At 36.0% G+C, this 72089-nt stretch overlaps 1 long non-coding RNA gene across 1 annotated transcript; it reads left to right on the forward strand.

The window, feature by feature from the left end:
* Window positions 1–18626: 18626 nt before the first annotated feature.
* On the forward strand, window positions 18627–22973 carry LOC127561861 (uncharacterized). Its single transcript, XR_007953561.1, has 3 exons — window positions 18627–18851; window positions 19932–20033; window positions 22539–22973. It is a non-coding gene; the product is annotated as an uncharacterized LOC127561861 (long non-coding RNA).
* Window positions 22974–72089: the final 49116 nt, after the last annotated feature.

Genomic DNA, 72089 nt, shown 5'->3' on the forward strand with positions numbered 1-72089 from the left:
TGTATTGAGTTCCCACTTTTCCTGTTTCTTTTCCTGTGTTGTCACCCACTTTAGGTTGTAAATTTTTGAGGTCAAAGACTGTCTTTCTTTTTATCAAGTGTATCCCCAGTGCTTAGCACAGGGGCTGGCACATAAATAAATATTTGGTACATTGGAGTGGAATTCAAGTCTTTCCTAAGGCACTGATTTAGCTGGGTAACCTCTCTTGGCCTCCATTGTGTCAGGTGTAAAATGGGGATGATAATAGCATTTACCTCACAGGGATATTGCAATGATCAAATGAGATAACATATAAAATGCTTTGTAAAATGTAAAGTGTTATGTAAATAATATTGCAGATATTATTGTAGATAATAACAAGAAAAATGATGGTGGAAATGAGAACAACTTACAATTGTATAATGCTTTTCAGGTTGCAAATTACTTTATACATGTTATCTTATTTGAAGATCATTTTAAAAAGTGGTTATGTTGAGGCTGGAGAAGAGGAGACATATCAGGGAATGACTGGTTTGATATTTGAAAGGTTGTTAAAAAGAAGAGGAATTAGATGCATTTTCTTTGGAGCCAGCAGCCAGAACTAAAAGTAATAGCAAATATTACAAAGAGGGATATTTAAACTTTATGAAAGGGAAAAACTCCTAAAAATTAGGACAGGGTTTCTTCACCACTTTTGTCATAAAACTTATGGATCCCTTTTCTTTATTTTTTAGTTTAATTTTTCTTTCTTTAGTTTTAGTTAGTTTAGTTTAGTTTAGTTAGTTTAGTTCAGTTTAGTTTTTTTTTAACTTTCTTTAGTTTTAGTTAGTTTAGTTTAGTTAGTTTAGTTCAGTTTAGTTTTTTTTTTTTTAACTTTCTTCAGTTTTTTAGTTTAGTTAGTTTTATTTTCTTTCTTTTTTTATTTTTTTGGCTGAGGCAATTGGGATTAAGTGACTTGCCCAGGGTCACACAGCTAGGAAGTGTTAAGGACAGATTTGAATTCAGGTCCTCCTGACTTCAAGGCTGGTGCTCTATCCACTGTGCCACCTAGCTGCCCCAGCTTATGCAAGCATAATTTTTCAACAATGACCCTTGCGAAGGGGAGGAGATGGCTCAGTGGGTAGAGCACAAGCCCTGAAGTCAGGAGGACCTGAGTTCAAATCCAGCCTCAGACACTTAACAATTCCTGGTTGTGTGACCATGGGCAAGTCACTTAACCCCAACTGCCTCAGCAAAAAGCAAAAAAAAAGAAGAGAAACAAACAATGACCCTTTCAAAACCTTGTGTTCCAAATTTCCCCCTTTTTCCCCCCAATTCCTTCCCTAGATGGCAAGTAATCCAATATATGTTAAACATGTTAAATATATATATATGTTAAATTATGGATCCCTTTTCAAAATGATGGCTTTAAATAAATAAGATTACAAGGGAAACCAATTATATTTAAGCATAGCTATGAAAATATTTTTGAAAATTCAAGGCTCCCACACTAAGACTGCCCATAGTAGAATAATATAAAACTAGCATGGATTTCCTTGGAAAGTGGTGGAGATCTTACTTCAAAGGTTTGTTGGCTTTGTTATAAAGAGGGTTTTTGTATAAGAATTGGTTGGACTAACTGGTCTTTGAGGCCTCTTCCAGCTCTGAGCACAGTGACTGTAAAATGAGCTGGAACTACCAAGAGCTTCCTTCATTGCTTAATCTTTCAATGTTTGTACATAAACATACTTTATAATGGGAGCTCTGGGCTAAAACTGAAGCCTGTAAAACCCATCCTTCCTCACAGGGAGAAAGACCCAGGCCCTCAAAAGAATGGCTCCCATAGCTATGCTACTCTTACCATGCCCAAATCAAGATATTGTACTCATGATGTCTTTGTTCCTCTTTGAGATCAAAAAGTGAAAAACAACAATATTGTCTGGTTTTCTCCAAGATATCTAGCTCCCCTTTCTTTTTTGTGACTTTGTTAATATTGCATGAGTTTTTATTAGAATCACAAGATCACAGACTTAGAGCTGAAGCCATTTAATTTAATACTTTTCAGTAAAATACCATTTCCTTTGGGACCAGAGTTTGTTTTCATAGGATTATAAATCTCAATCTGGAAAGAACCATGTTGCCTCAGTCATACTGAAACCTGAGCTTAAAAAGGCCATAGATTTTGCCATTGGACCAAGATGGTTCTAGAGGAGAAAGAGAGATTGGTTGGTGACTTTGCACAACCCTTCCTCACTTAGATCCGATTCACTTGCATGTCATGGAATCACCTTCCTGATATCCTTGCAGAACAAAGGACAAATAACAACAAATTTAACTTCATCATTTTATAGTTGAGCAAAACTAAAGCAAAATGGGAAGCTAGATGGTCCAATGGCTAGAGTGCAGGATCTAGAATCAGGAAAACTCAGCTTCCTGAGTTCAAATCCAGCCTTGTGTGACTCTTAAGCTATTTGTCTCAAATCCTCATCTGTAAAATAATCTCTAGAAGAAAATAGCAAACCCCTCCAGTGTCTTTGCCAAGAAAACCCCCAATAGGATCACAAAGAGTTGGACCTGACTGAACAACCACAAAACTGAGGCAGAAATTAAGTGACTTGCTTGGGATTGTACAATTAGTATCATTTAAATTCAGATTTCTCTGACTCCAAGCTCAGAGCTCTATGTACTGTGCCATCTAATTCTTTCCAAATCTATTGTTAATTATTTTGACCTCTTTACACCTTTTGGAAGAAGAAACAATCTGATCCTGTATTATTTTTAAAATTGATTCCACTTATAGTTAATTGATTTTGTCCTATAACTGCTAAGTCATGGTTCTTTGTCTGAACTTAATTCAGAATTCAGCTGGCTTGTAATGAATTAAGTTTAGACCTCTAGTTTTCTTGTTAACTCTGTTCTTGTGTCAAGGATATCTAGATTGTTATCCAAAGAAGTCTGGGATAGTAACTTTGCAGGTGCACTCAAAATGATTAACATTTTTTAATCACAGGAAGGAAGAAAGGGGTTGTGACTAGCCCCTCATTCCCAGTGTCCAACCAATCATGTTGTCCCTTACACTTCAACTCTGTAATCAATCATATTGATTTTGCCATTCATGATATTGAGCTTTTTAAATCAGTCATAACTTGTTCCTTGACTTTGAAGCCCTGCTCTTTGTTCTATCCTCCCCCAAACTATAAAACTATCCCCCTCATTTAGGGTCTTAGCTTTACTGAAGAAACTAAGATCCAATGTATTGGTAAACATTTACTTTACATTTTCATGCTCAGAACTTTGTGCCTCAGTTTATCTTAATTTAAACTTACACAGACGTTTAGCAGTTGGAGGCAGGAACATCCCTCCACCTCATGACAGTGACAGGTGGAATTAAGGAGGTAATGAGCTCGTTTATAGCCATAGTGATGAGCCAACCGTCTCCATGTGAAAGAAAGGTAGTAGAGACAAATGAAATTATGTTAGCATACTAAAGGCAGGCTAGCAATGTCTTAAAAGCCAATGCTACTAGCTGGGCTGAGCAAAGGCAGTGGCAAGCCTGAGACAAAAGGAGAGAAGGAAAGGCAGGAAAGAGCGAGTGACATGTAAGATTAAAGAAGCACGAGAGAGAAAGAAAAAATAGACATGAATTTTCCTCCATACAGTGGTATTTGTGTCACTGATTGTTTTTAGATGCTTCAGTAAAGTTCCCAATACAGCTGTGGAGCAGGTCCAACGTGGGCAACGGCTCAAGTGTGGTCAGCCTTGCTGCCAAAGTGCCCGGCAAGATGAATACTGTTGGGTGAGAAGACAGAGGAGGGAGGGAGGCAGATCCTCCCAGATCTCTGCAAAGCCTCCAGCTTAATTAGGCAGCTGCCCAGCCATGGAAAAAACCCTGAATTTTGGGTCAGTCAGCCTTTAATAAACATTTGTTCAGTGGTTAGTGTGTCCCAGATGTGCTATAGCACAACTTGTGTGAAATTAAGAAACGGCAATCCCTTTAGACCTCAGCTTCCTCCTCTGCAGTCTAGCTGACATGTCATCACGCATGTGAAACTGCTTTCCTCAAAGTTTCCAGGAAGATTTTTTTCTCAGTCCTTGCCTTTCTTGACCTTCCTAAAACTTTTGACACTTAGTGAACACTCTCCCCGACTTTCTGTGATTCCCACTGTCCCCTGGTTCTGAATTCCTTTTGCTGGATGATCAGCCAGATCTCACCCTGGGTACTTCCCAGGCTCTGTCCTGGACCTTCTTATCTTCTCTCTCTTCACTCTCATTGACCTCAGAAGTTCCCTTTTTCTGTACACATAATTTCCAGACCCTTATATCCATCCCCCAGATTTCTCTGGAACTCCACTTTGACAACATCAAGTACCTATTGGAAATCTCCAACTGAAAGGCCTATAAATATCCAAACTCAACATGTCCAAAATAGAGCTCATTTTCTTTCCCCCAAAATTCTCTAATTTCGTTGAGGTTTGCTAATTATTCATGTTTTTAGTCTTGGACTTTAAATCCTCTCTCTTTCTTATCCTTATATTGAATCAGTCACAAGTGTTATTAATTCTTACTCTATAACATATCTCCCATATTTCTTTCTTTTTACTCACATAACTCAGATCAAGGTATTTTGCATGGGCTATTGAAAGGTTTTCCTAATTGGTCTCCCTGTGTTAGATCCAATTCATGCTCCACATTGCTGCCAAATTGATGTATCTGCAGTATATCTCCCACATCTCCTTTTCACTCACATGATCTAGATCAGGGATTGGTATTTTGCATGGACTATTGAAATCATTTCCAATTGGTCTCTTTGTGTCGAATTCGAGCTGATTCAACCTCCTTACAGCTGCCAAATTGATATAACTAAGCACATATCTCTGGCCATGTTATTCCCCTGATACAAAAAACTCCAATCACTCCCTCTTGACCTGAGGATAAAATACAAATTATTCTGTTTGGCTTTTAAAGTCTTTCCTAATCTGTATCCAGACAAGTTTTCTGGGCTTTTTATGTATCACTTTTTTTTTTTTAACTTTTATACATTTTACTTTTTATTTTTTATATTTATATATGCATATATACTTTTATATATTATATTCAAATTTACTATTTGCTACTTCCTGTATACCACATTCCATCTCCAATCTCAACAATAGGTTGTCTACTATGTAGAAAATGCATTCCCTCCTCACTGTTGCCTCAAAGAATACTTGATTTCCTCTCAAACTTGAGTGCTACTTCCTACAAGAAACCTGCAGAGATAAGCCTAAAATGTTCAATTACTAGTGCCAGTCCTTGCCTCCCCTATCCCCCTAAATTTCTTTATGTCTCTATTGTTTCTGCTTTTATACATCTCTTTTGTTTTTGCTTTTATACATGTTTTTTTTTTCCTCAATAGAAGTAAGTTTCTTGAGATCAGGGACTGATTCAGCACCCCACTTCAGTGTCTAACATTGGCTAATGTTAGTAATTGGTAAAAATTGGTAAATACTTGTTGAATATAAAATGAGGGTTTTAGACTTGGTAGTCTCTAAAGTTCCCTTCAGCTCTAAAAAATTTATGATTCTTCAAAAAAAATTATGATTCTTCACAGTCCGTCCTACACACCATTGCTAGATTAATTTTCCTGATACAAAATTCTGATCATATGGCTCTGATCCACACTGCATATTGAATAAAGCTGAATCACCATAGATTGTCATTAAAGGCCTTCTGTCATCTGGCTCCTGGTTACCTTAAAAGTCTTTCCTCATACGATATCCCTTTATATAACTCTGACCAAGCTGAATTTACTGTTGTTCCCTAAGCGTATGATTCATTGTTCTGTTCCCTCGTCTTTGCTCATGTGGTTCTTTCTCCTGGGAATGCTCTCCATCTTACAAGCTCTACCTTTTGTAACCCTACCCATCCTTTAAGGCTCAATTCAATGCTATGTTCTCTGTAAGGTCATTCACGATCTCTCCCTCAAACCATTTATTAGTCACTTCTAACTTGAGCTCATAGCACTTTGTTTCTCCTTTTCTTGTGTATGAATGATGTGCTGATTCCCATTATTGTTTTCAGCTGACAAACAAGCATTTGTTATTTATTTTTGGTGAGGTAAGTGGGTTAAATGGCTTGTTCAGGATCATGTAGCCAGGAAGTAGTAAGTATCTGAGGCAGGATTTGAATGCAGGATGCTCCTGATTTCAAGGCTGGTGCTCTATCCATTTTGTCATCTAACTGCCCTTAAACAAGTAATTATTAAGTACCTACTATGCAGCTGGTGCTATGCCAGAGTCTGCACAAAGAACAAGGAATAAAACAATATCTATTCAAAAGGATCTTACCTTCTAATAGGGAGATAAGTATATATAAAAATATGTTCAGAATCCATATAAAATTAATAAATACACTAATTCTTTATAAGATTGCAATATCCTTGAAGACAAATGTGAGGTTAACAGTCTTTCCTACATGCTCTAAAAAGAAAGAAAGCTCTCAGAAGCTTCTTATTAGGTATTTCACTCCTGCAGGGCCTAAAGTATGGATTCACCACAGACTAACTCCCCAGTGGTCTTAACTGTTCCTGGACCCTAACATAGTCCTTGGAACATGAAACACTATTAGAGAAACACAGATACAACATAGGTGAGCTATCAGGTAGAGCTTACCTGAAGAGGTGACCACCAATATAATATCATAGTAAGGGGGGGGGGGAACACTGCAGTAAGAATACTACCTAAATTCTCATTTTCCCCCTCTCTCCCTTCCTCTCCATCTGTCTGTCTGTCTTTTCCCTCCCTCCTAACTGATCATATTTTGTTTATGAAGATGAGCCATTATGAACCGCTGGGACCCATGAACCACCACTGTCACCTCCATACAGATGCTGGATATAGTCTTACCCTCTGGTCCTTGCTGCTGGAGAGGCTGAGGCTGGTGGATTGATTAACTTTGGGAGTTCTGAATCGCTGTAAAGATTAATTCATATATTTGTACCATCTGGAACCAATATGGTGAAACCCTGGAAGCAGAGATTCACCAACATGCCTAAGAAAAGGTAAACTGCCTTAGGTCAGGCAAGCGAAAAGGAGGAAGGAATGTTAGCAGTATTGGGACCATTCTGGGCAAGATGGGAAGACTACTCTCAAACCACATTTGTGATGTACCTACTCTTAATCTATCCATGGTACCTAGAACATTTTGCTTTTATTTCACCCTGTTGATGTTAGTAAATATTTGTATAAGTAACTTTATGTGGATAAGTCAGATTTAATGTTAAATAGGGAGTGTTTCAAGTAAAAGGGTGAAAGACAAGTAAATTGTCATATTTAGGCACCTTCAATATATTCTACAATGAAAAAAAAAAGATGAGGGGAATTTAAGAGGAACTGTATTTTGCCTTCTTGCAAAGAGAAAAGAAATCATAAAGGGACCACATAAGAGCAAATGAATCAGTAAATTCCAATTTGTTTGAGGAGGTGTAGTGCAATAGGTAGTGTTGGGTCTATAGTAACTGAAATCCTGAGTCTGACACTTAAATAGCTATAGGACTTAAATAGCTTAGTCAAGTCTCTTAATTTCTTGCAATTTCCTTAGCTACTAAGTAGGGGAATAGTCTATACCTACACGTGTTATCATAAAGGCCAAATGAGATAATACATATAAGGTTCTTTGTAAAACTTTAAAGTGTTATTTAGTCATGCTATTTGGATAAATATCATTTGGTTATGTTATAATTTATTTTTTATTCTCTGGATAACTAGTTAGGTTTTATTCAGTCATTTTCAGTCATATCCAATTCTTGGTAACCTCATTTGGGGTTTTCTTGGCAAAGAAACTAGATTATAATGGTTTGTCACTTCCTTTTCCACAGACATTTTAAAAAATTCTAATGGCGTATGAAGATTAATATTTCCATTTCTTAAGATCCAAAAGGTTAAACATTACAAGTATATCACAATCTAAGCATGGACACAGAACACCAATGATGACACATGTCACTCATCTCCTGGCAGAAAGAGAGGTGATGGATTCAAATTGTACAATTTTCAGACTTAGCCAATGTGGGATTTTGTTCTGATTGACTCTGCATATGTATTAGAAAGATTTTCTTAAGCACATTATCCACCTCTAGAGAAAAAACTAATATTGTTTGAATACAGATTGAAGAGCTAATTTTTACTTTTATTCTTTTTCTTTTATTCATGTCTTCTTGCACAAAATGACTAATATGGAAATATTTTACATGATTGCAATCTATAACCTATATCTGATTACCTTACTGTGTGGGGATGGGGAGAGGAAGGGAGGGAGGGATAGAATTTGCAACTCAAAACTTTTTTTAAAAAATTTAAATTTGTTTTAACATATAATTGGGGGAAATAAAATATATACATTTTAAAATTTTTTTGAAAGATTTTATTTTTTGCTTTGTTTAAGAGAGGATGGCAAGGGAGAACAAAAGGGTAGTGAGAGATAAGGATTGTGTTAAGACTGTATCTTGTTCTGGTCCTCCTGATCTGAGCATTCCCCCTTCTTCCCCTCCCTCTCATTTGTGACATAGCCCAACACCATCTGTGCCTTATTAAGTGTGATTAGAGTCCTATTTTCTGTTGCCCTTGAAGTCTTTCCTCGTAAGAACCCAAAAAACCAGGCATGCCTGCCCCCATTTCAAAATTTCATATATTAATTATCAATTCAGGCTGTCAAAAAAAAAAAGAAAGAAAGAAAAGATCATTGAAATACTTTTTTTAAATGTACAAAAGACAACAAAAGTAAGACCACAAGGAATCCTAGACAAACAAGACAGCTTTGAAAGTATATGCATAATATGATAATTATTAAATATTCATAGAAGAATTGCATGTGTTTAACATATTGGATTACTTTGCTATCTAGGGGAGAGGGTGGGAAGAAGGGGAGGAAAAAAATTGAAACACAAGGTTTTGCAAAGGTAAATGTTGAAAATTATGTATATGTTTTGAAAATAAAAAGCTTTAATTTAAAAAAACATATGCATAATGAAACACATTTTTGGAGGTGACCAATAAAAAATTTGTTTTGCTTGGCAATGAAGGTTTTGTTTTTCTTTTATTTTCAGAGGAAAAAAAAGGTTAGAAGGAAAGAAAACAAATGTTAGTTGAAAAATTAATTTAAAAAAAGAAAAACGTATATAATAGAGATTCACAGGATCATGTAAAAAAGAGCATAAGCACAAACTTGTCCTTCCCCCAAACAAAGCAGGTCTGTACTGCTCTATTTCACTCCCGGTGAGGAGATAGAAAGGAAGTCTGAGAGAGCAAGATAGAGCAACCAGCTTGCTTTTCTAGACCACAAATAAAGGGCAGCTGATTCTGTCAGGAAGTCATCAGGGCTAGTCTGGTCTCTGACACACTATCAATCTTGTACCAGAGAGAGAACAGACTTACTTTTGATGGGTGGTACCCCTTTGTTTCCACTAACTGATTTCATCACTTTGATTGGGAAATTCAGACTGAATAGTGGTTCTCTTCTTACAGCAAGACAAATGCAAAGGGAATTTTCTTAGTATAGAGCTAAGATCCTCCAGTGTAGTCCTGGGGAGTGTTAGTCTTGGTTGCTGTTGGACTTCTGACCATCCTCCAAAACAGAACCATCACGGGGCTTTTTTCAGCAATGAGGTGATTCTGGTCAATTCCAATAGACTTCTGAAGGAGAGAACCATCTACATCCAGAAAGGGACTATGGGAACTGAATGTGAATCACAACAGAATAATTTCATGTTTTTTGTGGTTGTTTGATTACTTTTTTTTCTTTCTCATTTTTTTTCCTTTTTGACCTGATTTTTCTTGTGCAGCATGAAAATTGTGGAAATATGTATAGAAGAATTGAACAAGTTTAACATATATTGGATTACTTGCTGTCTAGGGGAAGGGAAAAAATTTTGGAACACGAAGTTTTACAAATGGAGAAAATTATCTTTCCTAGCTGTGTGACCCTCGGCAAGTCAACCCCAATTGCCTCAGCGAAAGAAAAAAAATTTAAAAAGAAAATTATCTTTGCATATATATTTTTAGTACATTGGCTGGTTTTCTCAGCATAGCACTGATAGTGGGGAGTTAGCAATAGGAGCTTAGTGAATGTATGAAATTGCCTTGTTGCCCCCCAGCACAATGGGTGAAAAGGACATCACAGCCTGGTCCCAACTGCATTTCTTCCCCAAATCCTTCTCTGACTCAAGCTGTGTCCTACCTTACTATAAGATTTCCATTCTTCTTTCAAAGGGGTCAACAGTGACTTCTCACCTGAACATAGCCTTCTGAGAGAGATAATTCGCCCCACACACAAATCCCCCCCAAAAAACTTAAGAGATGACAAATCTACCTTGCACACAAATAAGCCCCTACCTCAAAATAACTTCCCCTTTGCCAGTTCTGTGCTTGTTATATAGAACTGGCTCTGGGAACCTGCCATCCTCCTATTCTGTCTCCATTGTCACTTTGTTCTCTGTGCCTGGGATTTCTTCCTTAGACTGATGGTACTTTCTAAAATAGAGTGGCTGGAACTGAATATACTGCTGACCGGGACAAGGTACATTTCTTTTTTTTTTTTTTTAATTTTTATTTAATAATTACTTTATATTGACACTCGTTTCTGTTCCAATTTTTTTTTCCCTCCCTCCCTCCACCCCCTCCCCTAGATGGCAAGCAGTCCTTTATATGTTGGATATGTTGCAGTATATCCTAGATACAATATATGTTTGCAGAACCGAACAGTTCTCTTGTTGCATAGGGAGAATTGGATTCAGAAGGTATAAATAACCCGGGAAGAAAAACAAAAATGCAGATAGTTCACATTCGTTTCCCAGTGTTCTTTCTTTGGGTGTAGCTGCTTTTGTCCGTCATTTATCAATTGAAACTCAGATCTCTTTGTCAAAGAAATCCCCTTCCATCAAAATATGTCCTCATACAATATCGTTGTCGAAGTGCATAATGATCTCCTGGTTCTGCTCATTTCACTTAGCATCAGTTCATGTAGGTCTCGCCAGTCCTCTCTGTATTCATCCTGCTGGTCATTTCTTACAGAACAATAATATTCCATAACATTCATATACCATAATTTACCCAGCCATTTTCCAATTGATGGGCATCCATTCATTTTCCAGTTTCTAGCCACTACAAACAGGGCTGCTACAAACATTTTGGCACATACAGGTCCCTTTCCCTTCTTTAGTATTTCTTTGGGATATAAGCCCAATAGAAACACTGCTGGATCAAAGGGTATGCACAATTTGATAATTTTTTGGGCATAATTCCAGATTGCTCTCCAGAATGGTTGGATTCGTTCACAACTCCACCAACAATGCAATAGTGTCCCAGTTTTCCCGCATCCCCTCCAACATTCATCATTATTTTTTCCTGTCATCTTAGCCAATCTGACAGGTGTGTAGTGGTATCTCAGAGTTGTCTTAATTTGCATTTCTCTGATCAATAATGATTTGGAACACTCTTTCATATGAGTGGTAATAGTTTCAATTTCATCCTCTGAAAATTGTCTGTTCATATCCTTTGACCATTTATCAATTGGAGAATGGCTTGATTTCTTATAAATTTGAGTCAGTTCTCTATATATTTTGGAAATGAGGCCTTTATCAGGACCTTTAACTGTGAAAATGTTTTCCCAGTTTGTTGCTTCCCTTCTAATCTTGTTTGCATTAGTTTTATTTGTACAAAGGCTTTTTAATTTGATGTAATCGAAATTTTCTATTTTGTGATCAGTAATGGTCTCTAGTTCATCTTTGGTCACAAATTTCTTTCTCCTCCACAAGTCTGATAGATAAACTATTCTATGTTCCTCTAATTTATTTATAATCTCGTTCTTTATGCCTAGGTCATAGACCCATTTTGATCTTATCTTGGTATATGGTGTTAAGTGTGGGTCCATGCCTAATTTCTGCCATACTAATTTCCAATTATCCCAGCAGTTTTTATCAAATAATGAATTCTTTTCCCAGAAGTTAGGGGCTTTGGGTTTGTCAAACACTAGATTGCTATAATTGACTATTCTGTCTTGTGAACCTAGCCTTTTCCACTGATCCACTAATCTATTTCTTAGCCAATACCAAATGGTTTTGGTGACTGCTGCTTTATAATATAATTTTAGATCAGGTACAGCTAGGCCACCTTCATTTGATTTTTTTTTCATTAATTCCCTTGAGATTCTCGACTTTTTATTGTTCCATATGAATTTTGTTGTTATTTTTTCTAGATCAATAAAATATTTTCTTGGAAGTCTGATTGGTATAGCACTAAATAAATAGATTAGTTTAGGGAGTATTGTCATCTTTATTATGTTCGCTCGGCCTATCCAAGAGCACTTAATGTTTTTCCAATTATTTAAGTCTGACTTTATTTGTGTGGAGACTTTTTTATAATTTTGCTCATATAATTCCTGACTTTCCTTTGGTAGATAGATTCCCAAATATTTTATGGTATCAACAGTTATTCTGAATGGAATTTCTCTTTGTATCTCTTGCTGTTGGGTTTTGTTGGTGATGTATAAAAATGCTGAGGATTTATGGGGATTTATTTTGTAGCCAGCTACTTTGCTAAAATTATGAATTATTTCCAATAGCTTTTTAGTAGAATCTCTGGGGTTCTCTAGGTATACCATCATATCATCTGCAAAGAGTGATAGTTTGGTTTCCTCATTGCCTACTCTAATTCCTTTAATTTCTTTCTCGACTCTTATTGCCGAGGCTAGTGTTTCTAATACGATATTAAATAATAATGGTGATAGTGGGCAACCTTGCTTTACTCCAGATCTTACTGGGAAAGGTTCCAGTTTTTCCCCATTGCATATGATGCTTACTGATGGTTTTAAATATATGCTCCTGACTATTTTAAGGAAAAGTCCATTTATTCCTATGCTCTCAAGTGTTTTTATTAGGAATGGATGTTGGATTTTATCAAATGCTTTTTCTGCATCTATTGAGATGATCATATGGTTTTTGTTTGTTTGGTTATTGATATAGTCAATTATGCTAATAGTTTTCCTAATATTGAACCAGCCCTGCATTCCTGGTATAAATCCTACTTGGTCATAGTGTATTATCCTGGTGATGATTTTCTGTAATCTTTTTGCTAATATTTTATTTAAGATTTTAGCATCAATATTCATTAGGGAGATTGGTCTATAATTTTCGTTCTCTGTTTTCAGCCTACCTGGTTTAGGTATCAGTACCATGTCTGTGTCATAAAAGGAGTTTGGTAGGACTCCTTCGATCCCTATTTTTTCAAATAGTTTATTTAGCATTGGAGTTAATTGTTCTTTAAATGTTTGGTAGAATTCACATGTAAATCCATCTGGTCCTGGGGATTTTTTCTTAGGGAGTTGATTGATAGTTTGTTCTATTTCTTTTTCTGAGATGGGACTGTTTAGGATATTTACTTCTTCCTCTGTTAGTTTGGGCAAGCTATATTTTTGGAGGTATTTTTCTATTTCATTTAAGTTGTCGAATTTATTGGCATAAAATTGGGCAAAGTAACTCCTAATTATTGCTCTAATTTCCTCTTCGTTAGTGGCGAGTTCTCCCTTTTCATTTTTAAGATTAACAATTTGATTTTCCTCTTTCCTTTTTTTAATCAGATTTACTAAGGGTTTGTCTATTTTGTTGGTTTTTTCATAGAACCAACTCTTAGTTTTATTAATCAATTCAATAGTTTTTTTACTTTCAATTTTATTGATCTCACCTTTTATTTTTAGAATTTCAAGTTTAGTGTTTGACTGGGGGTTTTTAATTTGTTCCTTTTCTAGCATTTTTAATTGCAAACCCAATTCATTGACCTTCTCTTTCTCTATTTTATACAAATAGGCCTCTAGAGATATGAAATTTCCCCTTATTACCTCTTTGGCTGCATCCCATACATTTTGGTATGATGTCTCATTATTATCGTTTTCTTGGGTGAAGTTATTAATTATGTCTATGATTTGCTGTTTCACCCAATCATTCTTTAGTATGAGATTATTTAGTTTCCAATTATTTTTTGGTCTACTTCCCCCTGGTTTTTTGTTGAATGTAATTTTCATTGCATCGTGGTCTGAAAAGGATGCATTTACTATTTCTGCCTTACTGCATTTGAGTTTGAGGTTTTTATGTCCTAATATATGGTCAATTTTTGTATAGGTTCCATGAACTGCTGAAAAGAAAGTGTATTCCTTTCTGTCTCCATTACATTTTCTCCAGAGATCTATCATATCTAACTTTTCTAGTATTCTATTTACCTCTTTGACTTCTTTCTTATTTATTTTGTGGTTTGATTTATCTAATTCTGAGAGTGCAAGGTTGAGATCTCCCACTATTATAGTTTTACTGTCTATTTCTTCTTGCAGCTCTCTTAGTTTCTCTTTTAAGAATTTAGATGCTACACTACTTGGTGCATATATGTTTAATATAGATAGTGCTTCATTATCCATGCTACCCTTTAGCAAGATATAGTGTCCTTCCTTATCTCTTTTAATTAGGTCAATTTTTGCTTTAGCTTGATCTGAGATCAGGATGGCTACCCCTGCTTTTTTGACTTCACCTGAAGCATAGTAGATTTTGCTCCAACCTTTTACCTTTAACCTGCATGTATCTCCCCGCTTCAGGTGTGTTTCCTGTAAACAACATATTGTAGGATTCTGGCTTTTAATCCATTCTGCTAACCGCTTCCTCTTTATGGGGGAGTTTACCCCATTCACATTTATGGTTAGAATGACCAATTCTGTATTACTTGCCATCTTGTTAACCCCGGTTTATGCTTTTCTCCCTTCTTTCCCCTTTCCCCCCTTCCCAGTATTAAGCTTGTGAGCACCACTTGCTTCTCTCAACTCTCCCTTTTTAGTATCCCTCCCCCCACTTTAGAGTTCCTCCCCCTATCTTACCCCTTTCCCTCCCAGTTCCCGTATTCCCTTCCGCTTAGCTTATTCCTTCCCTTTTCACTTTTCCCTTCTCACTTTTCAATGAGGTGGGAGAAGTTTTACCATAGATTGAATATGTCTTAAGATTTTTCACTTAAAGCCAATTCTGAAGGCAGTAAGATACCCACTATATTCATCCCCCTCCATTCTTTCTCTCAGATATAATAGGTTTCCTATGCCTCTTCATGAGATGTACTACCCCCACTTTACCCTTTTTCTGATACAATGTCCTTTCCACATCAATTTCTAGAACAAGGTATACATGTATTCTTTATACATCTATATAGTCAAAATATAGTTCCCAAGATTAATCTTTACCTTTTTAGATTTCTCTTGAGTTCTATATTTGTAGATCAAACTTTTTGTTAAGTTCTGGTTTTTTCATCAGACATAGATGAAATTCGCTTACTTCGTTGAATGTCCATCTTCTTCCCTGGAAAAAGATGCTCATTCTCGCTGGGTAAGTTATTTTTGGTTGCATACCAAGTTCCTTAGCCTTTCGGAATATCATATTCCAGGCCCTTCGATCTTTTAATGTGGATGCTGCCAGATCCTGGGTGATCCTAATTGTGGCTCCTTGATACTTGAATTGGGTTTTTCTAGCCGCTTGCAATATTTTTTCCTTCATCTGAGGGTTCTGGCATTTGGCCACTATATTCCTTGGTGTTTTGATTTTAGGATCCCTTTCAGTGGGTGATCGATGAATCCTTTCAATGTTTATTTTTTCCTCTGTTCCTATGACTTCTGGGCAGTTCTCTTTGATAATTTCCTGGAAAATAGTGTCCAGGCTCTTTTTTTCATCATGTTTTTCTGGGAGTCCAATGATTCTCAGATTGTCTCTCCTGGATCTGTTTTCCAGGTCTGTTGTCTTCCCCAGAAGGTATTTCACATTTTTCTCCATTGTTTGATTTTTTTGGATTTGCTTGACTGATTCTTCTTGTCTCCTCGAGTCATTCAATTCCACTTGTTCAAGTCTGATTTTCAGTGAAGTGTTCTCTTCACTCACTTTTTTAAAATCTTTTTCTAATTGTCCAATTGAGTTCTTTTGTTCTGTGGAATTTTTTTCCATTTCGCCAATTTTGTTTTTTAGAGAGCTGTTTTCTGTTTCCAGTTCACTAATCCTATTTTTCAAGGATTTTACTTCTTTATCCACTCTCTCTTTAACTTTCTCCAGGCTCTTTTGCCAAGCCTCCCTCTCCTTTTCCCAAGCCTCCCTCTCCTTTTGCCAAGCCTCACTCTGCTTTCCCCATTTTTCTTCTAGCTCCCTTGTGAGAGCCTTTTTAATCACTTCTATGAGGTTCATCTGTGCTGACGAACAGATGGTCTCCTCCTTTGGGGATTCACCTGGGGACTGCCTGTTTTTAGTCTCCTCAGGATTTAGAGTCTGCTCTCTATCTGTGTAGAAGCTGTCAAGGGTTAAAGTCCTCTTCAGCTTCTTGCTCATTCTGTCTATTAATCAGAGACAAACTACCAAAGAAAAACAGAAAAAACTGGAGTCTTTCTTTGGGGGGGGGGGTTGGGTATGTTATCGAGCTTCCTCTACAGACTGCAGGGGGCAGCAGTGAGGCACTAGCAGGACTGTGCTGCGCCTGCGCTCTGAGATCCCAGAGTGCTGAGTCACTGTGGGGGGGGGGAAGGGGGGGGCGGCCAGATCCCGAGAGACTCCAGCTGTTTGCGGTTGTATTCTTCAGCCCCGGTGTTTTTAGCTTCTCTGCTGGGCTGCTGACTTGCTGCTGGAGTAAAGTATCCAAACCTGTAGCGAAGCTCTCCCCGCAGAGACGGCTGCGATCACTCCCCACCCCCTCTCCAGTCTGCTCCCGTGCTCTCACTGCCGCTGCCCGCCGCCTGCACCCGATCTAAAACCGCCCCAGCCCTCCAGTAAAGACAGACCTTTCTTGGCGGATCTCAAGGATGGCTTCTCTTGGTAACTATATGTGGGTTTTTTTCAGTCAAGCATTGATTCAGAGGCTTGTAATGAAGTGGATAGTGAGAGAAAGCGCAGAGCTTATGCAGCTGTGAGCCTCCTCTCCGCCATCTTAACCGGAAGTCCGGTACATTTCTTCACTAGTTAGGTGACACAGAGCATAGACTTGGAATCAGGAAAATCTGAGTTCAAATCCAGCCTCAGACATCTACTACATGTGTGTCTCTGGAAGAGTCACTTAATTTGTATTTGCCACATTTTCCTCGTATGTAAAATAAGGATAACAAAAGCACCTATTTTGAAGTGGTTTTGAGGATCAAGAGTGTTTAGCATTGGCTCATAGTAAATCCTATATAAATGCCTGTTTCCTTTCTTCTTCACCTGTTAAATTTTTACCCATCCTCCTCCATTGAACTTTACTTGGTTTCTTGGGTGAGAGAGAGCCTTTTCCTTTGGACACTATATATGTCAAAGAATTAAACCTAGAGCACAACTTCCAGCTTAATGAACCTTTATTATAGTCACAAGGGGAAAACTTCCCCTATAGCAGGAATTCTGTGGAGAAATTTCTTATCCAATTATGAAATGATTAACAATTTTATATTCTAAAGGGAAAAATAAAACTCAAATGAAGGCTTTAGAAAAGACAAATGGAGATATTTGGAGTTGGGAGATTAATGGAAGTGTACAGAGTAGACAAGATAATGGAGGCATATAAGATGAAATCCTTGGAGTTTAAAAGCTGTTAAGGCATATAAAGGCAAAGCAAGGATTGTTGGAATGTTCTGAGAAAAAGATAGAACGTTAATTAAACACTGCCATTGTTTTCAAGAAAATATACTTTCGAATGGAAAAGAAACTGCTGCTACTAGTTTATGGGTAAGCCTTTTGTAGGAATGTCAAGTTTTTTAGAAGCCCAATAAACAAAATAGGCTTAAGATCTATCAGGCCTGGAATCCTGACTCTGCATATAAGAGACACTTCATTTTATAGCTGTAATGCAATATTATTTATCTTAGTTATCTGTGTGAATGTGCTATCCCCTTCCTAGGCTGCAAGTTCCAGGACTTGTAATATAAACTTAGTTATCTTCCCTAAAGACCCGAATAGGGCTTGGCAGTCAGTCAGGCAAACATTTATTGAGTATATACTATGAGTTAAAATTTACTAGCTGTGTGACCCTGGGCAAGTCACTTAACTCTGTTTGCCTCAGTTTCCTCATCTGTAAAATCAGCTGGAGAAGGAAATAGGGAATGGCAAACCACTCCATTATATTTGCCAAGAAAACCTCAAAATGGAATAATAAACGGTTAGATATGATTAGAACAACTGAACGTGTAAGGCATTGTGCTAAGAACCACATAGACCACAAATATCTGTATAATACACAGAAAGGCAAAAGATAATCCCTGCCCCCAGAGAAGCTCACAGTCTAATGGGAAGATGTCATGCAAACAATTATGAACACAAGCTCTATACAGGATAAATTGGAAATAACAGAGGAAAGGCTCTAGAATTAAAGAGATCAGGAAAGACTGTCAATGAATGAAAACATGGATAAAAATGTTGCAAAGGCAAGGAATACCTATGGGAATGAGTGAAGTCTACCCAGCCCTGAACACTTGCCCTTCCTCCCCAAAAAAGCAGGGACCTATGCTGATAATTGGCGAGAATTCTTCTTCTTCCGTCCCAGGAAGGCAGAGCTCAGTGTTTCTCATCCTCTGAAACTTTGACGCCAAGTCCTTGACTCAGCAGAGAGACAGCACATCCTTCCTGATGTAGGAGGGTCCTATTTTGAATACTTTTAGGGGACTGAAGTGGCTCATTGATTTGTGAAGTGGGAGGATCAGCCCCACGTTTTCTCTGGGAACAAAATCTGACTGAAAGCTGTGTATGTTCAACAACTTGCAGGGCGTCTGGTTTGAAAACAGGGTGAGAATCCAACAGTGAAATATGAGATGAAAGCCCCAGTCTGGATGACAGAGCCAGAAAGCAGATTGGGGAAGAAATAACAGCCAAGACCTGGCCATCCCATCCTGACGGCAAGGTAGCTGGACCAGGAAGCAACTATGATTTCTACTCTATTCTCCATGTATTCTCCTTCTGACATCCTACAAGGACCCCTTTTGTCTGTTTGCCTCAGCTTCCTCTTCGGTAAAATCAGCTAGAAAAGAAAATAGGAAATGACAATCCACTCCATTCTCTGTGTAGAAGAGGGCTTACAATAATAATAATGATAAAAATTTGTAGAGCAGCTTAAAGTTTTTAAATCACTTTACACATATAACTCATTTGATCCTCAAATGTGTGAGATAGGAGCTATCCCAGTTTTACAGATAAGAAAACTGAGGCTGATGTTCCAATGATCTCAGGATGATGAGAGCCACCACATCCAGAGAGAGGACTGTGGGAACTGAGGATGGATTACAACATAACATTTTCACTCTTTTTGTTGTGGTTTGCTTGAATTTAATTTCCTTTCTCATTTTTTGATCTGATTTTTCTTGTACAGCAAGATAATTGTATAAATATGCATGTCTATTTTGGATTTAACATTTATTTTTATCATGTTTAACATATATTGGATTGCATGCCATCTGGGGAGGGGATAGGAAGAAGGGGGAAAATTGGAACACAAGGTTTTTCAAGGGTCAATGTTGAAAAAATTATCCTTGCATGTTTTGAAAATAAAAAACTTCAATTAAAAAAAAAAGAAGGGGGAAAAAATAGAAAACTGAGGCTGAGATTAAATGATTTACCCAAGATTACACAGCTAGTGTCTGAGGCAGGATTTGAAATGCCTGACTCAAGTGTACTCCTTCCATTATAAGAGTAGCAAACTACAAGTTCAGCACATGTTCCATGCTGCTTCTCTAGGCATTGACCTAACATTCTGCCATAAATGAATTGATATATGCTATTCTCACTGTGTTGGAGATAACAGACTAAGGCCAGAGTGACTAAACAGGAATGGAGATCAATACTCTCCAGGAGATGTTTAGGGAGGAGGTAGCTTTGGGAAATGGGTGGCAAGAGTGCTTCTTGCTGAATTTAACTCTTTATACTTTATTTTGCCTTCTGCTTTCAGTAAATGTCTTTTTTCTTTACTTTGTTGTGATTTATTCAGGCTTGATGAGGGATTATCAGTGGAAATGGTGGCTCATGAGTTCTGGATTGTAATGGAGGATTCCCTACTGAGAATCATGGATCGAGAAGTAACCTAAAGCAGGTATGAATGATGTCAAGAATATCTGTGAACCACATAATCTCTTAAGTTCTTAAGAAATGGAGACTGTACTTAAGAAGTCTGATCAATGAAGAAGGCAGTTATGACTCCAGAGGACTGATGATATATGTAAACCTGCCTCCTGACAAAGAATGGTGAATTTAGGATAATAGATTTTTGGTCATGGATAGTGTAAGAATTTGTTCTACTAGACTAGGAATGTATGTTCCAAAGGTTTTCTTTTTCTTGAAATCAGGAGAGTTACAAGACAGAGAAAAATAATGCTCAATAATAGAAAAATGAAATAAAGAAGTAGAAATCTTGTTTTGCTTATACCCTAAAAAAAAGAATTAAAAAGGCCCATCTACCTATTGAGGTGCAGAGTATCAGAATTCAACTGTCGTTGTTTGTCCTTCCTTCTCAAAGAAAACCATGACTTCAGGGAGGCGATGAGAATTGGATTCAAGCAAGGGAGGATTGTGCAAGATCACCTGCTTCACTTTCCTCACCAGAGCCATCTGATCTAGTGGCCAGATATAGATCAACAGATCTCAATTAAAGGTAGTTAGGTGCTATAGTAGATTCAGTGTGGGACCTGGAGTCAGGAAGATTCATCTTTGCCCCTATACTGTATAAAAATAAAGATAAAATCATCCCAAAAGAAGAGGTACATGTAATAGGTCTCATCAGAGAAGAAATTGGGAGCATAATTTACTCAGTCTTTCTTACATTCTGGGTTGGAAATACAAATAAGAATCCCTGTCCCTGGAGAAGGAATCCAGCCTCAAGATGGAGGGAAGGAAAAAAAAATGTAGAATATCTTCCTGATCAGAAGACACTGACTAAAAGTGTTATTACTTAGGTGTCAAACCTTTTTACCTTTCCCTATGCAAGAGATCATCTTTACTCATCTCTATGGGGACACACTGACTTCTAGACATCTTGGGGAAGGAATACCATTCATTATAGCTACTCAGATCTGGTTCCCATCACGCACTTTGCTTGCTATTTCTCTCTGAAAAACATCCAGGTGCAGTTTTTAGTCCCCACTCCTGCCCTTATCAGTCCAATGGAAACAGCATCTGACACAACATTCAGGCTGTTCTTCAAACTACTTAGTACCGAGCATCTTCTGGGTGCCAGTGAGGGAAGTGAAATTCCTGTGGGGTAGTCAAGTCTTTCTTCCCTGGTAGAAAAACTACACTGATACTGATAAGTATACTGGAATTTTGCCATTCAGATTCCAGGTCTCTAATGTGAAACCCCTCAAAAGCTCCCAACCCAATTTACTAAGAAATGTTTATTCATTACCAGGGTTGCTAACCCTCTTGATTCCTCCTGCCACCCCCACTTCCAGTGGCATTTTGTTAGAGGTTTGCTTTCTTTGTACAAACAAGGCAGTCCTTACTCTCTTTTTTAATAACTTTTTATTTTCAAAATATATGCAAAGATAGTTTTCAACATTCACCCTTGTAAAATCTTGTGTTCCAAATTTTTCTCCTTCCTTTCCTCCAACTCCCTCCCCTAGACAGCAAGTAATCCAATATATGTTAATCATGTGCATTTCTTCTATACCATTTCCACCTTTAATCATACTGCACAAGAAGAATCAGATCAAAAAGGAAAAAAATGAGAAAGAAAACAAAATGCAAGCAAACAACAACAACAAAAAGTGAAAATGCTATATTGTGGTCCACATTCAGTCCCCACAGTCCTCTCTCTGGGTGCAGATGGCTCTCTTCATCACAAGATCATTGGAACTGGACTGAATCATCTTGAAGTTGAAATGAGCCACGTCCATCAGAAGTGATCATTATGTAATCTTGTTGCTGTGTATAGTGTTCTCCTGGTTCTATTCACTTCACTTACCATCAGTTCATGGAAGTCTCTCCAGACCTTTCTGAAATCATTCTGCTGATCATTTCTTATAGAACAATACTATTCCATAACATTCAAATACCATAACTTATTCAGCCATTCCCCAATTGAGGGATATCCACTCAGCTTCCAGGTCCTTGCCGTTACAAAAAGGGCTGCCACAAATGGCAATCTTTAGTCTTGACTCTCTATATTGTCATTAGTCAAATACCAGATCCTTCCAAGATAATAACAGGATAAAATTGTAGCTTCTTCATGGACTATATCAATTCCAGATAGTTATTTAAAACCCATAATATTATTCTAATTAATTAATCAATCATAATACTCAGATTTTAGAGGAGATTGGAGAAGATTCTGAGAGAAATGATTCATTGAGGACCCCTACTCAAACTCTAATCAGTATTAGTCAGTTCATTCTGATTTTATAAAGGATAATACTGATTGTTAGTAATTATTTTAACATACTTATCTAGTAATACATATCTAATCAATTACCTAATAATATGTATAAAAATAAACACTGGATTCAACCATACTTTGTATAAGGCACATAAAAAAATAGATTCTAAGAGAAAGGCCCTATAATAGGTCTCAAATTTTAATGTAATATTCATTACTTTTTTCTAGCTGTGGAGTTTACTTGTGCAACCACAAGAATGCTGACAAAGTTATCTCCATCCTGTTTTGCTCAAATTCCTTGACTAAACCAAACATGGGCGGTGACATGGTACGGAAAGTTCCCCCCTCCCCCATATGTTCTTGGAGTATATGGATAGCCTGTATTATCTCCCCCTGCTTAACCTAAGAAGAAGCCCATCCTTATAACCAATTAATCATGAAGCCTCATGCTTCACCCAACATATGAACTGCTCACCTCCCTCAGCTGTTATGTTATTTTTGGCTCTCAACAAGATTTAACAAACAATGGTGTTTTATATTTTACCATAGCTATTTTGAATGGGTATCAAACTTTCCTGGAAGAAGGGAGCTTCTCAGAACATGAGGAAGATCTGAGGTCCACTTCATTGGAGGGACCCTTTAATAAAGTACTATTGGCTCAGAGCTCTGCTTCAGGTACTTTTGTTATAGATGGGACAATTTTAATCCCCCAATTCTACTTCTTATGTTAAATCTATCTATTTATCATTCTGGCTACTGTTAATCCTGTTAAAATCCTTTCCCAAAGATTTTATATTCTATAGTATTTTCAGAAACATAGTATCAAAAAAAATAAAGCACCAGCATAAAACAATAAAAATTTAGAACATAAAACAACAAAAAAAATTACTATTCACCAAATAGTATTAGTTTATTGAATCCAAATTACCTATGCCAATAAAAATATCCTGCGCACACAACTCCCTATTCTGGTAGTTCATACTGTTTGTTTTTGAAAAAACATCATTGAGTATGATAATATCATACAATGCAGTCAGTTCAAAGGAGTGCCTCTTATCATCCACAACAAAAATCAATTCTGCCATAGATGGTAATTGTCTCCACCTGATTCATTCCCAAATAGCAAATACAATTAGATTTATAGTCTAAGCAATTTCACTCTGACTCTAAATTGCTCAAACCTAAAATGTTAATACAAAATGAAATTACTCAGATAACCACTAAGGTCCCTTCCAACTTTAAATCTATGATTTTATGATCTGTATTTGCCAGAGGATAGTGGAAATTTTTCATACAAGTATGCCCAATATTTCATGTTCCAGTATAATGCTTCCAGCTATCTTTCCCAAGCCCATAACTATAAAATTAAGCTTGAAAAATCATTACTCTACTCTAAGGAGAGGAATTTGAGCTTTAAGGACAGTTTCTTTCCCTAGATAATCTCCAACAAGCAAAGCTTCTCTGACACCTCTTTTTCTTAAATTTTTTTCTCTTCCAATTTCTTCTCATCTTAGTTTGAAGAGACAAGCAAGAATGTTGACTGAATCTTTTTTCCATTCTTTAAACTCTTTTCTTGCCTGACTCCTCATTCATTCATTCTTCCATGTGATCCTCTAATTCTCTGAAGTAATGAAGAGGTTGATTATTCAGGTAATAGGCTGTCTTAACTGGCCAGATATTCTGGTTTTCCAAGAATTTGGAAGCCAATGAAGGTGGAAATGCTGCTTCAGGATTTCCTTTTACTCCTCTCTGAGGCTGCCTGCTAGGTGAGAAAGCAGAAGTGATATTTAAGTGGATTTGGGATCTCATCATTGATTTGGAATTTTCTTCCAACAATGTAGTTGGCAACCTAACCATATCTATAAATCTTGTATAATTCTTGTTCATGTTCTCCCCTAAGTTCTCCACAAAGAGTTCATCCAGTAAGCTAGAGACTTCTTAGATTTCTTCTGATATCATAAAAATACTGTGACTGTCTGTCATTCTTTGTCCTCTCTTTTTTCCTATCATAAAATTCCCTGATGATATTTTTTTCACTTCACTCACTGGTCCTATGTCACCCCTTACTCCATCTCACCACGAGCTTCTCCATTGCCCTCTTGTGATATTTATTTTCAACTCTCCAGAGACTTATTTCCTCTTTCAGACACGCAACAACACTGGCAGAATGTTGATGTTAAAGAGATAGGCTTTTGTTCACATGAAAACTTTGGAGCCAAATTCACTTTCAATTTCCTGAAGGCATTTATTCCACTCTGCTTTCTTCATCCTTTTCAAATATTTGGCCCAATTCTTTGCCCATTTCTCACATGTTATTGTTTTTGTTGTTCAGTCATTTCAGTCATAGCTGACTTTTCATGACCCCATTTAAAGTTTTCTTGCCACTTTCTTCTCTAGCTCATTTACAGATAAGGAAACTGAGGAAAATAGGGTTAAATTATTTGCCCAGGTCACATAGCTAATAAGTGGCTGAGATCAAATTTGAATTCAGAAAGTTGAGTCTTTCTGATTCCAGGACCAGCACCCTATTGTGTCATGTAGCTGCCCCGTATATAGACATAAATATTGGTGGGTAATCCCTTTAGGTGTCCATTTAAATATATGTCAAAATCTGAGCAATAGACATTCTTTTTTTCACTTTGTCTTTTCTATATGGAAGGTCAGACCAAGCTATTTTGAGTTGTTATGGATCTCTTCCCGAAAATTTTGTTATGTTCCAAGTCTTGAAACAACCAACATTACATCAACAAGAACAGGACCATCTGTTGGACCTTACCATCTATGGGAATGAACAGCTAGGTGAAATGTACAGAGTAACAGAACTGAAGTCAGGAAGATTCATGTTTCTGAGTTAAAATCTGGCCTCAGGCACTTGCTGTGTGACCCTGAGCAAATAATCCAACCCTTTTTGCCTTGGTTTTTTCATCTGTAAAATGAGTTGAAGAAGGAAACCACAAATAACTTTAGTATCTTTGCCAAGGAAACCTCAATTGTGGTCCCAAAGAATTAGATATTGACAAACAACTGATTGTATCTAGGATATACTGTAATCTATTTAACATGTAAAGGACTGCTTGCCATCTGGGGGAGTGGGTGGAGGGAGGGAGGGGAAAAATCGGAACAGAAGTGAGTGCAAGAAATAATGCTGTAAAAAATTACCCTGGCACGGGTTCTGTCAATAAAAAGTTATTTAAAAAAAAAGAAAAGAAAAGAAAAACAACTGAACTATCTACAGGGAATCTCTGTTCAACTTAGATTCTTTGTATATCTTCTCCATAAACACCTAATCTTTAATCAAGACATTGAAGAGTGTTATTTCTTTTGTTCTATTTCTTTAATTTTATTTTTTAAATAATAGCTTTTTATTTTCAAAATATATGCAAAGATAGTTTTCAACAATCACCCTTATAAAAACTTGTGGTCCAAATTTTTCTCTCTCTCTCTTCCCCCAACCCCTCCCGTAGACAGCAAGTAATCCAATATACTAACATTTATAATTCTGTTCTATTTCTTAAGGAATATTGAATCTGTAAGGAAGTGTTTTGTTCTAACAAATCAAAACACGGGATGGTCTTGTGTTTTTTACATCTTTCAATTATGAAGTGATAAGGATGAAATCCATAGTAGAATACAATTGATTTGCACATCTCACCTTTTTTTTTTTTGAGCTAATACAATTCTGTTTTGCTCACGGATCTCAGTGCCTTCTTTGACATGGGCACAGCATGCTGGACACTCCTCTGCTAGTGTCTCCTCTGTCTCACACTCAATCCCAGAGTGTTTCAGAGGGACATTGAGAGTGTCTTTGTGTCACTTCTGACCTCAGTGTGAACACTTGCCTTGTGTTAGTTCTCTGTAAAATAATCTTTTAAGCAAATATACATTTAGCATTCAAACAATGTGACCAGACCATCAGAGTTGAACACTGAAACAGAGTTTGAATGCTTGACAGTTTAGCTCAAGCAAAGACCTCCGTGTCTGGCACCTTCCCTTGCCAGGTGATCTTCAGAATCTTCCTAAGACAATCCAAATGGAAATGATTTAGTTTCCTGGCAGGGTGCTGATAAACTGCCCAGATTTCACTTGCATCCAACAATGAGATCAGCATAACAGCTGTATAGACCTTCAGTTTGGCAGATAGTCTAATATTTTTTCTCTCCCACACTTTCCTTCAGAATCTTCCAAATACTGAACATATAAATTGCAGTTACATTCATGGTTATCTTTTCACAAGTACTTTTCTGGATGACCAAATATTTCACAAAATTTTTCTTCTTGTCTTTGAGTAATATAATAATAACCATTTCTCCCTCTTCTTTCTTATCTTTCTAGGGAGTACCTATAAATCATCCTTCTGCTTACTTACAACCTCCTTTCTTGTGGTTTTATTTATTATGATAATGTAAGATTTTCAGAGGTCCTCAAACTTCGGCCTGCGGGCCAGATGCAGCAGCTGAGGACATTTATCCTGCTCACCCAGGGCTATGAAGTTTCTTTATTTAAAGGCCCACAAAACAAAGTTTTTGTTTTCACTATAGTCCAGCCTTCCAACAGTCTGAGGAATAGTGAATTGGCTCCCTATTTAAAAAGTTTGAGGACCCCTGGTAGATGATCTAATTCCTCTAATGGTATATGTATTTCATGGTCATTGAAAAAGGATCCCACAATTAAAATACCAGTGGCCAAGTTCAAGGTTAAAGTAATTTAAAAAACTGATTCTTGATATCCTGCTTCATTTTGCCACTCTAGCATTGTCCTTGCAGAAGTGGAAGGTGGTCTCACAGCTCTGAAGGTCACTTTCCCCCACTGCATTTCATAGGCTGCCATGACCAAGAAATTCATCATCAATTCACTGGTCTATTGCTAATGAGACTCTCTGTACTTAGCTAGGTCAGTTCTTACAAAGCAGACTCAATTTGTAGCAAAGATCATACTTTGTGATTTTCTAGACTGAGAGAAATTGCCCCTTCCATTTGGCTGACATAGTCTTCAAGATCCCAGGATCACCTTCATGCCATGATGAGGCAGTAAAACAGTTTCTGTATGAGAAAGCATCTGATAGGCTTTGGAGGGACAAGTTGTGGTGGTTAGTGACTTCTTGTTCAATGTGCAGAGGCAGCTCTGTGTATAAAAATAGAGTTGTCTTTTAAAAGCATGTGTCTAAGACGTAATAGGGAACTTCCCAACATTTGTTAAAATGCATGACTATTGCCCATTTCTGATACTTCACATAAGCACAATGTTGCCAGAAAGAGCCTAGATTACCAAATCTTGTGCAAAAAACAAAGATCATTGGAGTACAGGTAGCAGATAATGTGTGTTTTTTTTAAATCATAATTGCCTAATGAAGGCAAAGATTCAAGAAGAGAAAAGCTTATTTGAGATATAAATGAGTAGCAAGGAAGATGATATCTAGAATGAGATTTGGATACCTAGACCATGAATTAAAATATGAGGATACCAGAGATCTTGATTGCAGTGGAGTGTACCTGATAAAGGATGGTAAAAATGTATTTTTTCAATGTCATGCAAGTATATTTGTAATAGAGCTTTAAAATGAAACATTTGAGGAAATGGAAAAAACTGCTTCTCTATGAAACATAGCTAAATATCAGAGAGTAACTATGTTGGATGAAAAATAGCTGTTGAGAAATCCAGAACCTCACACAAAGCAAAATCCCAGAAAAAAAATAGTCAGTCATAAAGCCATGTATCATCGTCTACACAAATGTATAGACTTTAGATAGTAAGCAAAATGAATGAGAGAACTTAATTTAAGGAAGCAAATTTAATTTCATAGATATCATTGAGAAAAGACAAAACAAAATTAAAGCTAGGTGAAAGGATGACTCACAAGTTATCCTTAAAAAGGCAAACAAAAGAATTGGTAGAGTTGGTTTTATCTTGTACAAAGACAGCAAGAAACAGAATTTTATGAAATATTTGCTCATGTTTCATACAGCACTAATGATAACAAAACCACCATAAAAATAATTGTAACCTATGCGTCAATATCTGTTGCGGAAGAAGAGATAAAGAAATTCTATGAAGAATTCTATCAGAACCTACAGATTATTTTAATTTTTAATATTATACTTTATACTGGAAAATGAATGGATGCCCATCAATTGGAGAATGGTTGGGTAAATTGTGGTATATGAATGTTATGGAATATTATTGTTCTGTAAGAAATGACCACAAGATAAAGACAAAGAGGTTTGGAGAGACTTACATGAACTGATGCTAAGTGAAGTAAGATGCTAAGCAGAACCAGGAGATCATTATAGACTTCAACAACAACACTATATGAGGATATTCTGATGGAAGTGGATTTCTTCAACAAAGAGAAGATCTAATTCAGTTCCAATTGATCAATGATGGACAGAAGAAGCTACACCCAAAGAAAAAATACTGGGAAATGAGTGTGAACTGTTTGCATTTTTGAACATTAGAAGAACCTAAAAAAGACAAAGAGTCTCATAGAACTGGGGGGGGAGGGGAACCTACAAAATACCTATGAAGAAGATATTATCCAGGTTCAAAAAATAATAATTAATATATGGAATTATGTATTCTCTGGTTTCATATATATGCAATATATGTAGATTGTGTGTATATGTATGTGTATATACACATACACATATATTAGGGTTAAACACTGGCCCTCTCTATATGGGATTGGGAAGGAATGAAGGAAACAGTTTGCAACTTAAAATACAACCAAAAAAACAAAAAAGAAAGAATAAATATGTAGAAAAAATTTGGAAAACAATGAGAACAATTTTATCCTCGTTTATTTAAGCAGGAGAAACTACCCATGAGGAAACTTCTCCCAATTTACCTGTTCTGAAATTATATTCATAGAGAGCTGACAGGAACTGAGAAGTAATTACTTAACAGATTAACATAGCCAGGAAATGTCAGATGTGAGACTTGACACTCAAGTCCTCCTGATACCAGAGCTAATTCTCTATCAATTAGACCATGTATTCTCTCAAATTTTTTATACCAAAAAAATCAGGATATCAGTAGTGACAATAAAAAGTGGTTGGAGATGTCAATTTTTTAATCTATCTGTTAAGGTTTTCTACCAAAAGTAGTACAATTAATCGTTTCTTGATTTAATAACTAAATTTTTTGTCAAAAGGTGGAGAAACCAACAAGAAGAATTCTGTCTTAGATTTGATTTTCACTGATAGGAAGAAATTGGTTCCTGGCATAGAAATAAAGGGTAATTTCATAGAAAATAACCACTACCTCATAGAGTTTAAGATAAAAAAGTTTAAGAGCTAGGCTTAGCTTGCCTTGTACCCTAGATTTGAGGCAAACAGATTTGCTTTAAAAAGAAGGAGAGTTAAGATCCAAGGAACTAAAATTCTATTGGAAAGGATAGCCTAAAAAGAATGGGCTGAATTCTGAATTCCCAAAGAGAAATAATTCTGATAAGAAAGAGTAGGAGCTAAGTCATTATTAATCAAAGAAATGCAAATTAAGACAACTCTGAGATACCACTATACACCTGTCAGATTGGCTAGAATGACAGAGAGAAGCAATGCAGAATGTTGGAGGGGATGTGGGGAAACAGGGACACTGATGCATTGTTGGTGAAATTGTGAATACATCCAGCCATTCTGGAGAACAGTTTGGAACTATGCTCAAAAAGTTATCAAACTGTGCATACCCTTTGATCCAGCAGTGTTTCTACTGGCTTATACCCCAAAGAGATACTAAAGAAAGGAAAGGAACCCGTACGTGCTAGAATGTTTGTGGCAGCCCTGTTTGTAGTGGCTAGAAACTGGAAACTGAGTAGATGCCCATCAATTGGAGAAATGGTTGGGTAAATTGTGGTATATGAATGTTATGGAATATTATTGTTCTGTAAGGAATGACCAACAGGATGATTTCAGAAAGGCCTGGAGAGACTTACATGAACTGATGCTGAGTGAAATGAGCAGGACCAAAAGATCATTATATACTTCACCAACAATACTCTATGATGATCAATTCTGATGGACCTGGACATCTTCAACAATGAGATGAACCAAATCAGTTCCAATAGAACAGTAATGAACTGAACCAGCTACACCCAGCGAAAAAATTCTGAGAGATGACTATGAACCACTACATAGAATTCCCAATCCTTCTATTTTGTCTGCCTGCATTTTTGATTTCCTTCACAGGTTAATTGTACACTATTTCAAAGTCTGATTCTTTTTGTACAGCAAAAAATGTTAGGACATGTATACTAATATTGTATTTAATTTATACATTAACATATTTACCTGTATTGGTCAACCTGTCATCTGGGGGAGGAGATGAGGAGAAGGAGGGGGAAAATTGGAACAAAAGGTTTGGCAATTGTCAATGCTATAAAATTACCCATGCATATAACTTCTAAATAAAAATCTATTAAAAAAAAAAAAGAGTAGGAGCTAGCTGTCTGAAGAGACATATAGTTGTACAGATAATTCACCTCAAACTTAAATTTTATAAAGATATCTTTTGTTCTTGAAAATTAAATGCTACATATGTAAGTTTGTCTAAATAGATAGTTAAGGCATGTCAAAATGTCTCTAGCAGTTTGTCAGTAAAGCTTAGTCCTTTTTAAATAAAAAATTGGAAATATGTGTGTGTGTGTGTGTGTGTGTGTGTGTGTGTGTGTGTGTGTGTATTGAAGATCTAAGCAATGGCAAGTAATCAAGATGAATACAAAAAATAGTATAATTCTGAAAGAATAAGGTCTGTAATCTGAAAGCTCAAAATGAACTAATTCTTTTGAGGCAAATAAGGACAACAAAATAGGCTTTTATCTTTACTCTGTATTAGGGCAATGTGGAAGGTGGAAGAAGTAATTGCTACCCAGGTAAAGAGTATAATGGCTAACTGCTGACAGCAAGAAGGCAGAACTATTCCATTCTTATTTTGCTTCTGGTTTCCCTGATAAGGGTGAATCACATTGAATTGGAGAGTGAAGAACAAATAAGGAAGTAATGCCCAGGAGAAGTGCTAGTAAGAGAGAATAACTGTTCTTGATAAAGAATTCATTGGTCTCAGACTATCTACTTCGTCAGATACTGAAAGGACTGAAAGTTGTTAAAAATATTGGAAAGATTGTGTGGAAAAGCAGAGGTATTTCAGTCCTGGAGAAGCAAAAATTGTCCTACTTTTCAAAATAGGGAACAGTATGTATTCTTCAAACTATAGGCCAGTGAATTTTATTTTGACACCTAACAAAATTCTATGTTGCTTTATTAAATAGATGATCAGTGAACATTTAGAAAATGTGCTGATCATAGGAGTCAATGTGGTTTTATCAAGCATAGGTTAAACTAAACTAAGTTTATTTTCTATTTTTGATAGGATTACTACAGAAGCGTCACAGAAATGTTTTAGCTAGAGTTTACCTAGATTTCAGCAAATCATTTGACAAGTACTTTAGTTACCCTTCTGGAGAGTTAGAAGATATTACAATCAGTCAGTCAATACTTCATAAATGCTTGTGGGAATACAGGGAATATTCCTGTGGTCAGCAGCTTCCTTCACTGTTGGAATCCAACTTAATTCAGGGCCACCCTGAATAGTCACCCTGCAGCTTTGGGTAAATTGTCTTGGGCCTACATGTACTTTCTTAAGTAAAGAAAGGGAATGCAAAAAAGGCATAACTAAAATAATATCAATAACAATAAAGATATAATTGATAGGAATACAATTTAATTATTTATTAACATTAAAATTTTTTTTAGTTTTCAATACTTACTTTTATAAGATTTTGATTTCCATTTTTCTCCCTTCCCTCTCTCCTTCCAAGATAGCAAATAATGTGATATAAATTATACATGTACAATCATATTAAATATATTTCCATATTAGTCATGTTGTGAAAGAAGAATCAGTCTGTCAATAAAAAGTTATAATAATAATAAAAAAAAAGAAAGAAGAATCAGAACAAAAGGGAAAAACCATGAGAAAGAAAAAACAACAGAAAACTAAAAACAGTATGTTCCTATCTTCATTTAGACTCCATAGTTCTCTTTTGTCTGTGGATGACATTTTCATCATGACATTTTGGGAATTGTCTTGGATTATCGCATTGTTGAGAAGTCCATCACAAGTGACCGTCGTACCACATTGCTGTACAAATTGTGTACACTTTTCTCCACATTCTGCTCACTTCACTCAGCATCAGTTCATGTAAGTCTTTAAGGTTTTTCTGAAATCTATTCATCATTTCTTCTAGAACAATAGTAAGAAATATAATTTTCAAGAAATATAAAAGATCTTATATAATCACAATCTTCAAAACAATTCTATGAAGTCAGTTCCACAGAAAATATTTCAGAGCATTACTGATTAGGCAACTGAGACTTACAGAAGTTTCCCAACAAAAATCAAAGTCTGTGACAGCTGAGACAGGACTGTAGACACAGGTGTTCTACCCCTGACTCTGCACAATAGCTGCCTTTATTTTTGTATCTGTCGGGGACCAGTACACTGCATTACACACAGTGGGAATCCAATGATATTTGCTGTTCTAAATTGCAAGTACTATTTTATGTTATCCAAGTTCAACTTGGCTCTCGTTATTGCACAGCATTCCCTTCATTCTTCTGTAATGAACTACTCATGTGCCCTAGAAGGCTATTGCAAATCTTCTCATCTCTTCTAAAGTCTTTCTGTATTTTTGCTAAAATTTCAGAAGATGAGATGGTCCTCTTTGCTCAGGGCAATCCCTCCACTAAGGCCTTTGGTCTCATGAATCATTTTCTCTGCATTTTCCAACTCCCTCCTATTATGCTCTTAATATAGTGGAGTAAAACTTCCCTTTTCCTGTGAGGAAGTATCTTTTTATCCTGCTATATTCTCATTTTAATCACAACTCTCAAATTTTAAAATATATATTTTGTAAAATGTATACTTTTTGAAATAATTCAATTGAATAGAACAGAAATGCAAATCACTACAAATGGTTTAGCTATTATGAACTCAGCATCCTTTGCTATCCTGGAAACAAGAAAATTCTGAGTCTGAACTACAAATTTTGTCCTTTTATTGAAACAAATTTGGAAGCATGAAGTCATGTTTTAGCTGGCCAGACTCAGAAGATAATACTGCTGAACTCTTATGTAAGGTGGGATTCTTCCCTCACCCCAATCAGTCAATCAATGGACATGATGAAGTTTTAAGTGTATAAACAAAATGGTTTGCTTATAGTGATTTTTATATATGTAAGTGTTATAAAAGAAAGCAATTGGCTCAGAGCATCAGTCTGACTTATAAAAACCTGTGTAAATAGCAATAATTTTGACAGACTATGCTATATTCTATACTCAGAGTGCACCATCTCTCCCTTGAAAGCAGGGAAGCACATTCCCTCAATACTCATCTTGAATCAAATTTGATCACTGTGATTACATAGTATTCAGTTTTGTCTTATTGATCTTTCTATGTTGTAGCCAGAAATGTTGTCTTCCTTGTGATGTTTACTTCATTCTACATCAGTTCATACGTTTTCCCATATAACTCTGAATTGTTTATATTCATCATGAAACTTAAACTTTTAAAATGCTTATTTGCTCTCTTTCTTTAGCTTGGCTTTACAAATCCCCTTCCATATCTCTCACTGTATGAGTAAAAATGAAGGAGAATATTACCTTTTTCTTTTCCTTCTACTTGATTTAATCTTCCTTTCTCTAACTCGGGTTTCCCTCTTTACTTTCCTCCCTTAACCAAGGAAGATTTTGGTCTGTATCAATCTAGAATAGTTTCTTACATCATTCCTTTTCATGGATAAGTTTTGCTTAATGCCATTAAAAGAAGCAAATACTGCAGTCTTTACCACCCCAAGGCACCCATTGTCATCCTTCATAATTTATTCTTATCAGTAGAAATAAACTCCAATTCCCATGAAGTAATTGGTCATAGCCCAGTTAGTTAGTCCATCATATATCAGGTCCTATAATTTTCCAACTCTGGATTGAGAGAATATTCTCCCCATCATCTTCCCATCAAATCACATATTCACAAATTACATTGTACCTACCTACCCACAGGTTAATGAGTTCAGTTTTTGAGCCCCATTTCTAATACCAGTTTTAGTTGGTATCAGTCAGAACTCGTATTTCAATTGCAGCATGTAGGAAATGACTTAGAGGTTACAAAATGAGTCCAAATTTTTGAAAGGACACTCAAGAATAGGTGCCAATCAGTAACCTTTTGTATCAGAGGATCATAGTCACAGAAGACCCTGAATGAGCAATTCAAATACTAATGTATCTCCTTGGGTCTAATCACCCATTATTGGGAACATTAATCAACAATCAATCAATCAACAGCCATGAAAGTGTGGTAGCAGTGGGAATCATTCCCCGGAGGGCTGAGTGACTCAAATTCTCTCTTTTGGACAAAGGCTTTTTATTACTCCAAAGGATGGTATAATAAAAAACTAGCTACGCTCTCATATTTTCCAGGATATTCTCATGAATGACATTATAAGGGTAGACAAGGAACTAGCTACAGTTAGTACATGAGGAAGGGATATGATTTGCCTCTTCTCTGGAACTGGGCTTCAAGGGACCAGAATTCCTGGTAAACAGATACTTAAGCAGAAAAGCAAAGATCAAGAGAGGAATCCTTTAATTAAGTAGTTAATCAATATAGTTAGCCCAATAACTTACTGTAATTTATAGAATTCTAAAAATGTTTTAGGCAATAATAGCACTGTTGATATAACTGTAATAACTAACATGTTTGTAGTTTTTCCAAAGCATTTTTAGCATTTTATATGTATTACCTTATGTGAATCTCACAATCACCCAATGAGGTAACCCTATTTTACAAACAGGAAATTAAAACTTAGAGAAGTTTTTTCCTTTCCTTCCTTCCTTCCTTCCTTCCTTCCTTCCTTCCTTCCTTCCTTCCTTCTTCTTCCTTCCTTCCTTCCTTCCTTCCTTCCTTCCTTCCCTCCCTCCCTTCCTTCCTTTCTTCCTTCCCTCCCTTCCTTCCTTCCTTCTTTTCTTCCTCCCTTTCTTCCCTTCCTTCCTTCCTTCCTTCCTTCCTTCCTTCCTTCTTTCCTTCTTTCCTTCCTTCCTTCCTTCCTTCCTTTCTTCCTTCCTCCCTTTCTTCCTTCATTCCTTCTTTCCTTTTTCCTTCCTTCCTTCCTTCCTTCCTCCTTCCTTCCTTCCTTCCTTCCTTCCTTCCTTCCTTCCTTCCTTCCTTTCTTCCTTCCTTCCTTCTTTCCTTCCTCCCTTCCTTCCTTCCTCCCTTCCTTTCTTCCTCCCTTTCTTCCCTTCATTCCTTCTTTCCTTTTTCCTTCCTTCCTTCCTTCCTTCCTCCTTCCTTCCTTCCTCCCTCCTTCCTTCCTTCCTTCCTTCTTCCTCCCTTTCTTCCTTCCTTCCTTCCTTCTTCCTTCCTCCCTTTCTTCCCTTCCTTCCTTCTTTCCTTCTTTCCTTCCTTCCTTCCTTCCTTCCTTTCTTCCTCCCTTTCTTCCCTTCCTTCCTTCCTTTCTTCCTCCCTTTCTTCCCTTCATTCCTTCTTTCCTTTTTCCTTCCTCCCTTCCTTCCTTCCTCCCTTTCTTCCTTCCTTCCTTTCTTCCTTCCTTCCTTCCTTCCTTCCTTCTTTCTTTCTTTCTTTCTTTCTTTCTTTCTTTCTTTCTTTCTTTCTTTCTTTCTTTCTTTCTTTCTTTCTTTCTTTCTTTCTTTCTTTCTTTCTTGTCACATGGAAAGTTATGTCTAAGGCTTGTAGCTCTTGATCCAAACCAACCAAATTCCTCAAGATTACTACTATCAAGAGACAATGTTTATTTAAATGCATAAATTCTGAGTCTGATGAAAAATCAAATATGTGACATTAATCATTCTTTGTTACTATCATTTTTATTTAGGGAGACAATCTGGTATATTGGAAAGAGATTAAATTTGAAGTCAGACTATCTGGATTCAAATCTTAGTTTTGCTCCTCATTTTACATAGGAACCCAGACATAGTTCACTTTCTCTGAATCTCAGTAAAATGGGAGGGTTGGATTTATACTTAGATTATCTAAGTTGAGGATCACTTATCAACAAATATTTATTAAGTATATATATATATATATATATGCATATATATATATTATATGTATAAACACACACACACACAAGGAATGAAAAAATCTTTACTGACAAAGATTATATATTTATTTGTGTGTATTTATATATATAATCCTTGCCAGTAAGGATTTTTCATTTATTTTATCATATTTTATATTCATTCATTATATGTTATTTATAATGTGTTATATATTAAATTGTAATAATTATATCATTATCTTAATTAATAACTGAGTGTTGATATTAATAAATTAATAATGAATGGTTTGTTAATATACTATATAATATTGTAATATATTAACAAATCAATCATTATTAATTATGTTATAATATAATGAATATTTAATAATATATTAACTATATATAATAAATTATATAATAATGATTACTATTTAATAATGTATTATATTTAATAATACCATATAATATAACAATATTAATATGTTATAATATAATAATACATGTTTATTATATTATACATTATTAAATTAATTCATTATATTATATATACATATGTACATACACATACATATACATTATATTATATTATATTATATTATATATATATTATATTTTTCTTCAGGCCTCTCAACTTTTTAAACACAAAAAACAAGATTTCAAAATCACCTTTTTTTGACTCTGATGTAGCTTTTTCTAATAGAAATGATACCATATTTTCCAGCCAGTCCCATTTCCATTGTGATTCCTATTGTGAAAAACTAGTCTGCCCTAAGCTGGCAAGAATTTTTTGAATTCATTGAAGAGAAGAAAAAAAAACACCAGAATTTGCTTCTGCTCTATTATTCTCACATATGTCCCCTATGGTAAATTCTGCCCTTCTTGCCCCACTTTTTGTTTTCATGTTGTTATTTAAAACAGAATAGGAAACATAGTTAATATTCCCTTTTTCTCTCCTAATGTAATTGTTAGCAAATTAAGTATCTTTTATACAGCTGAAAAAATAAGGGGTTGAGTGGTTAATATGAAAATATTTTGCATTAATTTGCATGTATAATAGTATTATATTGCTTGGCTTCTCAATGGATGAGGGAGGAGCTAAAGAGAGGGAGGGAATTTGAAATGCAAAAAAACTTTTAAAGAATGTTAGAAATACATTCTTTTAATTTAAAAAGAAGATGAGTTGAGACAAATTATCATAAAATGCTAGACCTTTTTATCCATGTATGTGTTTTTCCTCTCTATTATATTTTAAACATCTTGAGGGCAAAAATTGCATTATACTTTTGTATCCCACCCCTCACCCACTAATGCCAGACTTACAAGACACTTTACATACTTCTTATTTGAGCCCCAAAACATTTTTGTGAAGTTGGCACTGAAAGTATTAGTTGAAAGGCTCCTTGGTTCATAATGGCTCCAGAATACCACTGGATTAGATGATCTATGAGCTTCCTTTTAGATCAAAATCTAGATCATAGCTCATAGGCCCTACCAAAACTATAGGATAAATAAGGCCTGTCAAGTCTAGGATTTTTTTTCCTTTTCCCTTCAACAAACCTATGGAATTTTCTCCTTCTACCCCCACTACCTCCCTCTACTTGCTCTTCAATAGTGGTCTCATTACCAAAGTTTTTCTCAGGAAAAGATCTAGTGTCAGTTATTCATCCATCAAACATAACTCTTTGTGAATTTAAGTATTACATTACTTTTTTTCTGTATAATTTATTTGTCTCAAATTGTGGTGGGAGAGGTTTGATTCCCTATTGTAGGATTTGTCGAATGAGGGAGTAGATTTTTTGAGCAAGAGTGATATGTTTCAGATTTCACCCATCAAAAGCTTTGCATTCTTTTTTTCCTGACTTTGAGCCTGAAATCCTTGTTGTCTACTGCTCTTCCTATTCCTACCTGCCTGCCTCTTCTCAGAAGGGCTACCAGGAAGACCCCCTAGTAATAGAAGGTGGAATAGTTTTCTTGAACATTTTTTCCCACGTTACAATTAAATTCTCCTAACTCATTAAAAGCAGACCCCTATTTTTAAGTCCCCCCATCCCAGAATTAAGGAATTTTCCTTTTAAAGAAACGTTTAATCTATGAACATTTTCAGAGCAGGAATGAATAAATGACTATTTTGTCATTCTCTTTATGATGTTGGGGAAAGTCATTCACTCCTCTGGGTCTCCCTTCCTATGATGATATGAAATTAGAAAACAACTCAATTATTTTTCATCTCTATCAGTATTCAGTATATATCTGAAAAGCTGTTGACCTCCTACTACCTCATAAGAATTTCTGAGGTTAGAATGTTATCTGGATTCAACCGGCAGCCCAGTGAAAGAGATGCCCTAGAAGAAAGAAGCAGACCTTGTGGCAGTGTTCACATAAATCTTGTAACTGAAACAGAAAAAGCTTTGCTCTGCACATAATAGCAAATATTTTTCAAGGGGGTGAAAGCTAAGGTTGAGGATATCAATGTGGTTATCTCTTTTACCTACACTTAACCTTTGGTGTAAGACATTTGCTTCTGTCATATTAAACATCAGCTTCCAAATGAAAGGTTACATTGGTTGCAGATGATTCAGTCTCCTACTTTGAAAAGATCTTTCTAGCTTGAACAGACTCAATCTAAAAAGAATTGTCAGAAACCTAACCACCAATTAATATTATGGTAAATACATGCAGAGAAGAAATTTGCAACTTTCGCTTAAAAAAATAAAAATGTATCAGGTACTGTGCTAAAAAACTAGGATAGAAATATAAGGAAAAAAGGCAGGTCCTGAGCTCAAGGAACTTCCGTTCTAATGGAAGAAAGTTGAAAAGAAGGAGAAAGATAAAAGATAGGGAAACATAAAAGAAAGTTGAAAAAAAGGGGAAAGATACTCAGATGGAGAATAGTGAAGTCTGGAGAGACAGAAAGTAGATTTAGGAGAGGAATAAAAAATGGCTAGCCTGGTGTTTTCCCTAAAAACAAAGGTTCCAGGAAGAAAATTCACCGATAGGAAAAGGAGGCCACAGGAGTGGAGGAATTTTCCAAGGTGAGAAGACAATCAAAGCATAGAGACTGGGTTCAGAGTTAGAAGGGGAGGAGAGGTAGAGAATTCAACTGGCAAAGTCATATTAGTGCCAGATATGTTGATCATTTGATTCAATGTTTATTAAGCATCTACTATGCTCCTGATTCTGTTCTAGGTAGTATGATTCACAAAGACAAAATTAAGAATAGTCCCTGCTCTATAGAAGGATATACTCTTTTAGGTGGTGGGGAACAATATGTATAAGTACATACAACATAATTTCTGAGGTAAAGATGGGGCAGATCTGATGAGTCTGGAATGGGGAACTGTGTATTACGCAGGGGTCCTCAAACTTTTTAAATAGGGGGCCAGTTCACTGTCCCTCAGATTATTGGAGGGCCGGACTATAGTAAAAACAAAAACTTTGTTTTGTGGGCCTTTAAATAAAGAAACTTCATAGCCCTGGATGAGGGGGATAATCGTCCTCAGCTGCCACATATCGTCTGCAGGCCGTAGTTTTAGGACCCTTGATTAGAGTATTGTAACATTTGCAGGTATCCTGTTTTATGAAGGGCATTGACAAGCTGGAGTGAGCACAGAGGAGGTTGACCAGGATTGTGGAAACCAGTGAAGAAATCAGGATTTCAGGACCAATAAATAAATAGTCCCTTGGTTTCTTGAAATCTTGTTAATCTGTATGCACAAGATTGAGGTTTTACCTTAAAAGTCTCTCCAGGGTTCAGAATTTAAACAAAGGTTTCAAATGATTTAATGATTGAAGAAGTCTTAGAGATCATCTTGGGTAATCCAACTCCTTCACTTTCTGGAGGCCAAGAATGGTAAAATTACTAAATTTCTTCCCCTCTCCTTCCCTTGGACCCTGAATATCTACTCTAAAGGGACTCAGGCATTCTTAAACTGGGAGGAACTTCCCAAACTCCTGGTTGCAAAGGAGTAAGCAGTAGAAATTTGGCTGTAGGACAGAAATACGGGAAAGATTTTAATCCTTCAGACTCCTTCATTTGGGAGTACTTGAGAATTTCAATCTTTTGCCATAACACTACTCTTTGGGGTCCTGTGGTAAAGGTGGTTTTTATGCCAGAACTATCTGTGGTTGCTGGTAAATTAAAATATCTATTCTTGGTATTTGAGAAAGCTACTTCCTCTTCCCCTTTCCCTTTTCATTTGAAGATGAAATATATGACAAAATTGAAAAAGTCAAAGTTTATTGCTATATTATACTTGTGGCAAAGTGATCTAATTTCCTGTTCATGTCTTTCTCTTAGAATTTCTGGCTTTCTTCATAGTTTTGACCAGATGCTACCTCCTACTGAGGCATTTATGGATATCCCAATTGTTAGTACTCTTCCCTTCCCAAAATCATTTTGAATTTACTTATTTGTACATATGCTGTATTCCATGGTAGAACATAATAAGTTAAGAGACTAATTTTTTTAAATTTTGTAACCCTAGCACCTAGTAGAGTATTTAGCACATAGTGGGATTCTGAATAAATGTTTATTTGCTTATTGAATTGAATTGTTGAGGGAAAGAGAAAGAATGATAAGCATATCTCCATTTTATGCAAACCCCTCTTCATCTATATCTCCTGGCTTCTTGGCTTCTTACAAGTCTCAAGTGAAATTCCACTTTCCTTATACTTTCCTTATACTCCTTAATCTTCCCTCTGAGATTTCCCCAATTTATCCTCAGAAATTCTTATGAGGTAACAGGAGGTCAACAGGTTTTCAGATATTTACCTAATACTGATAGAAATAGAAAATATATGTTATTTTCTAATTTAATATCATCATAGGAAAGGGAGACCCAGAGGAGGCTATCTACATCTAGTTTGTGCAGTTTTTTGCATGTTGTTGCCCCCAGTAGACTGTAAGCTCCTTGAGAGAAGATTTTTCCTTTATTGTCAACCCTAACATTTAGCCTGACATGTAGAAGGCAATTAATAAATAAGGGTCAACTAAATAAAATATTCAGATTCTTAGAAAGGTAAATTATGAAGGAGTGGAAGGTGATTATTTTTTCTTTTTTTGTAGATGCTTAATAAAACTTTATTGACTGACTAAAAAAATTATGAACATTTTGTTTCTCTTAATATAGCCCAAGCTTTTAGCTTTTTTAGTTTCCAAAGAATATTTTTTTAATTTTAATTTTATTTTTTATTGAAGCTTTTTATTTTCAAAACATATGCAAGGATAATTTTTTCACCAATGACTCTTGCAAAACCTTGTGTTCCAATCTCCCTCCCTTCCCCCCATCCCATCTCCTAGATGACAAGTAATCCAATATATGTTAAACATGGTAAAATATATATATATATATATATCCAATATAGGCACATGTATTTATATAATTATTTTGTTGCACAAGAAGAATCAGATCAAAAAGAAAAATAATGAGGAAGGAAATAAAATTCAAGCAAATAGCAAAAGAAGTAAAAATGCTATCTTGTGAACCACCATTCCCACAGTCCTCTCTCTGGGTGTAAATGACTCTCATTATCACAAGATTATTGGCACTGGCCTGAATTATCTCATTGTTGAGAAGAACCACATCCATCAGAATAGATCATCGTATTAACTATTTTTTCTACAAATAATAGCTTTTTATTTTTCAAAGTACATGTAAAGATAGTTTTCAGCATTCATCCTCCCAAAATCTTGTGTTCCATATTTTTTCCCTTCCTTCCCACCTCTCCATTCCCCTAGACAACAAGTAATCCAATATAGGTTAAATATAATTCTTCTAAATGTATTTCCACATTTATCACAAGAAAGATCAGATCAAAAGGGGGAAAATGAGAAAGAAAAAAAGGCAAGCAAACAACAAAAACAACAAAAAAGGTGGAAATACTATATTGTGAACCACACTCAGTCCCCACAGTATCTCTAAACACAGATGGCTCTCTCCATCACGAGACCATTGGAATTGACCTGAATCATCTCATTGGTGAAAAGAGCCATGCCCATCAGAATTGATCATTACATAATTTTGCAGTTGCCATGTACAATAATCTTTTTGTTCTGCTCATTCCACTTAGCATCAGCACCCAGGCTTCTATAAAATCATCCTCCTGATCATTTTTTACAGAACAATAATATTCCATAACATTCATATACCATAACTTATTCAGCCATTTTCCAATTGATGGGCGTCCATTCAGCTTCCAGTTCCTTGCCTCTATAAAAAGGGCTGTCACAAACATTTTTGCCCATATGGGTTGTTTTCTCTTTTTTATGATCTTTTTGGGATACAGACACAGTAGAGACCCTGCTGAATCAAAGGTATCCCTAAATATAGTGAGGCTCTAGAAGGGAAGAGATGGTTCAATGAGTGCCCTTTCCAACCTGTGGGATGGCCTTCTGAATTCAAGATAAATGAATAGAATAGTTAAATGGCATGGTGTATAGAGTATCAGCCCTGAAGTCAGGGAGTCCTGAATTCAAATACAGCCTGGGACACTTGATACTTACTAGCTGTGTGATCTTGGACAAGTCACTTAAACTCAACTGCCTTATAAAACAACAACAACAACAACAAAAACCACTCCCCTCCCCCCCAAAAAAGATAAAGGAATAAAAAGAAGCTATGAGTGAGCTATGATTGGAGTATTTCCTTTGAAAATATGAACCTGGGAAAATCATTTATCCACTCAGTTCCCCAATCAGCTCTTTAAAATAAAAGTTCTTTATGAGCAAAGGGCTATAAAATTGCGTATATCTTTGATCCAATAGTGCCACTGCTGGGTCTGTGTCCCAAAGAAATCATAAAAGAGGGGAAAAGACTCACGTGCAAAATGTTTGTAGCAGCTCTTTTTGTAGTGGCGAGGAAATTGAGTGACTTAGCTTTTCTTAGCAATGTGGTGATACAAGACAATTCCAATAGACTTGAGATAGAAAATGTCACCCACATACAAAGAGAGAGATATGAAGATTGAATGTGGATCAAAGCACAGTGTTTTCACCTTTTTTGTTTTCTTTTGTTTTTTGCTTTTTCTTTCTCATGATTTTGTTCCCTCTTGGTCTGATTTTTCTTGTACAACATGACAAATATGGAAATATGTTTAAAAGGATTGTAAATGTATAACTTATATCAGATTGTTTTCTGTCTTGGGGGAAGGGAAAGGAAAGAGGGAAAGAGAATTTGGAACATGAAATCTTATAAAAATGAATATTGAAAACTATTTTTACACATATTTGGAAAAACAAAATGCTATTGTGGGGAAAATATAAGGGTTTTTAAGCTGGGATGTATGAAACTTTATTTTAAACATTTTGACCACTGTATGTCACTATCCAGGGTTTCTTTTGTAATCTGTGTATTTGTAATTTTGTATATTTGTAAGAAGGGCTCCACAGATTTCAACGAAGATGAAGGTCAAAAGGGCCACAAATGTATATCGAATAAATGAAGGACGGTCTTAGAGGAAAGGCCTGTATATAGGCCTATGTTTGCATACAGTTGTTGACATATTTTCTCCCCCATTAGATTGTTGGTTCCTTGGAAGCAGCAGCCTTAGTACAATGCAAATTATAGTCATAGAGCAGCATTTCTTAACCTTTTATTGTGTTATAGATACCTTTGGCATTCTGTTGAAGCCTATGGAACTCTTCTTAGAATAATTATTTTAAATGAAATCATCAGTCTGGAACATAATCATGAGCATAGAGAGAATATTTTCTTTTTGGTATAATTTTTAAATAAACTTGTTAAATCTAATTTGTAAACCTCTGGACTCACCTTTATTAACTTGGGCAATCCCAGGAGAACAGTGCAGACAATTGGAGATTCATCTAGTACATCTCTTAACTAGTAATATGAGATTTTGATAATTTAGGATAAAAAAACCTTCAGAGTAGGGCTAACCTGGGCAAAATTATAAAGAAAAGCCCTGAACAAAGTGAAAATATACTTTCTCATCTTTCTTTTAATGACTAACATTTTCCTATCTTCTTTTTCAGGACTAATATCCCAGATCTGGGTATCACTTTACTTAAACCTTTCCAAATGCCTTTGTTCACCAAAAAAAAAAAAAAATTCTTTATAGGGTAGTAGATGATAAGAACTTAAGCAAATGTAGGTATTTATAACTTTTAATTGTTGTCTTTTTTTAAGACAAAAAGCTTTTAAGACCCACTGGAATAAGTTTCCATGAATAAATTTAATTCTGTATTTCTAAAACTTTCTGTTTTTTGGCATATTTTAAAGTGATACAAAGAACAAAAACAGATTTGGCCCTTTTAAAAAATACATGAGCTTTAGAGTGTATCATTGCATGAAAATGTATGTCTCTAAAGAGAGGATTTTCTAAAAAACAGCTAGTACCAGAAATGTGTTTCTGATAGGAAAAACACTGAAACAAAGTACAGACACAGGACCAGAGTTCTGTGGCTCTTTTCACTGAGGACTGTCTTTGCTTTCTGTTCCAAATAGCTTTGAGGGAGAATAGAGAGAAAGGGTCTCCCAGTATGCTCTTAAAGAGGAGACCTAGCTATCCTCAAGAGAGAGAATCATGCAGGATAACAAGAAGAAATAAGATGTCAGCTAGAGAGAGTTAAAGTAAGCAAGCTTATTATAAGGGCTTTCAGTAAGTGGAAGCCAAAGCTGACATCTGTCCCTTACTTTTTGAATGTTCAACCCAGAAGGACTAATGGAATTCACCTTGGATAACCTTATATTGCCAGGAATCCCAGGCTTTCCCCATCCCTTGGCCAGCTGCTCTTTCCCCTCCTCCCATCCCAGGCAGCTCCCAAGGTTTTCGTATCAGCTTAGCTTTGATCTGGTCCAGGACAGGACTGACAAGATCGGCAGGACTGAAGGAAAAACAATAATAATTATTGCTAACATTTCTATATCCCTTTAAAGCTTACAGAATACTTTCTGTGCATTATCTTATTTTATCCTCACAACAATTCTGGGAAGTAGAGGGCTATATTGTTCCCATTTAATAGATAAGGAAAGTGAAGCTCAAAGAATGGTTAAATGGCTTCTCAATGGACACAATTAATAAGTTACTATAGTACCCTCTCAAGTAATTCTCTGATTAACATTATGTCTATTGCATATATTATTATACGCATTTGTTTTATTTTTATGTCAATAACATTTTTATGTTATTTTATTGTTTATTTTTGTAGCTGGAATGCCAGGGGAAAATAACCATTGATGTTTTAATGCACTGCTTTTTTGTCTTTATGGGGTATAGTTTCAGATTTCAAGCTTGTCCAAGTGGATTTTTGCAAGGGATTGCAAAAAGTTTTAGCACAGGAAAGGAAGAAACGTCATTCCTCAAAGTTAGAGAATTATAACTTAATGACCTGTTCCTTGTGTGAAGGGCAGAGTTGCCAAAAACTGGGGAGAGGAGATATCCTAGTTTTAACTTCTAAGAGGACACAAATATTCCAGGTTCTCTTCAGAATCTCTAAAGATTTGAACAAGTCAACATGTGGTGGAGCGGGTACCACGGTCATTTCCATTTCCAATTTACCACCCCAGAGGTTTTGCAGGTCCCTTTGGGTGAGATTGAGGATCATTCTCTCTCTCTCTCTCTCTCTCTCTCTCTCTCTCTCTCTCTCTCTCTCTCTCTCTCTTTGTCTGTCTCTGTCTCTCTCTCCTCCCTCCCCTTTCTCTCTCTCTTTGTGTCCGTCTCTGTCTGTCTAATTGTCTGTCTGTCTGTCTCTCTCCATTCACTCTGTATATTGCCTGATCTATTTGAATCTGTATAACTTCTCTGATATGTGTTTGCTTTCTGATTGGATAAATGGGTTTATTTGCTATTTATTATGTGGAACAGTCTTTTTGGCTTTTTATACATTATATAGTTTGGGGCACTCCTTCCCTGTTGAGACAACATTCAAGAGTACAGTTTGAAAATTGTTTCCCCAAGCCCTGTTCTCTGAGGAAAGAAGAGTGGCTACCCAATGGCCCCAATCTCCTGTTTTCCTTCTGCAGGAAACAGTCTTCCTTGGGGAAAGGTACTCAGGAACCTCTAAAGATATCTATTTGTGCTTCCCTCTGAACAGAGCCATTCATACACACATGTAGCCTATAGGAGCAATGCATACCCCACCACCAAATGCTCCTTAATAAGAGTTGAACCCTACCATTATTAATTACTCTACCTCTAAAAACCCAACTCACATTGTTTGTTCTCCGGACTTCTTGAAACTCACAGATTTGTAGCTTCTAACTGCCTTTACCTAAAATGAAAGAATAAATGTTTAAGCAAAGGACCAAAGCTTGTTTTCATGAGACCATGAGGCCTTGGATGGAGAGAAGACCTAAGACCTTTCCACTGACAGCATTGTCTCTCACACTATCTAGCAGGAAGAACTCAGACAAAGAGAAGTCAAAAAGAGAGAAGAGAGGTCAAGGCTCTCTTTACTTAGCTAGTTCCTTTTGAATGTACAGGTGGCTATTCAAAAAGGCTCCTCCTTCCCAGGTGGTAAGTAGGCCAGAACAGAATGCCTACTGTGTTCTGAAGTCTCTCCAAGGCTTTTCTGTTACCCTCATGGAGAGACTCAGAAGCAGGCTACCGGGACTTTTCCATATAGAGAACTGCATCAATAGTATACTGAATATGTGCACAAGAACTGGGTTCAATGGCCAGCCTTTCATTACATCTACAAAGACTTACTTAATATGTGTATATATATATATATATATGGTTTTAATCAAAATTATAGATATAATTCTAAATATTTTAATATCATTGTACCCAGAAAGCACATTCTCTAGCATGTGATCATCCTTCAAATTCTGCATCAACCACTTTAGGAATAGATATGTAAAAAGCTTGGATGAGAAAAATGATATCTTCTTTATTTTCTTATTATATTAATCTATTTTTATATGGGATCCAAAGGCTAGCCTCTCAAGGACAGTGCTGACTTTAGCCAAAAATTCACCCTACCGAGACCATCTTATCTAGGGGGAATTATTACCGAATAATACACTGTTGTTTTATTCAAGTAGGACTGAATGGAGAATAAATTCTTTTATATATATTGCTAGAGGCAGTATGAGCTACGAAAGTGCTGACATGATCACAGTCATGTCTCCTCATTAGAAAAAACCCACCCCTCATTATAATATTCATTTTCTCATTAATTGTTAACTAATCAGAGTTGATTTTTACCCTCAGAGACTCCCACTTTTCCAAACATATTTATAAAACTGAACAGCTTTCATGCAAGGTCTTTGGTCTCTGAGAGAACCACTGACATCCAATTTATTAATTATTTGCTAATCTAATTTTTTTTTACCCAGAATTTTTTTAATTATCCAGAAACTCTGTCTTTTGGAAATTTCTATTCATCTCACTGGGAGTTCAGTTCCATACCCTAATCCTCATACCCTAGGTGAGATCCAGGAAGGACAATTATCTAGTATTTTTGTTAAGGAAAAAAAAATGATAATATATCAGTATCTTTTGTTATTAAAGGAACTCAGAGTTTCACTGCTATTATTCTCTCCCCAAAACAGTATAAACTGTGCAGGGAGAATCTGGTATTATTTTGCTCTCATGTGGCCAAGCTCCTAATTTATAGTCTTCAACCCTATTGGGTGTATACATTTAATTGGGTCTCTGAACTTGTAGTACCAATTAGATCAGAGGGCATTTCTCTCTATGGGATACAAATGAAATGAAATGAAAACACAAATGAAAAAAGAAAGGGCTATAGTTTTCCACAAGCAAGTCACCATTTTCCCATTCAAACTTCTCCATGTTCCAGTTTGGTTCCTTTTATCAATCACATTAAGGCAGTTAAATGGTAGAATGGATAGAAGGCTGGGCTTAGAGTCAGGAAGACATGAGTTCAAATTCAGCCTCAGACACTTACTAGCTATGTGACACTGGGCAACTCACTTAATGCTTTTTGCCTCAGTTTACTCATCTGTAAAATGAACTAGAAAGGGAAATGGTAAACCACTCCAGGATCTTTGCTAAGAAAACCCTAAATGGGGTCACAAAGAGCTGAATATGACTGGAAAATGACTGAACAGCAACATCAATTACAAAGCAAACACACATCTTTCTGAACTATACTCCATAAGGATTTTAGGTGTCACATCTACTTTGGATTTAGAGTCACAAATGTCTAGGAAATCAATTTTTTTTAATGGAAAAGAAATGGCCCTAGCAGCATCAGACCTCAAATTATGGTAGTAGGTAAGAAATAGAGAGGTTGAATAATTGAATAGATTAGGTACATGATATGAGAAGAAAAGAACATAGTAACCTGATGTTTGATAAACCCAAAGATCACAGCTCATGATGCAAGAACTAATTATTTGACAAAAACTGTTGGGAAAACTGGAAAATAGTGTGTCAGAAATTAGACATAGACTGACAACTTACCAATTTAAGCTCAACATGGGTATATAATTTAGACATAAAGAGGGATATCAAAAGTAAATTAGTATAGCATGAAAGAGATGATAAATTTAGAATGCAGATTAAGACATTTCTCCCTTTTTTTCTTTCCTCTCCTCTCCTCTCTTTTCCTTCTTTTCTCTACTCCTCTTTTCTCCTCTCTTCTTTTTTCTCTCTTTATCTCCCTCTCCTCCCTTCTACTCATCTCTTTTTCTCTTCTCCCTTTTTCTCTCCCCTCTCTTTCCTTCTCTAATACAGAATTTTTCTTATATAATTAAATAATAGATTTTGTTCTTCTTGCTTTTTCAGTGGGTGGGAAAGGGAAAGAGGAAGAGAAAATTCAAAATGAAAATAAAATAATATTGAATTTTTAAAAAGACAAGAAGAAAGGTCAAGTGTAACTTAATTAATATTTGTCTGACATTGTAGGAGTCCCTAACTCTGAAGCCAGCATTTTCTTCAATTTTAGATATATTGTAGATCAAATTGGCTTTGATGGTTGGACTCATGGCCTAATCACTATGTATAACAATATTATTTCCAAATAAGCCATATTGCATATGTTTGGTGCAAAAAAAAAAAAAAAAAAAAAAATGCTGGATTTGGAATCTAAAGGACCAAGATTTGAATCCTGCTTCTGCCTATAGTTACAATTAACTTTGGCAAGTTAATTGACTTTTAAAATTTCTCCTTTTCTCATCTGTAAAATGAGGGGATTATGTGGACTTTGACATGCCTTCCAGATCTAAATTTAGGTTAAATTTGAACCTGGCATTTCTATGCCCTCAGATCCTTCTGTTTCTGCAACCAAAGACAGATGACATATTTTAAGAGTATCTTGAGCCTGTTCTTCCATGGAATAACTGATAACACTTATTACCTGACACAAGAGCAACATCTTTGACTCTGGTCCAGCACTGAGTTTTGGTGGGGCGTGACTGGCAAACAGGTTGGAGATAGCTCTGTGGGAAGAAAAAGGATTGAAAAGAAAAGGTTCCCTTAAAAGAGAATGGCGAAATTCCAAGTTTGGCTTTTACTCAAACAGCATTTGCTCCTTTCTTATCACCGCTGCTGAGTGGTCCCAGTAAAAACTCTTGATAAAGACTCCACTACCAGTAAAAGAAACATAGCAGTGGAAGCATCTTAGCCCCTCTAGAAAGAACTGAAGAAAGGAAGGAAACCCAAAAGTAGACATGGAAAAGAAGGAGCAAATCACTCAGCTACCTCTTTTTTTCTGTTTATAGAAAATGATTTTAAATTTCATATACTATTCCCCCAAAGCAGAGTTGATTAGAGCTCAGGCTTTGGTTTTCTGTCCTAGCTCCCTGCCTTCTGGCAAAGAATGGGGATATCCCTTTGTCCCCTGATGTCCTCTGTAGTCTTTGGTTGAGCATGGGAAGAGGGTGACTATCCACTACGTAATTTTTTAAGCCACATATCCTCAAATGGAACCAGAAAGGAGATTCACCACAGAGTGGACATTTGTGACATCTGATTCTGAAGTTTTGGCAAAGGTAGATTGGAAAGCATTTCATAACATTCTTCAGAAGCCAGAGAGCAGCAATAACAGAGATGGGGTTCTGAGGGTGGGAGAGAGGGGTCTAGGTGAACACCTGAAAAGAAACTTTTTCATTTTCATTTCTATGGAAGAAAAGAAAGCTACTTTCAAATATACTATAAAGGATCCTACTGCTGCTGCCGTGTCTGTTAATCTCAGCTAAGTTACTTCATCCTCAGTCATACTCTTCTGTGGATCTAAGCTGTGAGGGATCTTTTATCCCAGGCCATTAAAATTCCAAATAGTTCTGCAAAAATTCATTTCAAAATATTCCTTTGCCTTTAGAAGTTACAGAACCTTTACAGAATGTTATCTCACTGCATGTCCCCTTCCATAATCAAGCCAGTAGGCACCAGGTAAGGTGCCTGGTACTGTGCTAAGTGTTGGGGATCCAGAGTCATAAATAAAGCAATCTTATGTCAGGGAGCTGAGGTTCTAACAGGGAAGGCAACATATGCATTTATGGACATAAAGAAAATTTATATAGGGATATACATAGAAAACACCTCGAAAAGATACAAAGTAATTTGGGGAGTAAACATTCCAGCAGCTGAGGGGACCTTAAAGTACCAGAAGGAAGTGCTAGCTGAGTCTGAGTAAGAAAGTCAGAGATTAACAGAGGTGAAGATGAGGAAGGAGAGCATTCCAGACATAGGGTACCATAAGCACAAAGGCAAAAAGAGGTGGCAAATGTACTGAATGTGAGAAACAGCAAGTAGATCAAGATGGCAAAGTGTCCAAAGGCAGATAAAATATAAGATGTGAAAGGTAAAATAGCCCAGGTTGTGAGGAGATTTAAATGCCAAACTTGAGTTTGCATTTAATCCTGTTGGGTATTCAAGTCACACATAAAATGTCCTGAAAATGAATTAATGTATATTCTATAATTTTGGCTCCCTCTATCCAATTCTGATTCCCTTCTATTCCCATTTTTGTATTCCACTTCCACCCCTACAGGATACTATAAATAGTGTTCCTTGTAAGTCACAAAGCTCTTCAATTTTGCTTTTTTAAAATTTATTTGTTTTGGCAAGGCAATTGGGGCTAAGTGACTTGCCCAGCATCACACAACTAATAAGTGCAAATATCTAAGACTGGACTTGACTTGGGCTGCTCTCTCTACTGCACTACCTAGATGCCCAGGATCTTCAATTTTGAAACAGATAATATAGTTCTTTGGAAGTAAGTTTATTTTCAGTTTTGTGTAAATCTTTTGAGTAACTTTTCTTCCCATGTCTCACTTTTTTATCCATCCTGTATATAACAAGTTATTTCATGCTTACTAGAAAAAAAAAAAAAGAATTAGGGGAAATATTGCTATTACTATATTGTATATAATATGTAGTATATATGTAATATATAATATATAATAATAATATTCCAGCAATCCCACTGGAACCAGAGTTTCTGCTGAGCTCATAGGACCACAAATTTAGAGCTGTAAGGAACCATAGACAGCATTTCACTTAATCCCTTCATTTTACAGATGGGGATCTGAGGTCCAAAAGGATGAAATATCTTTCACATGCTCATACTGGTAATAAGTAGCAGAGCCAGGATTGCAGATCATTTGCTTCCATACCCAGTGTGCTCTCTGCCTTAAGAAATTCCAGAACTTTTTACTACTCTGCTGCTACCAAATTTTAGAGATATAACTAGCACCAAAGGGCCAGGTCTTTGCTCCAAGGTACTGACATCCAGGGACAAGATATATCCTTTTATCTCTCCTTACCTAAGAGTCCATCCCACACAAATATGTTGTAATATGACTATGGAGTCCACCAGGACCATATGAGGATGAATCTTCTCCAAGGGCCTACCTTTCCCTTCAGGCTCCATAGGATCCCATCATACTCTAAAGGAATAGGCTTCCTCTTCTTCTGAACCAACTCTTTCATATATATATATATATATATATATATATATATATATATATACTGCCACCATTTACCCTCAATTAAATTTGCCCCAAACACAATTCCTTCTTATAGCACTATTAAATTTAGAAGCTCCCACTCACATAATATTAAAAACATAATTTCTCTGTTAAATTGCAAATTTTGTTATTTATTTCTTCTTCAAGACAAAAGATATGAGAAAAGCTAGAAAAATAGACTACAGAGCAAGAACAGGCTTGTTTATTTTTTTTAAAGTATTTTAATGTAGCATATTTGGGAAAGAAAACAATCTGAATTAGATTTGGGGGGAAGACACCAGATAAGGTAGAACATAAAGAGATGCCAGTGATAGAATATTTCACAGTATACATAGGCTGAAAATGGCATGTAGCATTGGGGGAGCATTCTCAGTGTCCGGAAACAGAAGGGCAGTATCTTTTATAGAATTACTGAATGAAAAAACAAAGGGAAAGACCTCACTAGTAAAAGGATGGAGATACCAAATATCACAGACAGATGGAAGATGGTAATTGGAACCCCATCATCAGGCAATTAATAACAACTTTGAAAGAGACAGTAATAAGTCTGTCTTCTTTCACATGAGTAATTGAAAATGCCTAATGAGCTTAATACAATGCTATGAATGATTTGTCATCCTAGGGATCATGAATAGCAGAATAAAATGAATATTCTATCTCTGATGAGATCTGTATCTAGCTGTTTTTATCCTGGGGTAAGGATGAAACTCACCTCTGCTGGCCAGCAATTGAAATCTGTGACTGCTCATTATGGACTCTTTTAGCCAAACTTTAGGACAAACTGTATAATTTCTCAACCTTCATGTAATTAAAGAATTCACTTGTGGTTTTGTACATTGGAATGAGCCACCTTCTGATTTCCATTATAAAATCACAGAGCTGAAAGGAAATTCATGGATCATCTCTCTCTTTTTACAGATAAGGACTTTCAGTGCTGGTATATTTGTGGTGATCTTTCAATCCCAAGTCTCCTGGGGATAGAAGAAAATGGCTGAGATATCTCTTAGCTCCCCCATTGTCAGTCATTCAACAGTGCTTTCTGAGTTCAGGTACAGATTTTTTTCATGTCATGTAAAGAAATTCTCTATTTCCTCAGATAAATACTGAGAACAGGGGAAGGAAAGGGAAAAGAAAGGTAGACCGAGTGTGATCTATTCAAAGATATCACTAAACTATTTGTTCTCTGGAATCCCTTTGTACTCTTAAAAATGATTAAAGATTCCAAAGAGCTTTTGTTTATGAATCATATCTATCAACATTTACTGTCTTGGAAATTAAAATATCTTGGTATTATTGTTATTTTAAAAATAATTTTTACCTCAGATGCCTTGGTAGGATCTGGGGTCTCGCAGACTACCTTTTGAGAACCAGGACTCTACACTGTTGTGATTTGAGACTACTGCTCTGTCTAGATCATATTTGAGAGGAAAAAATTAGACAAATGATTTTTTTTTTGTTTGATCCTTCTTTCAAAACCTCTCATGACCTAGATACATATTTTAAGAGACTTCTTCTTATATCTCCATAATCTCCCCCCAAGAAAAGTTAAGGAGTATATGAATAGTTCCTTCCCTCCCCCCAAATCACTAAAAACAATTTTCTTCTCCTAAGTTTACAGTGCCACAGAATAAAAACTTTTCAAAGGGAAGAAATAAAAATTGAATTTCTTGAATGGGCAAGCATTCGTCCTAGAGATGTAAATCCTCAGGAAAGGTACTGGCAGGCCTATTGTTCCCTTACTGCTTGTAGACAGACACAGATGATATTTCTCTTTTCAGTTTCCACCCACTAGCTTCGCCATTCCATAGTACAGCCAAGCAATATACCAGTTTCTCTGGTAAGATCAGAGCTTTCTATAATCCTTTTTTTTTCTATAAAAAAAACTATGGGTAGTCCTTCAATTTTTTTGATGTCATCTCAATATAAGATTAGGACAAAAATTTCTCTTCTGGACCTGTCTTTTGTCACTCATTTATCCTTTGTTCTCCTTTTCCCATTTTCCCTCTTATCACCCTTTCTACCTATTCTATTCATCTCCAGACTTTCTCTAATCTCTGTCTCCTTCACTCTTTCCAGGTAATGCTTCACCCATCACTGGAAATATTCTTTTGGTTAGTTCACTTAGATCACATTTTCTAATACCTTAAACAGGAAGAGGAAAACCCTAAGTACTTGTGTTATTTTTACATAATATACTGTAGCCTCTACATGTGAACATAGCAGCATTTTGTAAAGTCAGTCAATAAACTCTTGAGTGCCTGATAGTCATTCTGCTCAACAATTTGTAGTTCATATTGTTATATTCTGATAATGATTTGGATCCTCCTAAAAGCAATATGTTTATTAATAACTGCTCGGTTTTGACTGTACTGCTTCAAATAGCAGGTACTTACACATTCTTACATATTCTGTTCAAATATTTCTTTTTTTGTTTGTGAAATGTTTAAGTATTTGATAGAGAATTTAGACTTGTGGTTTTGTTTTGGTGGTAGGGAGTAGGGTGGGGCTAGTGATTAGAGACTCTATAGAAGCCTGCCTGCATTTTTAATTTTAGTTTGTTTTGGGATTTGTTTTTTTTTAAAATTTTTAAATCTTAAATTTTTACAAACTACATTTGCCATTCACCCAAAGAACCCTCCATTGTAACAAAGAATGGCTTTCTATTGTTTTTTATTATTTTTTATTTTAATGATATATTATTTTTCCAATTACAAATAAGATTTTATTTTTGTAATATTTTGAGTTTCAATTTTTTTCTTCCTTTATCTCCCCCTTCCCCAAGACAGCAAGCAAACTGATATAAGTTATACATATACAATCAATTTTTAACATTTCCATATGAGTGAGTCATATTGGGAAAGAAAAATCAGGAGGGAAAAACACAAGAAAACAACAATAACAACAACAAAAGGTGAAAATGGCATGTTTCAATACACATTCAATCTCCATGGTTCTCTCTCTAGATGCAGATGATATTTTCCATCCCAAGTCTATTGGAATTGTCTGAAAAGAATTAAATCTAGCATAGTTGATCATCTCACAAACTTGCTTTACTGTGTATAATGTTCTCCAGGTTCTGCTCACTTCAGTCAACATCAGTTCCTGTAAGTCTTTCCAGGCTTTTCTGAAATCAACCTGATCATCATTTCTTATAGAACAATAATATTCCATGAGATTCATATATCATAACTTATTCAACTATGCCCCAATTGATGGGTATCCACTCAATTTCCAATCCCTTGCCACTACAATACAGTTTAATACATATGGGTCCTTTCCCCTCTTTTATGATCTCTTCAGGTTTCAAATTCAGTAGTGGTATTGCTGGATCAAAAATCTGAGATCCTACAGCTTTTTCAGAAATATTGATCTTAGCACTTTCATTCAAGGTTCAAGTTTGAGCCAGAAATCACAGAGTTGATGGAGGAAGTTTTTTGGTTAATGGGGACACTTACACTTTGCCTAGGTGTAGGGAAAGCTTGTTGGATCTAGAACTAGACAAGACCTTAGAGACCATTTATTCCAGTGAATACATTTTTACGGATAAAGAAATTGAGACTCAGTGAGGGAAAATGAGTGGTCCAAGGTCACCCAGTTACAAAGGAGCTGAGTTAAAAATTCACACCCAGATCCTTCAACGTCACTGAAATTTTGTCCACACTGTGCTGCGGGTGCCATCCTCTGTTCCCTTTTAAAGAACAGATGGGAGTATAGTCAGCAGAGCTGATCTGACTGAGCCAGCAGTTGCCTAGGAGAGGTGAAGTCTGTTTGGCTTGACCCCAAAGGCCAGAACTATGATCACTGGGGAGCAAAGTAAGGCTTGACATAAGGAAAAACTTCCCCAGCCATCAATGCTGCCCCAAATTGGAATGGCTCCCTTGGAAGCTTCGACCTTACTGGGAATTATTCAGCAAAGGCTGAACGATGAATTATTTGTTGAGTAGGTTGTACAAAAGTTTCTTATTCAGATATAAATACTAAGGGGAATAGAGGATCAGGTGTCTGAGATCCCTTAAAAATCTGAGATCCTACAGCTTCTTCAGAAATATTAACCAATTAAGACTTTCAATCAAGGTTCAACTTTGAGCCAGGAGTATTTAAATCCTGTTTGACTCCATTTCCTCATCAGTAAAATGAGCTGCATTAAAAAAAAGCAAGCCCCTGTAGTAATCTTGCCAAGAACTCCTCAGATGCATCATGAAGCATCAGATGCAACTAAAATGACTGCCTATTGTCTCTTCTGATGCACAGATTCCTGAACACACAGTACTGTACTGTCCTAGTGACTATTTTTGACAGAAGCTAGTTATTTTCCCCAAAGGAACAGAATATGCATTGGGGTATCTGGCAGATGGTGCATGTACAGTATTACAAATTTGAGTGTCTATATCGAATTATTTGCTGTTGAGGGGAGGGAGGTTAATAGGAAAGGAGGGAGAAAAAATTGCAGCTCAAGGTTTTTTTTTTTTTTCCTTATAGCTTTTTATTTACAAGATATATGCATGGGTAATTTTTCAGCACTGACAATTGCAAACCTTTTGTTCCAATTTTTCCCCTTCTTTCCTCCATCCTCTCCTCCAGATGGCAGGTAGACCAATACATGTTAAATATGTTAAAGTATATGTTAAATACAATATATGTATACATGTCCATACAGTTATTTCAGCACAAGGTTTTGCGAGAGTGAATGTTGAAAACTATCTTTGCATGTGTTTTGAAAATTAAAAACTATTATTAAAAATTTAAAAACAACAATGACAAATTTGGGTGTGAGCTACCAAGGTAAATCATCCAAGGTGAGGTGACACATGGGGCCAACTGAGAATGCAAGTATTGGTAGAATTTCTAGTAGCAGAAGTCAGCAACATTTATAATCCTGAGCCATAATTCAGGGCATCTGTTCTTATGACTTCATATGTCACGTCCATGAATATCAACAGATGATCAGTTTGGATTTGGAAGGGATTTTTGGAAGTCATTGGATCTAACTTTATCATTTACTGATGGGAAAACTGAAACCTAGAAAGGCTGAGGGACTTATCCAAAATCTCATAGATAGTGAGTGGCAGAGCCAGGATTCATAGGATTATCAAATCATTAATTTAGAATTCGAAGGGACTTTAAAGATTATCTAGTTCCACATCAAGCAATCAACCAACAACTAAGCACTTATTAAGCACCTACTATTTGCCAGGCACTGTACTAGGTCCTAGGGGTACAAAGACAAAAGTGAAATAGTCTCTGCTTTCATTGAAATATATTCTATTGGGAGAGACAGCATGTTCATATGTAAGTATACAAAAATGTACAAATATTTGTATTAAGAGCTTACTCTAAGCCCAATATTTCTTTTACTGTATTTCAGTCAACTTTAGCATGTCAAAATAAAGATTAAAGAGTCTTAATCATAATTCCATAATGGGGTATCTCAACTGAATGTATGCTCCTCCAATTATATTCTTGGGTATGCCAGTGAATGTTTAATAACTGGCTTTCTAAAGAAAAATATATCTGTGGTATATTTTAATTATTTTTTTTATTAAATTTTTGTGTGAAGCAATTGAGATTAAGGGACTTGCCTGAGATAACATAGTTAGGAAGTGTTAAGTAACTGAGGCAAGATTTGAACTCAGGTCCTCCTAACTTCAGGGCTCATGCTCTATCTTCTGTGCCATTTTCCTGCAGCCTGTCCCCACCAATGACACATTTTTAGGTATGATCTATGATTGACATTTTCTCCTTTACTATCAAGTTTAGACAATCAGCAAAACTGTCAATAAAGTGTTGATTTATATAATTTACTGATTTCTGAGATGTGAATGTTCACACTAAAAATTTAACAATCAGCTCTGAGTTGTTCAGTAAAGTAGGTTCAATAAAACCCCTGTTCCAGGCTAATTGTACACTATTTCAGAGTACGATTCTTTTTGTACAGCAAAATAATGGTTTGGACATGTATACTTATTTTGTATTTAACTTATACTTTAACATATTTAACATGTATTGGTCAACCTGCCATCTGGGGGAGGGGGTAGGAGGAAGGAGGGGAAAAATTGGAACAAAAGGTTTTGCAACGGTCTATGCTGTAAAATTACTCATCCATATAACTTGTAAATAAAAAGCTATAATAAAAAATAAAAATAAAAATAAAATTCCTGTTCCTCTGTTGTAATAAACCAGCCATAGTGTAAAGCTCTAAACCAAACAGACTATCAAATTATAGCTCACCTCACCCAAAGCAAGATAGCCCCATCTGCCTTGGGATGTAAGTCTTCCCTGGCTCACCCAGGAGGCCTGTGAAGGGGTTGTACTGAGTCATGCTTTGACTCTGAGTATATCAAACAGCTTCTTAGCTGTCAGGAAGCTCTGTACTTGCTTGATTTATTCTTAGCTTCCTTGACTACTTGGCTGGAACTCAAAGTTCTTCAATTTGACTTCTCTTGACTCAAGCCCTTGTGTTTTGGTCCAACTTGTCATATAGACCACGCCATACCCCAGAGCCAACATCTTGACGTGTAGCTTGTGAACATTCCCTGAAGTAGCCCAACTTTGGTCCTGATGTTGCTCTAGCACGTAACCCAGAGGTGCCCCAGGATCCTGCCCAAAGCAGACAGACTAGACCCCATTGGGACCCGACACTAGTTTTCCCTCTCTCCTTCCTCCTGGAGCACTTCCTGAGTTCAGGACAATTCAATTTGCATTTATAAGTACCTACAATATATTATGCACTGGGCTAGGTGCTAGTGATATAAAGGCAAAAATAAATAAATAAATAACATTGGCCAACATTTAATTAGTACTTTAGGATTTTCATAGCTCTTTCTCATTTAATTCTCACAAGAACCATCTGAAGTTGATGTTATTATTCTCATTTTACAGTTGAGTAAACTGAGGCTGACTTGCCTGTTGGTGTCTGGTAAAGAACTAGAACCCAGGTCTTTTTTACTTCAAATCTGGAAGTCTATCAAGCTATATTATTTAGCTGACTTTAAGGATGGAGAAAGGGACAAACAATATGTTCTCAATGAGTAAGCATAAAATATATGTCAAATAAATAGAAAATAATTTGGGTGGTGGATGAATGACAACTTGGGGAATTGGAAAAGGGCTCATGTAAGCAATAGCTCTTTAATTAAGCCTCAAAGGATGCTAGCGGTGCCCAGAAATTTAAGAGAGTAGGGAGAGCATTCTGGGTGTGGGAGATAGCCCTTGAAAAGACAGAGAGATAAGGAATGAGATATTAGCTTTGGATTGGAAATGATAAGTAGACCAATTTGGCTGGGACATAGAGTTTGTGAAGGGAAGTGGTGCATTATCATCCTGGAAACAGACTGGAGCCAGATTGTGAAGAGTTTTAAATGCCTTATAACATATTACCAGTCTGACAATACTGTATCAGCCAATGGCATCAGAAAGCCATCCATAACTTTGATTGAGGAAATTTTTCCCAAAAGGAAAGTATTATACATTTCTCATGTCTAATCCATGGTCCTTCTATTATTTGGATCAATACTACAGCTTGTTGTGTAATCAATAGTACTTCAAAGTATTCTTATTCACCAGCATCAGATCCTCTGAAAAGGACTGACGTGTCAGTGGTCTTCACAAAGAATGAGGAGAAATCTCCTTCTGGAGAGAGATGGGCTCCAAGTGTAAGTGTAAACCAGTGTCCAGCCAGCCAGAAACCAGGGTTTCTTAAGCTATCAAATTTAAAGGATTGAGATTCGAGTGAAAGCTAGGAATTGAGCCAGAGTTTCTAGGCAAAGAGGTCTGTAGGCAAACTACCAGAAATGTCAATGAAATATCAATATATTTTTATGCAATTTGCATTCTCTGCCCTTTTATTGCTTTTATTTTATTTTCTATGCCTGAGATGTTTTGTTGTTGTTCAGTCCTGTCTGACTCTGTGACCCATGGATTATGCTTTTCATAAGGCTTTCTTGTAACAGAGAGTGGTTTGTCACCTCCTTCTCCTGTGGCTTAAGTTAAATGAATTTAAATGACTTGCCCAGTCCCCCAGTTAGTGAGTGTCTGAGATCACATTTGAACTTGGGTCTTCCTGCCTCCAAACCTGGTACTCTGTTCCCTAAGCTAACATCTATCTACCTGTCTCAGGTGATGTTCCCATTCCTACCTCATTCTGACAAAGATGAGAAGACTATGCTCACACTGGTGAAGCACTAGAAACTCTCTGTGCTTTGCTGCATTGCTAAATCTGTAAGAAATGGGATATTACACATTTTCACAACCAATTAAACAGATACAGATACTGCCCTCAAAGATAGGATTATCCCACACAAGCACAATACATACATATGGATTCTCGGCTCTGTGCTGTCTGTTATGTAAAGTTATCAATTATAGCTACCTCTGATTTACAGGTAATGAAACAGGTATGGGAGCCAGCTTCTATCTGTTTGAGACAATCAGTTATTAAATTTCCATTTGAGCATTTATACCTTGGAAATCAGCAAACCAGGTTGTGATTAATTATTTTGATGACTATACTTTAAAAAGTGATAAAGAGAAGGTTAATCACGAAGATGAGACTTAAAAGTGTGTTGTCATGGGGAATTCCCTCCTCCACACTCCTTCCCCAAGACTGGTTGTTAAACATTTATCAGCACATCCCTGTACAGGAGTGAAAAGTCTGAGCAAGAATGGCATGGAGACATAGTAGCAGACCTCTTGGACCATAGAATCCCAGCATTGGAACCAAGTTTCAAAGCTCACTTAGTCTAGCTCCCTACATGAATTCCTCTGGCAAGTAGTAATTCATCCTCCACCTAAAGACTTTTACAATCAGAGAACAGATTACTGAGTAAGCCCTTTACATTTTAGGGCCCCTTTTTCCTTATATTGAATTGAAATCAGACTCCCAGTATCCTCTACTCATAGGCTCAATTAGATTTATCTACAATCCCTAATGAACTAAGGATAGTGAGAAAAAAATTAGCCTTTGAACATCCCCTCCCCTGTTGGGACTGAACCTGTTTGGTTTGAACCAGAGCTGGGACCACGTAGTCTCTTAAGCCTTGGGTCTGTTTACAGATGCTTTGCTAAAATTTAAGCATACTGTTTCTACAGCCTTCCCCATACTAGTCCTCTAGTAACCTTGTTTTTTAAAAAAGGAACATGAAGCTATTTAAGTATAGTTTGTTTTTAATGAATCCATGCTGGTTTAGAGCACCTTCTAAGTCATACCTCAGGGATCTACAACATGTACTTAAGGTATCCCTTGAACAGAACTGTATAGTGAACAAAAGCCAAACATCTTATAAATAATTAAGCAATTCCACAAAGAAACCACCAGAATGGCTATGATTTCACCCACTGTAACATTTTAAATACATAATAGCTTTGTCTACTTACCATAGAATATGAAGTAAAAACGGGACACAAGTTAATATAACATGCTAATTATCATTGCTTTTCTATAGAACTGATTTCACTTATAAGTGAAGCATATATATATATATATATATATATATATATATATATATATATACACACACACACACACACACACACACATATATATATATATATGTGTGTGTGTGTGTATCTCCTTGAAATTCTTCACTTCATCTTGTTGGACTACCTTTAATGTCACAGATGAGAGATTCATTCTGGGATCCTTTTTTAAAAAATGAAAATACTTCTGGAAGACTAAGAGTCATTCATATCTTAATAAGTACTAGTTTAATGTTATTGCTATTCTCCAACTTTTAGCTTAATTAGTTTTGGTAAAGGAGTAAGATTTTGATAGATGGGAAAAGAGAAAAGGAGTAGGGTGAATTGGAGAATAGGTACAGGAAAATAGGAAGTTCAGAAAGAGAGGGGAGAGGATAATTTTTAAAAAATCCCTAGTTCCTAATTTGGCTAAGGATTGCCTTGCCTATTTATCATTTAAAACGAAGGAAATTTACTTAGAATTGTATACTTTGGCTTCTTATCTCCGTTTTTTTTTTTCAAACATGTTTTACTGTTTTTAAATTTTACTTTAATATGTCTGCATTGACTGTCAGCCTGATGAGCCAGAATAATCAGCTTAATGACATAGTAGCAGCCATTATATTAAATCTCAGACACAGGCTTATCATGGGAAAGCCAACTCAACTAGGGCAACAGTGTTCCAGTACAATGGTTTAGAAAATGGTTCTGAATAGCTCCTAGTATCTTGTATGCTTTCAAGAAATATCAACTGAAAATAATAAGAAATGGAAAACAAAGTCCAAGTTTTCTTATAAAGGAGCTCTTTTAAAAAGATGACTAATTCATTTTAAAATGTCAGTGAGTAATATCTTTATTTCTATTGACTGGTTATGTGAGGATTCAATTAAAATAATTTTCTTTAGGTTTCGATACACTAAGGGTATTGCTTTTTAAGTTTTATTAAATAACATTTTATAGAGGAAATTAACATTAATTTCCTCTCTTGGTTTATCAAGCTCTAATACAAGGGTCACAGGAGCTCCACTCTCATTCTGTTCTCAGGGGTCCAGATTATGATGCTATCCCTTTGAAACTTTAGTAATGAAAAGTTTTTGGATGAGAACATCCAAACAGACTCACCTTAAACTGAATTCTAATTATTTCTATAGCAAGAAGTGTCATAGCAAGGTTGTAGTAAATTATCTTTAAATGTATATTGAACATTTTTATTAGAAAAGTATTCTTTCCTACCTTACCCTTTACCAAATCCAAATTAAAGCAAAAATTATCCTTAACCTTATATGCCTTACAAAAATGGAGGAAGGAGGAGAATGCAATGCAATATTGCATATAACTTGTTGATTTTGCAATTAAAGTAAGGCAGAAGCCATATTATATTCATCTTTATAACTTTCTTAATGCTAACCATAAGGGTTTTTTCTATTTATCTACCTCTCCATGTGTCTATATAGCTGATAAGTACTCAGTAAAAATAATTATTGCCTGAATAAATAAATGAATAGAAAAAACTTTAAAGAAATATCGGGATGAAGATACTTCTGTTCAAATAAAAAGTGCCAAATATGACAAACTCATATTCTAAAATCTGCTCAATTCTCTCTGGATCTGTTTTTCCGAATGGGGATAGGGGGTGGGAAGAGAAATAATTCTTGGGTAGGTTTTCAGACATAATCTTCAAGTAGACATTCAGGATCCTTACAGATAAGAGAACAAAGCAGAAAAAATTGGTTACCAAGTCACCAGCAACTGCTGCAGTTCTTTTTATCCTTATCAGTGTCATAGCAATAAAGGTTTCTAAGTCAGGAAATCACTTTGTTGGGGCTGCCAAAGAGCTTCCTGCTGTCCACGATTAGCTAAAAATTGAATACATTCACACCATACACATATGTACATACACACAGACAAATATATATATATGTATATATATATATATATACAATTAATATATATCATTTAATATAATTAATACAACATACACATACAATTAATAAACATCCCAGCCCATTTTTGGAGCTCAGAGTTTTAGAACTCTAGATAGCTTTTCTATGCCTCTGAAAAAAGAATAATCTATTACAATAATATAAATAAAGGAATACTAAAAGGAAGGTGAAATCTGAGAAATGGAAAGACCAATAATGATATAAGAACAGATAATGAAACATCTTGTTCTATTCAACTAATAGAGAGGCTGGGGATTACAGAGATAGACAGACAAACACACGGAGCATACATTTTCCCATCCAACCTCTGTATCAATTATTTGTGCTTAACTCTTTGTTTGTTACAAGGTGTGGGAGAAAGAGAGCCAATTTGATTGTGTTAGGGGGAGTATAGCAAGAAGTGACTGTGTCATAAATATCAAAACAAAAGAAATCTACATTTTAAAAAAAAGTGTAGTCTAAGCATGTGAATGGAGAGAGAGGGCCATTAAAATTTTAAATTGAAATATTCAATAGCAATATGTCTCATTAGTCTAGAAAAGAATTGCAATTCTTTTGATGGATGGATGAGGGAACACAATTTTTATTATTTCTTTTAATCTCTGGGTCTATGGGACAGTGCTTATTTGCATGGCCATCTTTAAAGGTTTCCCCTAGCCCATAGTCTTGTCTACTTAACAGGATATCAAAAGTGCTTGCCATGAAAAGTAATTTTAAGACTTTGAAAATTTTCTTCATCTGAGGAATTTGTGCAAAAGAATCTGTGTTTACATTGCAATATTGATCAGTTTATGTGTGCATTATTCTATTTCCCATATCTCTACAACGCTGAGTCATCTTGCTGATCTTCCCTCCAGGATCAATGTAAGAATCCTGGGCCATTACATGAAAAACAACCACTGTCAGGGAAAGTTGCAGCAATTATACCTTTGTCTTGTAGGTCTCCTGTTCATACCCAAATGGATCAGCAAGGCAAACAAGTTTCACTAGAATTCTCTCCCCTCACAGTACTTTCCAGGAACCCTTCCAATCTTTTTGTCAAATTATGGACTCTGGATTGTCCTGTATACAAAGCTCCTCTTACTTCTTCTTTCCCTCCCTCCATTTGCCACCTATTATCGTTGTCAAGGTCGCAAAAGGTAAAAGATATACTTGAAAACAGCCAGAAGTTAAATCCTGCAAAAGCTTCATGGACTATCATCAACACCTGGTGCTGCCCCAGGAGTCAGGGCAGACTTTGGAGCCCAGGGACCATGTGTTTCATCCAGGTGGCAATGCTTACTAAGCATGTCCTCACACTCAGTGCACTTGCTGATGCTTCTAAACCCTCCTCAAGAGCTACCTTTAGGACTTAAAGTGCCTGTGATACACTATTGGAGTTCAGATAATATAGAATCTGCATAGGAAAGGAGGGTATAGTCTCTGAATTAAAGACAAGAAGAGAAAGTGATTTCAAGAGGGAACTGTGAATTCAGGAGCAGCTAGGAACCCAGGATAGTAATATCATTCTCTGTCACTGAGTAAAGATGAACAGCAGTCTACCTTTATTCCCCCTGGTTTCCCTTCTCTATACCAGCATAAATAACTGACTGATCTGTAGGCAACAAGCTTGCTGCCATTCTTTCATTAATATAATTCATTCCCCAGCCTCCCCAGCCCTTTTCAATATTGGTGTCTTCTGTCTGAGATCACACCTAATTTATCCTGAATATATATCTTATTTGTACATATTTATATACTTATATTTGTCATTGACTATGAGGTCATTCAGAATAACAGGGTTTTTTTTTTGGTTTTGTTTTTGCTTGCTTTTCTTTATATCTCCTGAGTTTAATTAGAGCACCTAGCATGTAGGAGACACATAAAAAGAGTTAATCTGTTTGATTTGATTTGAAGGAAAACAACTAAGGATAAGCTATCTCAAGTTGAGGAATAGGGAGTCCCTCCTTGTTCTACGTGCTATGGGAAATACAAAGAAATAAGACATATTCCCAGTCCTTGAAGAGTTTATAAATTCTTCTTGGGAACATTAAACCTGTATGAAACAACTAGAAAACAGTATAAGAGATGTGATAGAACTTTTCTTCCACCCTTTACCTAAAAGAAGACAAAGTTTTCCTTACAAAATTGTTGTGGAAATGAAACAAAATATTTGTTAAAGAAGAAAAAAAGTAGGAAAGAAAAAAAAGAAAAGATTAAAAAGGAAGAGAGAAAGGAAGAAGGAAAGAAGGAGGGAGGGAGGGAGGAATGAGGAAAGGACAGAGGAAGGGAGGAAGGAGAAGGAGAGGGAAGAAGAGAGAAAAGGGAAGAAGGAAGGGAAGGAAGGAAGAAAGAAGGAAGGAAGGAAGGAGGTAAGGAAATGAGAGAGAGAGAGAGAAATAAGGGAAGAAAGGATGGAAAGAAAGAAGAAAAGGAAGGAAGAAGGGAAGAAAGGCAAGAAGATAGGAAGGGAGAGGACAGACAAAGAGAAGAAAAGATGGAGAAAGGGAGGGAGGGAGGAAGGAAGGAAGAAGGAAGGAAGGAAGGAAGGAAGGAAGGAAGGAAGGAAGGAAGGAAGGAAGGAAGGAAGGAAAGAAGGAAGGAAGGAAGGAAGGAAGGAAGGAAGGAAGGAAGGAAGGAAGGAAGGAAGGAAGGAAGGAAGGAAGGAAGGAAGGAAGGAAGAAGAAGAGAAAAGCACCCAGCACAGTACGTGGCATATAATGTGCTCTATATAATGGATTCCCCCTCCTTATCACTCACCCTGTCTGGTCTCCTTGGCCCAGCTTCCCTGCCCAGTTTCCTCATCATCTAAAGGTTTAATCAATTCCAGCCCCATGCAGTCTCAGATTGGGGGTGCTGACTAGAGCGATCTCTGTAAGGAGACAAGGGAGGCCCTATCTAGCAAAGCTAAAGCTAAGTGTGCTGTATTCTTGCTGTATTAGATCGGAGAAAGCAAATCTTTTGTTAAATGTCCAGTGACTTGTGACTGTCTCTTTTTATTCCCAAATGGAAATGAAAGGAGCTGAGTTTAGGAAAGGAGAAGGACTTAGGAGCCGGTGCTTTGGACCACTAATGCTGCAGGATTTAGAGCAGATGGAGAGAGGCGCCTGAGGCTGTCTAGAAGATGACGACACTTTGGGAGGAGGTGGTACTTGAGCTGAACCTTGAAGGCTCCTAGGATTATAAGAGTTAGAGTTTGAAGGGCCCTCTACTTCAACCCCCTCATTTTACAGATAAAGAAACAGAGCAGTAGCTTCTTTATGGTCAAAGAGGCTGTCACTTCAGGTACTAGTGACAGGGTGAGCAAAAGCCTGCAAGTAGAAATAGGCATGAAGTGTGTGGGGAATGCTAAAGAAATTGGCCTGTCTGGAATAAGTGTTTTGCGTGGGGAAAATAAAAAATGAGATGCCAGCAGAGACTCAGTGTCCCCATTGGCTTAATTCAGGGATAGTCCATGCTAAAAATAGCTAGCAGTTCAGTCACTTCAGTAGAAAAATGAGTCAATCCACATGTCATAGATAAAATTACTGGATGGTTAATTGACTATTTATTTTTCAACTGCTTAGGCTGGTCTTATGAATCTAAACACAGCTGCAGCCTCTCCTCTGGATGAGGTTATACAAGAAAGTCTATTGAGATAGCATTCATTTAAAATAGCCAAATCTTGTCTCTTCTGCCTAAGTAACATCACTCACCTCCAACTCTCTCCTCACAGCCGTCACCTGAGTTCAGGCCCTTGGCACCTCTCACCTACACCACTGCAATAACCTCCTAATTGATTTCAATGCCTCATGTCTGTCCTTATTCCAATCCATCTTCCACACAGCTGCCAAAATGATTTTCCTTAAGACAGATAAGTCCGTGTCACTTTCCTAGTCAATAAAATCTAGTGGCTTCCTATTGTCTTTGGGAAAAAATATAAAACTCTTTTATTTAGCTTTTAAATATCTTCATAACGTGGTCTTCTCCTATGTTTCCAGCCTCAATATACATTGATTCCCCATCCTATAAGCTATCATCCAGTCAAACTGCCCTTTCTGTCTTTCCCACATTGAATTTCAGATCCTATCTCTGTCCTTTGTAATGGCTATTCTTCAAGCTTCTATAGAGGAAGAAGGACTGAATTCCTGCCTCTGTCCTCCAGTTCAGTTTATGTTGTCACAGGATGCAGATGAAGTGTTATTGATGTCTTAGTAACAAAGTTCAAACAGCTGGTGATTCCTTTACAAAGTATGAACATCACTTTCTGATTGAGTCACAAGGAGCAAGTGATTGGCTGGGCTGAAAACTGGCCACAGAATCTTTCAGAACCCTTTCAGAATTTTAAAATAACTAAGCACTGGGGCGAGTTTGAGGGTTTGGTGCATCAAGAAAATCCAAAAGAACATCAGCTGTCAACTACTATGCTGATATCTAGCCACATATCATGGTGTTTCTGAAGTTTTGTGGGTTACCAATGGATCTCCACTCCCAGGAAGGTGGGCGGTGTGCAGGACCCTCACTCTAAATACATGCTGGACAATCCTGTGATTGCTGTATACATACTGAAAGATGTGACTCCTGATTGGCTAAGAGATTTCAAAAGGAGAGAAGCAGGAAAAAAGTAAAAACAGAGTGGGGAATGATAAAGCAAGAGAAGAAAGGGTAGGGATTTTGAACGGGGGAGGACCCTTTGAAATCTAAAGTATATGGCAGAAAACTAGTATGTTAAAATGTCTAGAGTAGGGGATTCAATAGGTCTATTAATCTAGAGCTGGAAAAACTTTAGATAGCTCTTCCAACTCCATCATTTTAGATGAAAGGAACCTGGAAGCTAGAGAGGACTTTCTGATTTTTGAACAGCAGAATCTGCATTTGATCTCAAATGATTGTTTTGCATTATTACTCTCATTCTCTATTTTCTTTTCTAAGTACTTTTCAGCAATCTTCTGCAATTTCTCCATCCCAATTCTTTGATAATGTTTTACAACCCCATCACACCAACCACTTTTCTCCCTTTGGTCTTTAGGATGACTTTCAATTTTAACTCTTTAAAGATGGGAGAATTGAATGGCAATAAACACTGCCATTCAATATCACCAGGAAAATATTGATTAAAAAATAAACCTAATTATTACGCAATCCTTTGAGGAAAACCTCATTCTAAGGTTTTGCTTAGGAAACCATGAATTCCTTACCTTTTGATTTCAGAGAAGTCAGATATTAAATTATTTAGTATTTTATTTTCCCCAACTATATGTAAAAATAATTTCTAATTTTTTTTAATTTTTAGTTTCCAATTCTATATAGGAATTATATTCCTATATATGTATATATATATTCCAATTATATATAGGAATTGGGAGCTTAGGATGGTACTTACAGGATAGCAGTGAGAGGAAAGATGTCATGGAAAAAAGGTGCTCAAAACAATTTTCAGATGAAGAAATTAAAATCATTTCTATTTTATATAAAAAATGCTCTAAATCACTATCGATAGAGAAATGTAAATTAAGACAATTCTGAGGTACAACTACAAACCTCTCAGATTGGCTAAGATGACAGGAAAAGATAATGATAAATGTTGGAGGGGATGTGGGAAAACTGGGTCACGAATACATTGTTGGTGGAGTTGTGATCTGATTCAATCATTCTGGAGAACAATTTGGAACTATGCTCAAGAAGTTATCAAATTGTGCGTAACATTTAATCTAGCAGTGCAATTTGGGTTTATATCCCAAAGAAATCATTTAAAAAAAAAAAAAAAGGAAAAAGATCCACATGTGCAATGAACTGGATGACTGGATAACAACAATAAGAGGCATAACATTTTCATCCATTACTTCAAGATTGTCCCTGGGGCCATTTACTGCACAGCTAGGAAACAGGAACTAAATAAGCAAAATCCTTTGCTATAAAAAGCTATTACCAGGCATTTTCTTAAAAGATGAATCAACATTTCTGCAATATCATCCATATGCTGTGTGCATAAAGATAATCATGACTGCATCAGCATTTTTGCCACGTGTTTTCTTTTTCAGAAGTTTATTATTTAGCCATAAGGATGAAATTGTTTTCAAGTTTTTCATATATGGGTTTCATATCAAATTTGAAAATATTATGTTGTCCTAGTTTTAAGAATATTCAAAAATAAAAATGTTTTGGCTCTAAAACTATTTTATGATCCCATAATCAGAAATAGACTTTGATCATCGTTTTTTCCTCAACAATATTTTATTTTCCCAAATACACAGAAAGATAATTTTCAATATTCATTTTTCTTCAGTGAATTTTTTTTGAAAGCATTCATTTTGGTAAGATTTTGAATTCCAAAATTTTTCTTTCTCCCTCTCTTCCACCTTCCCCAAGATAGCAAGCAATCTGATATAGATTATATATGCATAATATTTTAAAACATATTTCCATTTTTGTCATGTTGTGCAAGAAAATTCAAACCAAAAAGGAAAAAAAACACAAGAAAGAAAAAGCAAACAAACAAATAATCAACAACAACAATAACAAAAGCAAAGGTGAAAAGATTATGCTTCAATCCACATTCAGTCTCCATCATCTTCTCTCTCGACCCAAACATTTTCATTCCAAGTGTATTAGAATTGTCTTGGGTCACAGCGTTGCTGAGAAAAGCTAAGTTTATCATATTTGATTATCACATAATCTTGCTGTTTCTGTGAACAATGTTCTCTTAGTTCTGCTTATCTCACTCAGTATCAGTTCATGTCTTTCCAGGCTTTTCTGAAAAGCTCATTTGATTATCATTTATAAAAGCAAATTGCCCCCCTAACACATCTGAGCAACCAAGGAAAGGAAACACATGAGAAGGATTCAGAATTAATGTTGAAGACTAATGAATCTTATAACTCCATTTCCCCTCCTACAATTACATACATATAAAGTTCAAGGAATATCATACCAAAGAATATTTCATCATTTTAAAATCTCAGGAAAAAGATTTACCTGTATTTTTGGTCAAGGGCAATTTACAAAAATCAAATGATCCAGAAAATAACCTTCTAAATAATTGCTTGGAACCAAGGGTCAGTGGAATATTTCTATTGATATTTCTTTTATTTTAATATCAAGTGAATGTGATCCTCACCCCTCTCCTTTTACCCAGGAAGTCAGTCCTTATAACAAAGTATTTTAAAAGAAAGAAAAAGAGTTATGCAAAACCAAATGACAAATAAGGTCAAAATGGGTACATGATTTGGACATAATACCATAAACGAATTAGGAGAGCAAGGGGTAATTTACCTATCAAATCTTTGGGGAAGGGAGGACTTTATGACAAGGAAGAACTAGAGAATTTTATGAAAGACAAAATGGACAACTTTGATTACATTAAATTAAAAAGTTTTTGCACAAACAAAACCAACAGAAAACCAAATAACATTTATCAACTGTGTGGTGTTTGATACCCATAGTCCCTATCTCTACAGAAAGGGAAACTAGATTCTTTTTCTTAATTTTTCTCTAGGGCTAAGGTTGGTCATTTTAATTACATAATTACATAAGATTCATTACATTATTTTCCTAATTTTACTTCTCTATTGGGAGTTTACATGAACACGTATGTTTCTCTGAATTCTTCATATTAACTAATTTCATACCATGTCCTAACATTCCACTATATTCCTATACCATAATTTTCTTAGCTATTTTCCAAATTATGGGCACCTCTTTTGTTTCTTTACTACCATAAAAAGTGCTGCTAAAGATATTTTCATACATATTTATGTGTGTGTGTGTGTATGTATAGCCATGTTTTGTGATATACAACTATTTCAGTATTCACAACAAACAGATATTTTGGAAAAGGAGTTTCTGGGGGGAAAAAAGTCTAAATGTGAAAACTTTGGGGAGATAGAATAATGATTATGTACTATGACTAGATTGGATTTATACCAGGAATTCAGGGTTTGTTCAATACCAGGAAAGCCACAAACATAATTGACCACATAAATAACAATAAAAATCATATGATTAGGTTAATAGATGCAGAAAAAAAAACTTTTGATAAAAATATATCCATTTTTGTTAAGAAAAACAAACAGGTGGGATAGATAACATACTGGTTTTGAAGTCAGTAGGATTGGAATTCAAAGCCTGCCTCAGACACTTAACAAAAACCTTAGTGTGGACACTGGACAAGTCACTTAATCTCAATTGCCTCATAAAACAACAATAACAACAAAACACTAGGAAAGATGAGAATAAATGAACTCTTCTTTAATACTGAAAATAGTATATTTGTGAAAACAAGAGGTAACATATAATGAAAGAATTCTTTCCAATAAGATTAGCGAAAAAGCAAGAATGCCTATTATTACCATTACTATTTGATACAGTGCTAGAAATGCTATACTAATAGAATAAGAGAATTCTGAGAAAAAAAAACCAATAGAAATAAAAGGAGGAGGAATTCTTCCCTACTGTCTACAAACACTACATCTTCCATCTC

The sequence above is a fragment of the Antechinus flavipes genome, chromosome 1, assembly GCF_016432865.1.
Source record: "Antechinus flavipes isolate AdamAnt ecotype Samford, QLD, Australia chromosome 1, AdamAnt_v2, whole genome shotgun sequence".
NCBI classification, from domain to species: domain Eukaryota; kingdom Metazoa; phylum Chordata; class Mammalia; order Dasyuromorphia; family Dasyuridae; genus Antechinus; species Antechinus flavipes.